The 71,173-nt window shown below is 46.5% G+C and overlaps 1 protein-coding gene across 2 annotated transcripts; it reads left to right on the forward strand.

Annotated features, from left to right (window-relative positions):
* The first annotated feature begins 3,435 nt into the window (after positions 1–3,435).
* TUBGCP3 (tubulin gamma complex component 3) lies at positions 3,436–58,714 on the forward strand. 2 transcript variants are annotated; one of them, XM_080928298.1, is made up of 22 exons: positions 3,436–3,576; positions 13,130–13,237; positions 15,699–15,766; positions 18,511–18,588; positions 19,556–19,767; positions 21,159–21,328; positions 22,977–23,095; positions 23,548–23,673; positions 26,102–26,170; positions 26,492–26,624; positions 27,499–27,665; positions 33,866–33,976; positions 34,206–34,314; positions 35,172–35,361; positions 37,019–37,154; positions 38,009–38,077; positions 42,566–42,701; positions 48,238–48,326; positions 48,409–48,540; positions 52,055–52,195; positions 56,974–57,090; positions 57,749–58,714. In XM_080928298.1, exons 1-22 carry the CDS (start codon positions 3,501–3,503, stop codon positions 57,905–57,907), a joined length of 2,715 nt encoding a protein of 904 aa, XP_080784424.1. In that variant the 5' UTR covers positions 3,436–3,500; the 3' UTR covers positions 57,908–58,714. The 2 variants fall into 2 exon arrangements, with proteins under 2 accessions (XP_080784424.1, XP_080784425.1); XM_080928299.1 differs by lacking the exons at positions 56,974–57,090; positions 57,749–58,714 and adding an exon at positions 53,349–53,525.
* Positions 58,715–71,173: the final 12,459 nt, after the last annotated feature.

A 71,173-nucleotide genomic window follows, 5' to 3' on the forward strand; every position in this document is an offset into this window, starting at 1 on the left:
CCTGATTTTTATACCTTGCTTCTCAGGGTTTCCCTGTGTCTGCACAGCTTATATGCACTTCTATGTCCTGACTCAGGCAGAGCCTGGAGAGACTTCATTCTGCACCAACAGCCCCGTGAGTGGGTTAGAAACACGGTCAAATGAGTTTTATGTCTCCCTGGAGCCTGGTGTCCTGCTGAGGTCTCAGTTTTCTTGTCAGTCAGAATTTTATGGGTGCTCAGCTCAGACATTCATGTGTGTAAGTGCATGAGACTGTTTTAAAGCACTGTCTCTAGTGTGGGGACTAATGGCTGAATCTGCAGAGTAAATGGTCTCTGTAAAAGTCATCTTGCTTAGGTTGGCCTTCTTTACTCCTTTTATTCAGGTTTTTGGGGATGGAAGAAGCTTGACTCTTCTGGGAGATGGAATCTGTTATTCAAAGTCCTCTGCCATGGATCAAATCTCAAATGTTCTCCCAAGGCCTGCTTGGTGAAGGCTTGGTACCCAATGCAGTGGTGTCTAGAAGCAGTTGTAAAGGCCAGGGTTCAATAAATGGATGTGGAGTTAATATTCACTGTCAACTTGACAGGATCAATGGTCACCTGAGAGATAAGCCTCTGGGCATGCCTGTGATAGATTATGTGTTTTATTGGGTTGGCTGATGTGGGAAGTCACCCCCAAAGTGGGTGGTACCAGCTTGGGTCCTGGACTGCAATCGCAGAGGAAGCTGAGCATGGACATTCATATCTTTGCTTCCTAGTGATGTAATGTGACCCGCTGCTTCAAGTTCCTGCCACAGGTCCTCTGATCATGATGGACTGCACCACTGAATGAGTCAGAATAAATAACCCCCTTTCCCCATAAGTTGCTATAGTCAGTGTATTTCATCATAGCAATGAGGAAAATAAGAAACCCATCAATGGAGTTCAGTAGCTTAATGGGCTATTAGGGGGTAAGAGCCTAGTAGAGGAAGTCAGTCACTGTTGGTGTACCATTCTCCCCCCCACTCCCTGCTTTGCTTTCTGGGCATCATAAAGTGAACAGCTCTCTTCTGCCATACTTTACTGCCTTCCAAACCTTAAAATGCCTGGGCTGAAACCATGAACCAAAACATATCTAACCTCTTCTAAAATGACTTCTCTCATGCATTTTATCAGAGCAGTGGAAAGCTAATTCAAAGGTTCACATCATCCAGAGAAGCTCCCAGGTTGATGCACAAGAGGACCCTGACAGGACAGCGTGTTCTGGGCAAGTCCTCCTGACTGTGGACTGAAGCATCTATAGTCCCCCAGCAAGCCTTTCTTCTCCAGGACAGCTTTGAACCCCATGTCCCTCATTCAGTCTGCTTACTGTGGGCCAAGTCTGACCACTGGGAAAGAGCGTGGTCCTCAACTGACTGGGTCTTGAGATGGGCTGAAGCAGCCAGCCAAGAGGGATGTCAGTGCTTTATATATATTCACACATGTAAAGATCTAATCACTTATTTTATGTGAGTGTTTTGCCTACATGTAAATGTACCATGTGCATGCCTGGTGCCTGTGGTAGTTCGAGAACAACAGATAAAACTAGAGTTACAAGATGGTTGTGAGCCACCACCATGTTGGTACAGGAACCTGAACCCAGGTCCTCTGGAAGAGCAGCTAGTGCTTTTAACCTCTGACCCATCTCCCTAACCCATTGTATGTATGTATGTATGTATGTATGTATGTATGTATATATATGTATGCATGCATATATGTATTTTTGAGGCAGGGTTTCTGTTTTGTCGTTCTGGCTGTCTAAGAACTTAACATGTAGATCAGACTTTCCTTGGAGACTACCTGCCTCTTCCAAGTCCTGGGATTAAAGGCATGTGACACCAAGCCTGGTTTTTTTAGTGGCTTTGTCTCTGGCTTAGTTGATTTAGTGTCCTGACTTGACTGACTTGGACAGTGCATGGAGGGTCTGGTGATGTCTGCTGTGTCTAGAAAGCCTTTCTTGCTTCATGCTCTTTGAAGCCATATGATTAGACACATGTAATTTCTATTTTCCTGCTAGGTCATGTGTTCATTACTTAAAAAATAATTAAAGTTCATTTTGTGTGGTGTGAGCAAACATGTGGAGGCCAGTGAACCAACTGTGGTAGTTGTTTTTCTCCTACTATGTGGGTCCTGCAGAACTCAAGTCACCAGGCTTGGTGACAAGAGCTGCCAACTGTTGTCAAGACCATGTTCCTATCCCAAAGCCTGCCTGGCTTAACTTTCTAAGTGTTTTCATCTATCAGCTTCAAATAGCCACACAAAATAGCAAAGCACTATGGCTATATCTGGCTCATTGGCCACTCTCAAAAGATTGTCAATAAAACTGCAGGTAGATGTGAGCGTTCAGTCCTGAAAGCCACCTTAAGACTTCTCTTAATTCTCCTGTTAGCAAGGATGGTGCTAGGCCCAGTCAACAAAACAGAGTTTACACTGACTGAGGACTGAGATCTGGCTACATGGGTGATGGAAAAAGAAAAGTGGAACACCCCAAGATTAGCTACTGCCCTTGGGGAGGAGGAAACACCAGGAATGACTGACATTAGTCCCGGTGGTTTTATTCTAGATCTTCGGATGGAGCATCATCTGTGTGGTACAAAGTAGGCAGGAGTTAATGGGCTGAGAGCAGCATGTATTGAGAGTCTCAGCTTGTTAGTCAGATTCTAGGCTGAAGCCCGGAGTCTCCTCTTGCAGTTTTCCATCCTTGGCTTCAACTGTCTGAGCCCCTTCTAGGCACCATTTGTCCAGGGAGTGCATTATTAGCATTCTGTATATCACAGAGCGGGCAGGAAAGGTTGGCCAAGCAGTCTGCGAGCAAAAGACGAATTAAGGGTATGCTCTCCATTAAACTACCTCTGAGTTCCACTGCCATCATAGTCCCGAGTCAGTGGCCAAGAAAGGTGCTTTCATCTGCCGACCACTAAGCACCCCGGCAGGAGCGGCGGAGTTAGGCTCCCAAGCGACGAGGTATCTCTTCCTCCTGCGTTCCAGACACCACGGAGCGTCTGGCGTCCGATTTTTTCCATAGCCGCACAGCTCTGCGAGAAGTCACTCAAGTCTCTCCATCGCGGAACTCCCCCGTTTCCAGGACTACGTCCTGGTGACGTCAAGGGGCTGAGGTTCTAGACCCCAGAGAACTCACTTTCTGAGTGCCCTGCGTAGCAGACTAGCTCCTGTCACTGTCCTGAGGCTCAGGCGCTCGGACTCCGCACCCTGTGCACAAAAGCAGCGCCCAGACCGCAAGCTGCAGAAGCACTCAGCAGTGCCGGGGAAAGAGTTAGCGCGAGCGTCGCCTAGCAACACCATTCCGGTGCTGCGGCGGCCCTTCCGGCGCGGAGTAGCTGCAGGCTCAGTCGCCGGGGAGGAGCATGCGCGCCTCGCGCGGGAAGCGTTGCATTATGGGAGGCGCGCGCTTTTGCCGCTTCCGCGAATATGGCGGCGCCGTAGTCCGGGCGCGGGATCCTGCGGCACGGGGAGGCTGCAATACGCAGTCCAAGCGCGGTAATGGCGACCCCGGATCAGAAGTCGCCCAACGTTCTGCTGCAGAACCTGTGCTGCCGGATCCTGGGCCGAAGCGAAGGTATGTGCAGCGACGCTGAGGGCTGTGGAGGCTGAGCGCCATGACCCACGCCGGCCGGGTGCTGTTCTCCCGGGCCCCGAGAAGGAGAGGGGTGCGGCTCCTGGGCTGTCCCTGCCCTGGGGGCCGGGGCCGGGGCCGGGGCCGGAGCTGCTCTAGCAGCTGGCTTTGGTTTTTGCTCCCGGGTCCAGACAGCACCTTGGCCTGCAGCTCTGCTTCTGCGTGTTTCCCACTGTGCTGTCACCTTTGCCTCTGGTGACGAGTTTAGGTTGGAGGATGCTAGATTATTATTCCTGCAGAGTTCAAGTAGCCAATAGTGCTTCTAAGAAGCCAGCCCACCACCCCCCACCGTCCGTTCTGCTCACTTTACCCGTACTGTTGCCGAGGTAGTTGGGTGAAAAATGTCAAAGATCTGGTTTCTTAAAGCTCATTTTGGAGATGAGTGGGGACGCGTAATGAGAGATTTGAGTAATTGACATGACTGGGTTACATGTTCTTACACCTTAGAGACAAATCGCACAGGGTTTCAAGGAAGACTTTAAACAGAATTGCATTTTAAAAGCTGAGAGAGTCTTTTGATCTTTCATAAATTGTAACAACCTATGCAACAACTTGTCCCGGTAGAGGATGAATTACTGTGTCACCACTAAACCGTTGACTCAACGCAGTTCTTGCTTTAGACTTTGTAGTGTTTCATTGTGAATTTATTCTTGTAAGAAATCTTTGAGGCTCCCTCGACCCTATTATGTCATAATAGGTACTCCTGTTTACTGAAGGGAATGTGACTAGTGCGTCGGTGAACACAGTGTTTGAAAGTGATAAAGCGCTACTGGGGAGGTGGATAGGAGGAGCTTGGGGGAAAGGAAGTAAGTAGAGGAATTTAAACCCCTATCTCAGTGACCCAGTAAGAGTGAGTCAGGGTTGTTCCAGCATCTGGGCAGAATGGGAGTGGAGAGGACAGGTTACTTTTCTGGTGGGAGTGACCCAGTCATGGGCGAAATTAAGTAGCTAAGGCTATGACTTAACACACCATACCATCATTTTTCCCTTATTGCATTGGGTCCAAAACTTTAACCTTCCAGAAAGAACCTTGTAGTTATAACTGGACTTGGAAGTTATTCATTATGAATTTCTAAATTTGAATTTTACATTAAAATCCCCTTTATAGAAGTGTCACAGCCTACAGGTGATTGAAATGTCACTTTAAAGCAAAATTCTGTATCCCTCCTCCTTCTCTCATCCCCACTTATGATTATGTTTTGTGAATCACTGGTCTTCAGAGAGATCCAGGATAAATATTCCATAAAGCTCATGAAGGATGATGCTGTCTTTGCTGTGGCTGGAGTTGGCGCAGAGTCACTGGGTTCTCTGGCCTCATACACTTGGTTGGTATTTTGTTGTAGATGTGTAGCAATAGTTTATTGTTTTCATCTCTCTTCCCTGATGCTGTTAAGCATCTTTTCATGACTTCGTGTTTGGCCATTCAGATCTCTTTCTAAGGTTGTATTTTCTTTTGTTTTCTTTATAACATATGTTCTTGCTGGATTGCTTACCCTTATAATTTTGAATGTTCTTTATTTATTTGGGTACAAATCCTTTGTTTTTTGCTTTGAAAAAATTTTTTCCCTTCCAGTACTTTAACTCTTTCTTTTTTTGCAGAGGAAAATTTTAGAAAGGCTTTATTTATTTATCTATTTATTTATTTATTTATTTATTTATTTATTTTTGAGAAAGATTCATGTGGATATGTATTCTACTTATACATCTGTCTGTGCACCATGTCTGCAGAGGTCAGAAAAGATGCAGGATCTCTATCTGGGATCAAGTTGCAGATGGTTATGAGCTGCCATGTGCTGAGAATTAGATGCTTCCCTTTTGGAAGTGCAACAGTGCTGAGCCCTCTCTCTGGCCCTAAAATCTTGGTGAATTCCAATGTATCCATATGGGGGTGGGGTGGGGAGATGGCTCAGCAGGTAAAAACACTTGTTCTATAGTCTACAGAACCCTCTGCAGCCTACAGAACCCACATGAAAAGCTTTGCATGGTGGTGTACATTTGTACTAACAGCATTCCTCAGACAGTATGGAAGGCAGACAGGAGAGCACCGGAAGCTCAAGAACCAGCAGGAGAGGCTGCTTTCTCCACAAGGTGGGAGGCAAGGACGGATACCTGAAAGCAGTCCTTTGAGTTCTGCTTTACCCCCCCAACTCCTCCCCTGAAGTAAGGAAAACAAAACAAAACACTTAAAATGATCATGATTTGGGTGTCATGTGAAGAACTATCATCAAGTCCAAAGTCCTAAAGGTTTCTTTTCATCTTTTTCCTCTAAGAGAGGTCATATTCTATTGTTATATGTGATATGAATTATTTTTTGGCATACGGTTCACGTTGAGATTATTTTTGAGCTTACTAAAGGAACTACCTCCTCTCAACTGTACTAGTCCTATTCTTGTCTTGAAGACTGAAAGAACCTTAAAGAATGTTGATATGGTATGAACTGTTCAAGTGTTGATATAGCATGAGCCGTTCCTGACCAGTAAGAGCCAGCATTTGTGAAGCAGAGGGGCTGATGTCAGTACATATCTTAAAAGTACCTAAAGTTCTAGAATGGTTTAGATTTACAAGAAAATTGTACACACATGGTTCTCTTTGTCCCAACACCATCTCTTTTGGTCTTAGTGTCTTGCTTATTGAGTTGTCACAGTAATAATACACTGATATCATTGATGCAGAAACACATTTGTTACTTCAAAGGAAGTAAGAGATGATTTATTTTGGAACCAAACCTAAGTGACTGTGGTCTGGGGACACAATTTCAGGTTACCCCTAATGCCTTGTCTCAGCATGATTAAGAGTTGTATGAAGTTTAGTGACAGAATAACATAAAGTCATAAATCAAGGTACTTTTCAAATATATTGTCGTGAACATCAGGTGAGGTGGGTTAAAGCAAAGTGGGAATCTCTGTCATTGGTCTCAGGTACTGTTATTTGATGACAGCCTCATGTTAGGGTTGGTAGAGGGTAGGTTCTCTACATTCCAAAACACTTACCTAATAGTCACAAGGGTAGTTCTGCCATAGAGGTGGACAGTGAATGGATTTAAGAGGACCAAGGATTGAGACGTGCAACATTCTGTCTACTAGCTGTCTGTGAACACAGAAGTTCTAATTAGTTAGCCTTGTAGGATCTCTAGCATGGGTATGACTTTCTTGGGAAGTTCAGGTCACAGTACTGACCAAGTTCCATGCTTTTTAGGCTCCTTCAGGTGTGGCTTAGTACTCAGGGCCCCCTCTCGGGTGAGGCCACTTGCTCTTTCTCTTTGTTATTCTTACTCTTATTCAGGTCTCACTGGGCTCCTCTGGGCTTGGATCTTTCTTAATTTTTTTGTTTTGTTTTTGTTTTGGTGAGCTTGGCAATTTTGAACATGAAAGATTGTAGACTTGCCTGATATTTTCACCACATGGTGGCAGGCATAGCATGATCTATCCTGTTAGTGCTGGCCCTGACAGCCTCACTTGGGTCTTTGCCATGGAAGCACAGACTCTCATTGTCCAAGTTTGGCTTTTCTGCCTTGAGTGGATGTTTCCACAAAAATATTAATATCGGGCCTTTTTTTCAGGTCTCTATGGGATCAGTGCCACTAACCCTCATAGTCTTATTTCCTAATGCACACTTCAGTTTAGTTGTTGTGGTTTGTAGATTTTGTTGTACAAACTAAGATTATTAAATCAGATTTTCATTTTCATTAAGTTTACTTTCAGAATTTATTTATTTATTTATTTTGTCATGTATAGTGTGAATCGATTGGCCTCCAAACACTTGGTGTACAGGCTAGTTCTGTATCAACTTGACAGAAGCTGTAGTCCTCTGAGAGGAGGGAACCTTGATTGAGAAAATGCCTCCTTAAGATGGGGCTGTAGGCAAGCCTGTAGAGTATTTTCTTAGTTACTGATTGGTGTGGGGGGCTTATCCCATTGTGGGTGGTGCCATCCCGGGCTGGTGGTCCTGGCTTCTATAAGAAGGCAAGCTGAGCAAACCATAAGGAGCAAGCCAGTAAGCAGCACCCCACCATGGCCTCTGCATCAGCTCCTGCCTCCAGGTTCCTGCCCTGTCTGAGTTCCATCCCAGACTTCCTTAATTGAGGAACGGTGATGTGGGATTTGAAGCCGAATGAACTCTTCTCCAATCTGCTTTTGGTCATGGCACAGCAATCATAACCCTGATATACTTGGTGATTTGTTCTCAGGTTTGATACTGATATCTAGTTGTTAGTGTTGGAGAATATATGATTGCTAATTGCGGTTACTTTTTAAAAATCTGTATGTACCAGAGTGTGTGTTTAGTCACACACATATTAGTAAGCATGTTCATTTAAGTGTGAGCACAAGAACACATGCATATGTGGAGATCAGAAGACAACCTCTGGTTCCAGTCCTTGCCTCCCCTCTTTTTGAGACATGACCTCTTGTTTGTTTCTGTGTTCACCAGGCTATTGGCCCAGGGGCTTTCTCTTTCCTTCCTTCCCTCCCTCTCCCCTCCTATCTATACAAAGTTTTGTTTTGTTCTGTATGCTGTTCTCAAATGAAGAAGACGGTCAGGGCAGCCTTTTCTAGTTGTCATACTTTTTAGAGGAGGAATTGTTGAGGGCCCAGCTGGAGTCTCACTTGCCTTCTTTTTTCAGCTGTCTTTTCTCTTGACTTCCTTAGTCTCTGAGGTCAGCCTCTGACTGATCACTACACTTTGCTGACTTGCTGTGTGTTGTATCCTTTGAGGTTTGCCTGGATAGGATCAGTGCTTGTCAGGAGTACCGGGGTTTGGGCAGGCACTGGCTTTCCCTCCACATACACAGCCCCTTCACTAGGTACATATCTCCGGAGAGGTATGGCACTCCCTTCCTTGCTGAGCCATCTGGGCTTCTGTAGAGTATATAAATGACTCTTCTTGACATTTATCCCTGTGGGTGGTTAGTTTTAATTGCCATTCTGACACAATATAGCATCACTTGGGGAGGGAGTGTCAATGAGGGATGGGCAAGACTGTGGGGAACTCTCTTGGTTATGTTAATTGAAATGGGAAGACCTGTTCACCATTCTCTACACACGGAATCCTGGAGTGTCTAAGTGTGGAGAATGTACACTAGCATGTACATCTCTGACTGAGTGTGGTATGACTTAAAGCATCAAGCTCCTCTGCTGCCCTGACTTTCCTTCTGTGGTGGAATGTGCCTTGAACTTTTAGCTAAAATAAACCCATTCTCCTTTAAGTTGCACTTGTCAAAGTATGTTATAGCAAAGGAAAAGGAAACTAAGACATTGGTACCAAGGGTGGGAGGTATTGTAGAAAACATGAGTCTGTAGCTTTTTTGTGGGAAGGATGTAGAAGATTTGGAATTTGGGACTTGAAAGGCCACTGAATGCTGTGAGTAGAGTTTAATGGGCTTTCTCTTGGGAACTTGGAAAACAGTGCTGAAACAAATGAGGACAGTGGAGGCCTGGCTCCCGAGGCCTTCAAGAACAGGGACTGTGTCAGGAAATGGGCCAGGGACAATCCTGTGATATTTCAGTAAGAATCTGGCTTCATTTTGCCACTTTTGTGAGATCTTGAATGAAGTCGAATTTAAAGATAATGAACTATTTGTTAGAAAGGTGTGTGGACAAGCTTCAAGTCTTTGACAAGAAACTGCAGACAATACAGAACTCCACCATGAGAGAGAAACCTGGACGTCTGCACTGGGACTTCAGGAAAGTGTTTCCTCAGGGTCAGCGCACACAAGCTCAGAGAGCTGTGGTCCACGGTGGCAAGGCCGCACCTCTACGTGGTGGCTCTGTCCGTGTGCTATTGGTCTTGAAAGCATGAAAAACACAAGAAAGAGGGAGTGGTGGAGAGCAGCTGAGGTCAGGCACAGTGGACAGGGCTGAGGCCCCCAGAGAGAAGCAAGGCCTCAGAGGCCACTGTGAGAGGCTTGAAGATGGAGTACAAGCTGTAGAGACCTAGGAGTGTGGGGGATGCCAGGATACGGGGCATGTGCCAGGAAGAGCTGCTACAGGCATGACGTGGAGCTGGACTGAGTTTGAAAGAGAAGCCTAGGGCTGAAGGAATGGGGCTGTGTGAACCCTTTGGACCCAGCCAGTTTCATCATGAGCCCAAATGCTAGACATGGGACTGCAGGATTTGGCCATATTGGATTGGGGTTTGGGTTTGGTATTCCTTGCTATATCCCTGACTGTGTCATTTTGGAATTAGAATGTTTATTCTGTGCCATTTTATGTCAGAAGTACATACATTTTTGATTTTTATGAGTTCACAACTCAGTGTTTTGAACCTTTAAAATGTTGAAAAATTTCAAGACTTTGGAGACTTAAAATTGGACTTAGTCAGAATGGCTAAGATCAAAAACTCAGATGACAGCAGATGCTGGTGAGGATGTGGAGAAAGAGAAATACTCCTCCACTGTTGGTGGGGTTGTAAACTGGTACAACTACTCTGGAAATCAGTCTAGTCGTTCCTCAGAAAATTGGACATAGTCCTACTGGAAGACCCAGTTATTCCACTTCTGGGCATATACCCCAGAGATGTTCCAACATACAATAAGGACACATGCTCCACCATGTTCATAGCAGCCCTATTTATAATAGCCAGAAGCTGGAAAGAACCCAGATGTCCTTCAGTAGATGAATGGGTACAAAAATTGTGGTATATTTACACAATGGAGTACTACTCAGCTATTAGAAACAATGACTTTATGAAATTCCCAGGAAAATGGATGCATCTAGAGAATATCATCCTGAGTGAGGTAACCCAGTCACAGAAGAACAGATATAATATGCAGTCACTAATAATTGGATACTAATCCCAGAAAGCTCTGAATACCCCAGAAACAACTCACAGGCCATATGAAGCTCAAAAATAAAACAAAACAAAAACAAAAAACAAAACAAAACCCAAAAGCCAAAGAGTGAAAGCCTTAGTCCTTCTTAGGAAAAAAAGTGTATAGCACCCTCTCAGAGTGTATTACACCTAGATCTTAAACCATTAATAATTCAAGAGCTAAGAGTATAGCCTTGTGGCAATTTTTTGGTATTCAAAAATCATTATGTTTAATCTATACACACCAAGAAAACTTTGACTGTTTACATGTTATGTTCTGTTCTACATGTACTTTATGCTTATGGTAACTAGTAAGATTTCAATGTATACTAGCAAAGCTTTAATGGAATCGAGTACAGACAAAAATAAATTCATATAGTTTTATGCCAAAAATGCTTTTAAAAATCTGTACATGTATCTCTCTTTTTAAAATAAAGTTGTAAGGAAAAAAAAGAAGATTGGAAAAGGAAAAAAATGGACTTAGTGTTTATTGTTGTAAATAAACACTATGATCATAGCATCCTATAAAGGAAAAATTTTTAACTGGGGCTGGCTTACAGTTTCAGAGGTCTGGGCTCCAATCATCATGGTGGGAAGCACAGTGGCATGCAGGCAGCCATGGTGCAGGGGAAGGATCTGCAGGCCGCAGGAAGAGCAGAGCCCTTGAGCCTGGCTTGGGCTTCTGAAACTTAAAAGCCCATCCCCAGTGACATGCTTCCTCCAGCAAGGCCACACCTCCTAATCCCTCTCAAGCAGCACCATGCCCTAATGACCAAGTATCCAAATATATGAGTTTATGCAGCCGTATTCCTTTTCAGTTCAACACATTTTCATCCCTGGCCCCCATAGGCGTGTAGTCATGTCATAGTGCAAAATGCATTCAGTTCAACTTCAAAAAATCCCACAGTCTACACCACCATTTAAAAGTTTGAAGTTTCTTCTAAGACTCATGCCAATTTCTTAACTGTCATAGTCTATAAAGTCAAAATGAAAACAGATCATATATTCCCAGTATACAATGGCATAGGATATACATTATGTCAAAGGGAGGACTGAACCAAAGCAAGACCAACAACTAGCATGGCAGACTCCAGTTTCTGCATCTTCATGTCTGATGTCAAAAGGATCTTCAGATGTCCAACTTCTTTCAGTTCTGTTGACTGCAGTACACTCCTCTCTCTCTCTCTCTCTCTCTCTCTCTCTCTCTCACTCTCTCTCTCGGGCTGGTTCTACTTCCTGTTAGCAGCTTTCCTCTGCAGGTACCCCATGGCTCTGGTATCTCCAACATCTTGGGGTCTCCGAGCAACTCATGATTACTTTTATAGTAAATCAAGTCTTCATGCAGCCTTCCATGCAACATCATGCTTTTCTTTAGGCTTTTCATCTCCTTGAGCATGGGACTTAGCTCCATTATACTTTCTGGTGCTGCTTTTCTCCTTAAACTATATTTGTAATTTTTCCTTGCTCAGCATGGTCCTTTTCATTATAGAGCTGCATAAGAGTAGCTACTAATAACTATGCAACAGTCAAGGCAAGACTGTTTTGAAGTCTTCTCTGCCAGTGCCATTAATCTGAAACTTTTTTATTTACCCCCAGACAGATTTTTCTGAAAAGGGCAAAAAGCAGTCAAGATTTTTGGACAAAATATCATAAGGTGGTCTCTAGGCTACTTACTAAACCTTTTGAGCTGTTGTAATCTCCATTGCTTTCAGCACCACTATCTATCACATGTCTACTAATATTGCCCATTAAGCCACATAAAGCATTCAACTGCTTTCCTGGTCCAAAGTCCCAAAGTCCACATTCTGCCAATAAGCAACATGGTCAGGCCTGTAACAGTGAAACCCCACTTCTGGTACCAATTTCTGCCTTAGTATTCTATTGCTGTGAAATGAAATACCATGACCACAGCAACTTTTATAAAGTAAAGCATTTCATTGGGGCTGGCTTACAGTTTTAAAAGTTTAATTTGTTATCATCATGGAGGGAATTGTGGTAACAGGCAGGCAGACATGGTGTGGGAGAAGGAGCTGAGAGTTCTACATATGGCCCTTGACTTCCTTGTAGTGATGAACTGTAACTTAGAATTGTGAGTCAGATGAACCTATTCTCCCTTGAGTTATTTTTGCTAGAGTATTCAAGGCAACCAAGTAGAAAGACAGTCCTATTCTGCTTCCCATTTCTGACCTTGCAGACACTGGTTTCTAGTTTGATAGTCCTTGAGTCAGTGACACATGCCTATCTGTTCTCTAGCCTTTCTCTCTGGCTTCACTCCTGCCTTGATAAGTGTATGTCCTTATGAAACTCCTTTATTCTTTGTGTGTGTGTAGGTGTGTTTTTAAAGGAAGCAGAGACAAGCTTATGTCATAACTTACAAAGTGTAGAAGCATGCACACATGTCAGACTCTTCCTGAAGCGGAGGGCTGCTCAAAGGCTCGTCACCAGGCTTCCTTTCTAAGTTCTTTGTCTGGCCTGTGACTTCAATCCTTGTAAAATGGCTATGGGTTCAGTTTGGTTTTCCTCTAGATTTTTCCATATTTTATAGAACTCTTTTGCTCAAGTCACTGATTTCATATGGCCTTTCTGCCCTCTTAGTTAAGGCTGGAGAAGGTGGTTTGCTGTCCTGACCTGTGTGCTCTGGTGATAAAAACTGTCCAGTTACAACTTGCACCTTTTCCTCACCTTCCAGCTGATGTTGCCCAGCAGTTCCAGTTTGCTGTGAGAGTCATCGGCAGCAACTTCGCTCCAACGGTCGAAAGAGATGAATTTCTAGTAGCTGAAAAAATCAAGAAAGAACGTATGTATTTTTCTTAACTATTGTGTGTTGGATTATGAAATTTGTAAAAACTTAGAAATTTCTATGCGGCATGTGTATGAGTGTATGTATGTATGTGTATGTGTCTATCTGGGTTTATGTGTGCATCCACACATTTATGCATGTGTCTGTCCATATATGCATGCTTGCATGCATGCCCATATATGCATATGCTGAGGGTATGCTATACTCATATTTTAATTATAGATATTAAAAATAAGGACAGTTTAATTTTTCTTGGCATTATAATTATTAAAACATAGTGGAGGTTTATTTTAAACTGTCATAACTGTAATTTAGTTTCTGAATACAAAAGATAAAAGGACTCACTGTCACTTCTTGCCTCTCTGATCTGCCATATCTAATGCAACCGTTAACCGCTCTCGGAGGCATTGCTGCCTCTTTCTTTGTCACCATCAGACTTGCAGCACTTAAGAGCTGTGTGAGCATCTTCCGATGGCACTTCAGGCCCTCCTAAGGTGTAGCCCCTGGAGAAGGTTCTCCTCTGCTCGTAGCACTTGCTTAGGGTTGGGTGAGGTCGCCTCTGCCACCCCTCTCAGCTCTGGAGAGTCTAGGCTCTGAGTGGCAGGCAGTCCTCAGCAGTCTGTGGAGGGCTGTCATGGTCCTGGTTTGGAGAGTGTCTTTTGTGCGTGTGTGAGCATGTGCAGTCGGGGCCTTCTAGTGGGACTTAAAACCCTACCTCGGTTATCAGCAGCTTCTTTCTCCTGGGACCTACTGTTAAATTTCCCAAATGAAGTGGGCTTCGATTTTGGCTCTAAATGTTTGCCAGTTTGGCCATTGCACTCCTAGGAAGTCATTCTGCACAGCATAGTATCCTGCCCTGAGCTGTTGCATTAGGAATTGTGTGGGCTAGTGATCTGTGTGCATGCTATCTTTCAGAGCCTAACAGAGTCAGGGAGTGCTGGCCGGTGACAGAATGGAGACTGTGGCCACAGTGATTGGATCTAGTGCCTTTGCCTGATGAGGACTTGAACAGTGTGACTCTAAGGACCCAGCAGCTGGAACAGCAGCATATAGTGATCCTTTTTGTCAGTTGCTTTACTGTGTGGTTTTAAGTTACCCATAACCCACTATGGTTGGCAAGTAGTGGTGGGAAAATACATCCTAGAAACAGATGATTCTTAGACTGTAAATGGCCTACCATCTCGAGGAATGTATGTGTTGAAGTCTCATACCACCCCACTGCCTCTGCCTGGCCCAGGAGCCATCTCTGCTCAGCATGCTGGTGCTCTGAGTGCTGCCACCTTGTCAGTGGTGCTCTGAGCTCACAGCCCCGCTGCCTTCAGATTTGCCGTTCTTCCACCTCCCTCCCCAGAAGCTAGGAATGTATGCAGTGGGATGCCTTGTTTTTCTTAGAGGCCCCAGGTAATAAGGATGCTGACTCCTGTAAACCAGAGTGCTTCCCACGACTGAAAGACTGAGGTTGGTACTGGTGGAGGTTACAGGCACCCCAGCCCTGGCTCTTGGATCCTATCTTACTGATTAAATAAGTAGAAAATAACAGTGGGTATCTAGCCTGCTACTAAATATTGAAGCTTACTTTCCTTTCATGCCCGTCAAGTTTCTCATGGAAATGTGAATTCTTTTCATGAGTCCCAAACACTCTAGACTATTACCAAGAAACCTGTTAGGTGTCATATAAACATAATTTCCTTTGTGAATTTGATTTCATGGCCACCTAGTAAGCTTATTGCCAGTGTGTGTCATAATGATGTCATTATGATAGAGTTGAAAGGAAGTCACATAATAATCACCAATAATAAGCAAAAAAATATTGAAAATAAAATTAATAATATTAATGAATTGACTTTTAGTTTGAAACAGAGATTAATTTATACTGAAGCAAAATGGAATACTTCTGCACATCTATGCAGAAATGTTAGAATGTGACTTTTGTTGGGGTGGGGGTGTAGACAAGGTCTCATCCCTATGTAGCCTGGTCAGTAAAACTGGTCTTGACCGTACAAAGATCCACCTGCCTCTGCCTCCTGAGTGCTAGGGTTAAAAGCATGCACTGCTACATCTGCCTGGAATGTGGCTTCTTAAGTCAGATGAACTGTCATGTTTGCTGATCCTGTGAATTTACAATTTCCTAGATAACGTCTCTCTCCATCCCTCCCTCCAGGTGCCTGTTATCAGTTAGGAGAGTTGAAGGTAGTTTGTCTCACTGTGGCTCCACTTGTGTAGACAGACCTCTCTCTATCCCAGCCTGAGAGTCTTACACATGTCAGAGAGGCAAGGCGAGCTGACCAAACCAGCATTGCTAAAAGTCTCCTTGCCTCGTTCTTCAGATTTTCTTGGGCTCAGGATACTTTTCGTATGTGCCAGTCTGTTAGTGCAGATGCAGTGACTTTCCTAACACTGAGTTGTGGTGTATGCAATTAACTAGTAGGCTTAATTAATTTCCTTTCTAAACTTTCAGTTATTCGACAAAGGAGAGAAGCGGATGCCGCCCTGTTTTCAGAGCTCCACAGAAAGCTTCATTCACAGGTACAGTTCTGGGACTCTGAATGCTTGGATGCCCTTGGGTGCTGTCTCCCTGTGATCACTAATGGCTTTTAGCTGTAGAGTGTTTTCACTTGAGAGGTTCAGTATTAGAAGTGTTAGTTGGGCTTCCTGTTAAACTTCTGATGAGTGTCCTGTTGGGTAGGAATTGGACTCTCCAGTTTACATTGCACTTCACTGATGACGCTGCCAGGAGGAGGCATGCTGGTGGATCTCCAGACCTGGCCCCGTCATAGCAGAAGCTTCATGGCTGATGCAGATATCTCTTTGCTCATTTTACTGTCGTCATGATAACTAAAGGGGGAAGTTTTCCCAATCTAATATTTTGGTAAAGATTTGTCAGCTTCTGTGAAAGAGATACTTGCACCCCAAGGCAGATTTTGTGTTTTTTGACCACGAGGAACTGAGTACACCCAGAATACTCCCTCCTTCTGCAGAGAGAATAAGGACCTGGAGGATTAATCTTTGCTCAGAAGGTGCTGTCAGGCTAGGCTGTGGAGACTGAGCTGGTGTTCTTCCAGTCTTTGTCTCTTCGCCCTGAAAATGAGCTCCGTGCTTGCTGAGAGCTTTGATTCCTCAGCAGCTTCATGCACTTCTTCGCTGAGGAGGAATACTTTTCCATCTTGGCCAGTGCTTAGGAAGTGAGAAACGAGAGCTTTCTGTGCAGCCCATGTCTTCCAAGGAATGGTTTCAAACTGTAGTATCGTTTTTGCTTGTCTTCTGTCTCCATCTGTGAATGACTTCTGCACTTGAGGTGGGACACACGAGTTTAGTATGCTTTATAGGGAGTTGCTGCTTGGTGTTTATGCCGCAAAACCTGTTGTGTCTTTTGCTTTGGGCACTGGATGGAGGTGCACTCGGGAAATTGAAATTTAAGACGGTTGTTTTCTAAGTTTGTGTGAAACTCTGTTTATTCCTATGCTTGCCCCCCCCCCCCTTGTTTAGATGTCTTTAACTCTAACCCAGGCTGTACTGAAGCTCACTGTGTGGCCCAGGTTGGTCTTTCTGCTCCAGTCTCCCCAGTTCTGGGATTACAGGTATAAGCCACCTCACCTGGCTCCTAAACACTCTTATAAATGGTGGCCAGCTTCCTACAGCTAGCCCACAAAACAAACATAGTTGAAGTTTTCATTCTGGAAATGAATAATTATTTAAAAACTGGGAGATAATAGCTTAATACTAAAGCAAGAAATATGCCCACATAAATAGCCAGTCTAATTTTTTGATTTAGAAAAAAAATGCAGCTCTTCAAAGTACAAGGCTCCTGGTACTGTTTTTGCCCTGGTTTTTTGTTTAGTGAGTGCCTCTCTTTCGCTGTGTATGCCGTGGGTGCCGTGGGAGGAAGGGTCAGGTGCAGGTTGTTTTCAGAGCGGAGCAGGGAGGATCCTGGTGTGACATAAGGCAGTCTGGCTGAACTGAGTTTTAGTGTGGTCAGCAGCAAGGGTGGTGGCTTGTTTGGGAGTGAGCCGTGTGTGCAGCTGGGGCTGATGAGACAGGGGTGGTGTGGTGAGTTAAGGCAGTAGTGGGCAGGTGCCCGGTAAACCTGTGGTTTCATATCCCTCCACTTTAGGATGATGCTTCTGTCTACACTGAAAATTCAGTGGACACACCGCAGGGTGCTGTGTCTGTACTAAGGCCCTTCGGATAGGAATCGGAGGTGTCTGGTTCTGGGCTGGCTGTGGGAGCCTGGACTTTGCTCCCCCAGGCAGATTGCTCGATACTATCTGAGCTTCAGCTGGAAGTAGCTGTAGTGCTGGGGAGGTAGCTGGGTGGGGAGGATGGAGGCAAGGGTGAGCAGTGGCTTGATGGAGTCCCCAGTCCTGTCCTGGGGCCCTGGAGAAGTCATCTTGGTCCCTTTGAATGGTAGCTTCCTGGCTGCTGCAACCTCTTGTTCTGTTTCTATCTGTACCTCTTCACCTGTCCCTGTGGTAAAAGACGGTGCTCTCAAGCCCAGTGTGGCATACTCCTGTTGAGAGAGAGGACTGTGAGGCAAGTCACTGACCCTGTGAGGCCTGTCTCCTTTCAGGCCTCCACTCCCTTGCTGGATGAAGTGCTGAGGAGACAACAAAGTCTCCAGTCCTTTCCCTGAGTGCAGTGCAGATCCTGTTACTGTATTTGTAGTGTGGGCCCCAGTTCTAGTTACAGATCTGTTCATGGTTTCCGCTCCTCATGGTTGAATTTCTAGAGATTCCTCTGGGACCCTCTTCAGCTGTGCAGCTGGCTGTTTCTGTTAGAGGCTTGGGTGCTCACCAGGGTGGAATTCTTTCCATTCTTTTCTTCTCTTCCCATAACACTCCTTTCTGCTCCAAGGAAACCACTTCCCTTTCCCCCTTGAGTCCTGGCTGGCCTGAAACTGACAAGGCTGGCGAAGATCTGCTTATCTGCCCTCTGAGTGCTGGGGTTAAAGGTGTGCACCAGCCCAGCTCAACCCATGATTCTGGGTAATATTACTTTTACCATTAGTGCATTTGGTAACTTTTACTAATCCAAAGCAGGGTAACTTTGGCATTTTTTTTCATGGTGTTGAGGACCTGGGGTTGTTGGTCACAGAAAGGACTGATCATGTCCAGTCTCCTGAGGGGTGGTTCCATGTATGACCCATGAAGTGAGCTCAGATTGAATGTGGACAGGTACATTTTAAAATGGTTGTCTATTTTGGAAATACGTATAGGAGAGAGAATAAAACAAAGTTGATACAATAGCTCTTGTAATATTTTTTATCTAAACAGGGAGTTTTGAAGAATAAATGGTCAATCCTCTACCTCTTGCTGAACCTTAGTGAGGATCCTCGTAAGCAAGCCAGCAAGGTGGGTGAGCAAGCACCAGTGGAGTCGTGGGACGTTATACCATGTTTTCCCTTTTTTTTTTTTTTTTATTGGTTTATTCATTTACATTTCACATGTTATCTCCCTTCTCCCTTTTCCCCTCTGCAAACCCCCATCCCATCTCCTTCCTGATTCTATGAGGGTGCTCCCCCAACTACCCACCCATTCCTACCTCACTCCCTAGCATTCACCTACGCTGGGCATCAAGCCTTCCCAGGACCAAGGGGATCCTCTCCCATTGATGCCAGACAATGCCATCCTCTGCTACATATGCAGCTGGAGCCATGGGTCCTTCCATGTGTGCTCTTTGGTTGGTGGTTCAGTCCCTGGGAGCTCTGGGGGGTCTATAGGAAGGAAAATAGTGGGAGAAAAGCAAAAGGCCCACTAAGCCTGGAAGCCACCTCATTTCTTTTCCAATGGTAGCTTCTAGAAATGTGTTTCAAAATTGTTTTTCTGATGTAGCAATGTGCATTTAGCAGCCCAAGCTGTCAAAGAATTGACATGGAAATTAGGAACATCTGCCTGGAAGGTCTACAGTGCTAGAGCTGGGAGCACCCGTCACTGTCATTCCAGCTTCCTACTCTGAATCCTTTACAGGATTTACCAGAGCGTCTGGCTCCTCCCTGCTGTGGGTCTGGGACCATAGACTGTCCTGTAGATGTTTGACTGGCAAGAAGCTGAGGAGTTTGGATGAGGATTTGTTCCAACCTCCTTATCATGTAGCCGTGATAGACTTATAAACTTGTTTGTGTCTGATATTGGAGTTCAGAGAATGCCTAGTACTGTCAATTCCCTACTTTCAGAAGCATTTTCATTGACTTGTTTGAATAAGTGTGAAATTCAGATCCAACTGCAGAAATAGCATGGGACTAGGAATATAAAGTCCTGAGGGTTTGGACAAGTTGTCCTGCAGTTTCTTACCTACGTGTTACAATGCTCTGCATTTCAGGTAATTAGCTATGCTTCACTCTTTGCACAAGCGTTACCAAGAGATGCTCACTCCACGCCTTACTACTGTGCCAGGCCTCAGACCCTCCCCTTGAACTACCAGGACCGCAGTACACAGGCACAGAGCTCCGGCAGCTTGGGCAGCAGCGGCATCAGCAGTATCGGCATGGGTGGCTTTAGCGGCCCCACACCTGTACAGCCTTTCCTCCCCGGGTAACTTGAACTCGAGAGTGTGCGGTGCGTGCACACACACAAATGAGAACCACACGAACAGAAGCATCTAGGGGTCTATGTGCTTCCCATCCATGCAGCCAGGGTGTTGGCGTGGCTCTCAGTGTTGTAGGTCTGTTCCCGGGGTTTTAGCAAGATGTTCTTATTGGACTCAAAATTGTAAGTAGCAGGTGTATCCTCCTTAGGTTGTGGTTTTCAGACTCTCTGTTAGTGCTATGAGCAAAGAGGGTGGCAGCCACTGATGTGCAGCCAAGCACGTCAGGGTGAGCTCCATGCCATTGTCATTCCTGGTGGCCACAGTGTTAAAGGATGGAACTGGATACTTTTCCAGAGGAGCACTGACCAAAGAATCAGCATCGAAAGCTTGATGCTTTCCACATGAGCACAGTGGAATCACATGTTACTTTGAGTTTTAAGCTTGCACGGACGGTATTGAGGGCAGACTGTGTGTACCACTCACAGATTGCTCTGTGACAAGCCTGTCACCCTTATCAACAGCACTTACAGCTGACCCAAGGACCATATTTGGCTGAGAGTGTCTTATCTGTGACCTTAGAATTTAGAGTGCTTATTGCTGTAATGGAAAGTTGTAAAGACAATTTTGAGCAGAATTTGGCTTTTATTTTACATTTACATTTTTTTCCCAGATGCACAGTATTACTGATGCTGTTGCTAAGCCTGTGCCCACCAAGGGTAGTGTAGAACAGGGCTGGTAGTTCTCATACTGAGGGTAGTGCGGGGTGGGAGTGGGTCCCCAGAGCACTGTGTGCAGACCCCTAGGATCACTGGAGCAGGTGAGTGCCTGTGGCTTTTAGTTCTGAGAAGCAGTAGTTTTGTTACCGTTGTCACTAGATATAAACATCCACATCTTAGATTTTCACAGAGAGACTATGTATTTTCTGGGTTCCTTTTGCCTTTCACTTTATGTATTTGTATATTTTTCAAATGGATTAGACTGCAGGGGCTCTTCACACTATCACACAGGGTGGGGTGGGGGCTGGTGACCACAGATGGGACAGGGCCCAGGTGTTAAGACCTATCAGCTCAGGAAATGTGCAATGAGTGAAAGGCCTTGATCGTGAAGTTAAACTGGTGTAGGATTTCAGACTGTTTTGTGTAGGCATGATGTGTGCGTGCTTGTAGAGAACTCAGGCCGGGAAGTATGGACGGCGGGCAAGATCCCCAGTTAGGAGTAGGTCTGAGAACTGGCTCAGTGCAGGGGACCTGTGGTTCTGGAGAGTTCTGATTCGGATCTATAAAGTCATGTTCTTAGTGTAAGAACATAAGGAAAATCCCTAAGAATGTTTGTTTCTGTCTCTAGTGGGTAGTTTGCTTATTTGAAGCCACTAGTGTTTCTTTCTTACTTTCTCTAGACAGTCTCATCAAGCTCCAGGAGTGGGTGATGGCCTTCGACAGCAGTTGGGGCCTCGTCTGGCATGGACTCTAACTGGAAATCAGCCTTCACAAACCCCTACCTCCAAGGGTTTCCCAAATGCTCTTTCTCGAAACCTGACAAGGTCAAGGAGAGAAGGGGATTCGGGTGGTAAGATGTGTTTTGTTATTTAGAAGCCAGCACCTCATCTGTAGTGATTCCTTCGTGTTCATGGAATGAAACCCGGGGTCCCAGTGGGCAGATGCCTTGTGAGGTCACTTCACTGGTGTCTGCTTGGTCTGTTCCCTCTCTGTTCCCTCTCTGCCTCCTTGACCCAGTCTCCTTCCCATCTCAGTCTTCCATCCCTCCTGGGAGGCCATGCAGATCGCCAGGATGGTCGCCAGTGTTCGAGTCCAACCTCTGTGGAGGGTGGCATCCACCTTGTTTGTGATGCTAGTGTTATCACAGTGAGAGAGACCTCTGTAAGGCTTTCTTACATTTTTGTTAGGTTATCAAGGAATTGTAAGTGTCTTCCGTGAGTATGCCACATGGAGCAGTGTTTGGCAGGTTACTAGTACTGAGTTACGAGTACTGCAAAACGGGTTCTGCTTTTGGCTCATGGTCTGATGATTCAGTGCCATTTGCAGCTCAAGGTATATGAAAGCCTTTGCCCATGCAGCTGTCCCCGTGGAGAATGTTCTCAACCACATTATCCTGCCATGTGTAAGGGTGTGTACTCGGGGCCAAGCATGCTGGTGTGTGGAGTCCTCAGACCTGTGTTCCCCATATAGCCAGAGGGGAGCAGGTGAGAAGGGAGGCTAGGAGGTGGGGTAAGTAGGAACAACAATATGGCTGCTTTACTTGTTAAAGGCATAAATACTTCTTTTCAATGACAGTTTAAAAAATAATTCCAGAATCATTCCTGCTGCTTACAAGAGCTATATTTTAAGTAGAGAGTTACAAACAGGTTAAAAGTAAATGGGTGGATGATATTTGCTGTGAAACCAGCCCCAGGGGCAGAACCTCTGTTGGATAGACTTCAGCAGTGAGATGTAGGTGGGCCTTTAGAACCCGGAAGGTCTGCTCTTGAGGGAGGTTCAGTGAGTCTGGTGTGGTGTCCATGCGTGGTGGACGGGGAAGGAAAGCAGAGGAGTCGTGTGGGAATGGATAGGGATGCCATGTGAGATTGGGAGGACACTGTTAACCTGATGGATGATTGCAACAGTCCTCTCCACAGCACGAAGGATGTGTCCAAGCTGCACTCTGCCATGGCTGAGTGCTGGCTCCTGACTGTCTCTGTTCCCTCAACATCCAGAGTTCCGGCTGTTCTGACTCCTTACCCTCAGTTTTGGCTAATTCCTTAAGTTTATTAATGGTATTTGTTCAGAACTGGGGAAGCTGATATATTTTCTGAACTATGAAATCCATTTCTAGTGGTGTTAGGATCCTGTTCCTGTTTTCACCATGTAGTAAACTGGTATCACACAACTCCCTTATCATACCCTCCCTCTGGTTCATTTATGTTGTCATCTGTCTGGTGGTCACAGGACAGCTTGTCCTCAGAGGCCTTGAGGGAACCCTGCAGGAGCACCGCCCCTCTCAGGAAGCCACGCCCCTCTCAGGAAGCCACGCCCCTCTCAGGAAGCCACGCCCCTCTCAGGAAGCCACGCCCCTCTCAGGAAGCCACGCCTTTCTGTCTGACATCTCTGCTTCTTGAGCTTACTTCCCGTGTTGGTCTATGTGGTCTGGAACAGATGTGTAACACGCAGCTCACTTCATGTGGAGAGTGCTCCTCACTGTCTTACAACTCATTTTACAGGCACATTGGAAGTTACCGAAGCAGCTCTTGTGAGAGACATTCTCTACGTATTCCAGGGCATTGATGGCAAGAATATCAAAATGAGCAGCACTGAAAACTGTTACAAAGTGGAAGCGAAGGTACCAGGGCCTGCTGCAGTGTTGAGAGATAGATCCAGACACAGCTCCTTCCTAGTGCTGTCTCTGGGGCTGGGCAGATTTCGCACCGAACACGTTTCAAAGCCTGATTTGACTTCTTGCCCTGACTGTTTGTGGCTGAGGTGATAGATCTGTCACGGTCCCTCTGTGGCAGTGCCTTCCTGATGCAGGCTTCCCACATCCCTGCTCCTGTGAGTGTCTGCCCTGTCATCACGTCCCTGATGAGGACTATCAAGGTTCCTGGTGGGCGTGCCCCAGAGTGGCCCTGCACAGTAGGAGGAGCCTGGAGCCTCTCACTGTGGCCTCTCTGCTGCCGTGTCTCTTCACCCTGGTGGTGTTCATGTGTAATCCTAGACTATCAGGACAAGTGACTGGGCTAATGATGAGTTCGATAGTCACTTTGAGTTTTGACTTTATCTGTGTTTACTTTTTAGGCAAACTTAAATAAATCTTTGAGGGACACAGCAGTCCGGCTTGCTGAGTTGGGATGGTTGCATAATAAAATCAGAAAATACGCTGACCAGAGGAGTCTGGACCGCTCATTTGGACTTGTAGGTCAGGTATGTTCATCCTTGTTAGGTTTGAGGTGCTTAATCTACTTCAGGTCTGAGTGTGAGGTCACTGTCAGGGCTCTTCTTGAGGAAAGTGCCAGTCAGGGTCCACTGGGAGTGTGCAGGAACTGGTGAGGGGACGGCCTGGGGAGGGACTTTGAGGTGGGAGAGCTTGGGCCTGCCCTGTAGCAATCACTGCACCTAGAGGAAAAGGAAGGGCCCTGAGTATATAACCAGATCTGTAGGTGCCCCACATTTCTGATGCTACTGATGTGGGAAGTGGGGGCTTACTGCTATCACTGCAAGACTGCCTGGGGGGGCACTGAGGGACCTACTTCAGTGACACTTGAAGCAGGCACCTTCACCTCTTGGCTGCTAGATCTTAGGGGAGCAGCAGATATGAAGAGGAGTGTAGGGTACTTCTAAGCCTCAGCCTCTTGGGAAGGTCAGTGGTCCACGCTCTTGGTCTCTGTTGAATTCTTACAGCGCTATCGACAGAAGTGCACTGAGGGGCTCACAGAGACAGCACAGAGAGATGCTGCAGTGTGGCTGCTGTGGGGAGCATGGCAGGGCAGAGGCTGGTTTCCCTTTTCTCCCCATCCTCATGATTCTGCTTCTTACTAGAGTTAGGGTGTTTCTCACTTTTTGATTTGCGATTTCTCAGATGATTAGTGATTTTGAAAATTTTTTATATGCCCGTTGGCTTTGTCTTTTGAGAAAGTCCAGTTCTGTGCTTGTGAGAAACAGACAGTGGGGGGTCTCTCCACCCTTTTCTAGATTCTGGGTATTGACCAATTGTCAGATGTGACTTAGATATTTTCCCACTGTAGTAGCGTCATAAGCATCTCACAGTACAGGTATTAAAGTCCTGTTTTCTTATCTTGTTGACCACCCTAACAGCGTGGTATCTGTTGATATGTTCTGCAGAAGCATGAGTTGTAACACCAGCGTTTCTCTTGGCGTGCTCTGACACTGCATGGGACGCCGCACTGCAGCCTTCTCTCTGTTGTTCTGCTGCTGTAGTCAGCGAGACATGGCTGCCCATATTAGACTGCTTGAGTGCTCTTGGTAATCTGTATCCCTTCTGGGGTGTCTTTCTTTGTGTCTGTTGTCTTGGGTCACTGCTGTGCATTTTCTCCCCGAGGCCTCAGCAGAGTCCTTCTCAGATTTAACATGGGATGGGTTGTGCAGAGGGACACTGGCTTCTAGGACAGTTTCCAGTGCTGCTGCTCCTCTGGCAAGCCCAGGTGACCCAGCTGGCTCCCTCTGGCTGTGTGAGAGGAGTGTGCTCACGGAACCATGCTGTATGGTATTCTGATGTGGAACCACCAGTAATGTCAGCTGTGTAGACTGCATGTCAGACTGCAGCGTGAGCATGGATTATTAGATCAACTGTTTATATTTTATTTTTTAAGTTTGTTATGTTTGTGGTTCTGTCCCCCTGTATTCTGGGGTGGTGGTTTTGTGAAATGTGATAATGTACCTGAACAGATTCCACATCGCTGGGTCTCTGAACATTAGGGAAACTGTAGTTCAGTAAGGATTTCTGTATATTAAACCTGTCAAAGTATATGATTGGTGGTGGCAGGAGCTTCGCAAGAGTCAGCCTTCCTTGGGAGCCCAGGACTTCACTCAAGGTCTTAGTGGTTCCTTAGGTTGGGGAGTTCATCTCGAAAGTCTGACTTTTGAAGTGTTGCTGCGTGACTGCAAAGTTGGCATGTTTTGTGCTCATTTTTATAGCTATAGGAGTAAAATGTTCACTTTCTGTTCATTTTTTAACCAGAAGGGTATGTTGTATTTTATGTTCATTTTAAAACCAAAAGGGCATTTCTTTCTTCTGTGTGGTAAAATAGTTCATAATTTATGAGCTTTTGCATCGTGCTAAGGTCTGTGAAGAGCCATGGAGCCTGCATATTTATTTAACGAGGTTAGGCTTCACCCTTTGCTGGTCTGTTTATGGTAGCTTGTCTTGCAGATGCACTTTGGACTGTGTGCTCTGTTTATAGCCTCGGATTCATGCCAAAGGAATCATCACTGGACTGCAGACCCTGGGACCCTTCCTTACCACTGATTTAGTTTAGGGTAGAGATGCAGAGAGCAGTGCTCAGTGCTCTGGGTGGGAAAGTAAGCTATGCCAACACAGGCTGGTAGGCGTTCCCAATGCTTGGAAAAGCATTCAAGACGTCATTGTAACTGTAAAAACTTAAAAAGGACACCATGGTCATCCTCTAAAGTGACTCACACATGTAGCTTCATGAAAGCCTGACACCTCTCTATTTCTCTTCTGCAAGGTTCAAGCTTCTTGCTATCAAAATGGATGCTACAGTTCCAGGATTTCAGTTGCACTGAGTCCTGTGGGAAGGTGTCGTCTCCTCTGGCAGAGTGAGGCATATGTGTGCATGGCCATGCTTTAACCTTGCCTCTCCTTCCCACACAGAGTTTTTGTGCTGCGTTGCACCAAGAGCTCAAAGAATACTACAGGCTCCTCTCTGTTCTGCACTCCCAGGTAAGGATTTCCCCTGTGAGTCCTTCAAGTTTCAAGAGTTAGAAAATCAATAATGTAGAGAGGATTTGTTACTCCATACATATACAAGAGCAATCACTTCCATAGTATAAGATTTGTTCATTGCATCCTAGAGCCAATTAATTCATGTCAGGTCTGTCTACCATATGAAGACTATTTGTATGTAGCCTAGGAGTGCTGTAGTTTTACAAAGACTGTGACTTTATTCTTAGTGTAGCCGAGGCCTTGTTCTCCCCTTGTGTGGGTTTAGGGTGACGGGCTGTACTCACTAACGTCTACTTAACCTTTCCTGTTGTTTTTTAGCTCCAGCTAGAAGATGATCAGGGTGTGAATTTGGGACTAGAGAGTAGCCTCACACTGCGGCGCCTCCTGGTTTGGACATATGATCCCAAAATAAGATTAAAGACCCTTGCTGCGCTGGTAGATCACTGCCAAGGTCTCCTGAGTTCCTCTTTTCTGTGCTTCTAGACATACATGAGTACAAAACTTGTCTGTAGGTAGGGCCTGTGGTTCTGCTCTGGTTGAGGGTACTACAGATCGTAGATACAGATCATAGACACAGGCTCACAGGGAAAGTAGTCTGCCATTAGTCTGAGATGAAGCTGGGAAGGAGGTGTTGTGTGTGAAGCTGCTCCATGTCTTGCAGCAGTCTTGTCTGTCCTGTTTGGTCTTCAGCAGATGTTGCTGTCAGACCTGCTTCTGGATTCCTAGCTGTCTGCTCTCCCTTCTACTTGCACACCAGAGCAGTCTGTGTAAAACTAGGGACCACGTAAAGCCTTTGACACAAACCGACGACTGCTGTGCTTGGGTTGCTGGGACCTGGTTCTGTGGCTTCTGCACCTTCCTCAGGGGTCCTGCTGAGCCCTGGCTGCTGAGCACTGTCACACTAACCACTGCACCGCACTGCGTGGAGTTGGGCCTTGTGTGCCACACCCCAACTCTTGTCACTGCTGATCCTTAGACCCTCTGCTTCGCATGGGTACTTAGATGTGGACTAAGTGGCAACATGGAGTGTGAAGTCAAGTGTCTAGGCTGAGCAGCTGGTCACTCTTGGTCAGTTTTACAACTGGACGACTTTCTTGGCTGACTCTTACTTGAGTATGTGTGAAGCCAGAAACGGAATCTTAATACCCAGGTCTTGCTGCATGGCACACCGCTGCTGTTGTAATACAGGGAGTCTTTACTAACTGAGGAAAGCAGATGCACTTTATCTCTGCTACTTGGCTGGCTTTGGTTAGTGTTTAGAGATTGGTTTTTGCCATGAATTCAAATTTGTCTATTTCTGTGTATTTTTTCCTCATTTCCCCTAGGCCGAAAGGGGGGTGAGCTGGCCTCTGCGGTTCATGCCTACACAAAGACAGGAGACCCCTACATGAAGTCCCTGGTGCAGCACATTCTGAGCTTAGTGTCGCACCCTGTGCTGAGCTTCCTCTACCGATGGATTTATGATGGGGAGCTGGAGGACACTTACCATGAAGTAAGTGCCAGGGTGTGGGTGAGGGGCGTGGGTGAGGGGTGTGGGTGAGGGGTGTGGGTGAGGGGCGTGGGTGAGGGGCGTGGGTGAGGGGTGTGGGTGAGGGGCGTGGGTGAGGGGCTTGGGTGAGGGGCATGGGTGAGGGGCGTGGGTGAGGGGCATGGGTGAGGGGTGTGGGCACCACCTTCTCCAGTGTGCTGTATCCCAGCCATTATCTCTGCCTGTGAAGGGACTGTGCCCGCACCTCCAGTGTCACTGCTGGAGCTCTGCGAGGGGCATGTGCAGGCTCTCGGGCCGTCTGATGGCACAGGATGGGCTGCTCTCCCTGGGGCCTGGCGACTCAGCCTAGGGGAGTTGTCTTTTTACATGGCTATTTTATAAACTTGGTCAGCTTGGTGCTGATGATTTGAGTAAAGCTAGCTACTGTATTTGAAATAGAGGTGGTTACATGTGAGACAATATTCAAGTTCCTAAAAATTCCTGACACAGAACCATGTAGCAAAACCAGAGGACTTTGGCAGTTGGAGAACACACTCAAAAGTGTTGTCAGCAGCTCTAAGAAATGGAAACACAGAAACATGATAAAGCTCTATCATAAATTCACATTTGCTTCTTAGCTAAGAAGTACATAGCCACTACACAGAGTACAGCATTCATGGCAGAAACTCTGATGCTTGCCACAGAAGTGAGTGTAGGAGAGATTTTTTTAGGTAGGGAGTGGGTGGAATCCAGGCCACATGTTTGCTAGACAAACACTCCACTACTAACCTGTATCCCCAGGATTCTGTCTGGATTTCTGAAATGTGCAGTACATAACTGTTTACTACATTTCTCAGACTGATGTACTGTGATGTAGTATGGTATATATTTGGGGTATGTTTCTGACAATATCTGGTTGCTTGAAATATGAGTAAGACTTAAAGTTTGATTTATTGTGTGTATGCATGGGTGCATGCCTGTCTTTGTATGTGGATTACAGGTATGTGTCACTTTATCGAGGAGTTTTGCTTGTTTGTTTTTTAATGATATTGTTATTTTTTCTCTTTTTTCATATAATATATCCCTACCTCCTCTCCCACCCTTTCTCTCTCATTAGAATACAAATGGGCGTCTAAAAATCATAATAAATGTGGTAAAACAAAAACAAATAAGCTGGAATAGGAAAACTAAATGAGCAAACAAGAAAAAGAGCCAAAGAAGGGGCACAAGACACATAAAGATGCAGAGACACACACAGAGGTCTCATAAAAGCACAGGATTGGAAACCATAATATATACGCAAATGACTATAAGGCCAAGAAAGACAAAAAGAACCTTATTTCATTTTTTAAATTGTATGTGGGTGAGGACGGTGCCCACGGTGTCTGGAAGGGGCTCTGGCCCCTTGGAGCTGGAGCTCTAGGATCATCTCCCGTCCTCTGCAACCGTGATGTCTGCTCTGAAGCTCCGAGCTGCCTCTTATTTGTCTGTGCTCACTGAGCCATCGCTCCAGCCTTGGACTTTATAAGTTACTTATATAAGTGAGTGTGTTTGTCTGTTGAGTACCATAAAGTTAGTTCATATCGTCACTTGGCAAGCATAGCCTCAGTTCTTATCCCATGGAAAGATTTTATTGTTTTTCATGCTTTTCTTTCAAGTTAATTTAAAAAGTTTCATAAGTTCTGTAAACATCTCCTGGGTCCTTTCTTGGGTTAGCTGAGAGCTAGCATGTTCCTCCATTGATCCATCAGTCTACCCACACCAAAGATTCTGCAGTCCTAGGCCAATGCCTAACCGGAGTCACATAGTGCACTGGCAAGACCATGGGCCCCGGTCCTTTGCCAGTCCTTTTGCCCAAGTGACCTGTTGACCTGGTGACCTAGTGACCTTTGACCTGGTGTTCCTTGCTCCTTTTGCTGGTACAGGATACTGACAAGTGAACAGTTTTCTGTGAGGTGTGATGCAGTGTGGTCTTTGCTGAGGACTGCTGTTCTTGTCCCTACAGTTAACTTTGCAGTGACTTAATACCTACTCCATTGCTGCTAGGTCTGCCTCACTCAGTCTTCCCTCCTTCCTAGATCTGCATAAAGTTTGGGCTGGTCCAGGGCGTTCCTGAGCAGGTGAGACAAGCAGCACGGGCAAGATTTGCCTAAGCCCACTTTAGTCTAGAACATTGTGTGACATTTGACCATTTCCTGTCCCTGACTATAGGATCTTGATGCCCTTCATTGTCTGGTGAGCTCTATAAATAGTTTTCATTCAAGTTTTAAGTCACATTTGGGAAGATTATCTTTAACTGCAAATAGTAGATTTTTCATGCATATTTGGTAGCTTGAGAATTACTTGTGTGTTTGATTTTCTGTGTAATGAAACTCTGAGGACTTAGCCTCTTTGGCCCTCCAGTACTTCCTCAGCTATGATTTGACTGTGAAATTTAATTTTTTAAGTGCTGACTTGGTGGCTATGGAATTTCTGCAGAGGGAAGTGTTTCTAAGGCCATCAGAAGGTGTGAATACTGTCAAGAGGAACTGCAAAGGGATAAGATACTGTGAAGCTCCCATGGCACGTTCTGTCTGAGTGGCCTGAGAAGTGCCTGGTAAAGCAGTCACCTGGGTGTGCTTGTGAGAAAGAGCCCGGCGGGGACTAGTTAGGAGTGTACACCTCCTTGGGATGTGGCAGCATTTCAGAGGTAGGCTGGGGATGCAGGTTCAGCTAGAGAGGAACAGCATTCTCTGCTCTGCGTCCTTCCCCCACTGTAGCCTGTGAAACATGAGCCAGAATAAGCTGACCTGAGCAGGGAGAAGAGACATACCCACTGGCTGGAAGTTAGGTGAGGCCATTCAGTTTGGCAGATAGGAAGAATAGGAAGGGAAGGAGGGAGGCAGGGAGGGAGGAGGGAGGGAAGGAGGGAGGGAGGGAGGGAGGGAGGGAGGGAGGGAGGGAGGGAGGGAGGGAGGGAGGGAGGGAGAGACAGACAGCATGTGAGCCCAAGGCATGGAACTGATGAACAGAAGCACTCAGCATTAGTTCTCAGTTGATGGTACTGTAGGAACAGGTACAAAGGGAGCAGAGCCAGACAGGGGAAGCCCCACAGCAGGTGAGAACCTCAGCAACTGCCCTTTCAGAGAAGGCCAGAAGGTGGCGGGTGCTTAGAGCGCCACCACTGGGAATTCCTCCGCCATTGAACATCTCCTGCAGAGCTGGAGAGTTTTCTGTTAAGTAAAACCTGAGGGAGTTCCCAGACTGCAGGACTTTCCCTGACTGATTCGTGAGGAAATAAGACTGCTCAGACCTCGGGCAGATCAGTGATCTGTCAGCAATTAAGACAATTCGTGAGGCAAGGCTGTGGTGACAGGGCTTAAGAACGTACAACATGAAGGGATATTTAAGTTATCCTGTGAGGCCATCATAGCGCCACACAAGACAAATGCGTGACCACTTCTCCTAGATGTAGAAAGCCTCTGAAAGCAGAATGTAGAGTTTCACGTGTTGAAAGCATTGATAGAAAAAGGGGATTTATCTCAGTGACTCCATGGGTGGACCATAGTCTACCATCGTAACAGGCATCATAAGAATTTAGGGACACAGTCTACTCTGTTGATGCTAGAGAACTTCCTGACATTCAGCACAGTTCGGTGGTGAAATACTGAAACCTTCACAGAAAAGGTCTTGCTTTGGGACAGTCACAGTTACAGTCTGACTGGCGAGAGGCTGTCAGCCTGGTCTCTGGTCGAAGAATGAGACAATGTGTATCTGTCAACACTCCTACTCAGCATTGTGCTCATGCTAGCAAGACAGGAATGGAGAGGAATCCAATCCAGGAGAAAAGATCCATCTTGGGTGACATGATCTTAACATGAAGAATGCTAAGTGTGCACTGTATAGGAAAACACTGGGAATGAGGTGCACCTGTGTCTTGTACTAAGGTTCTCAGACTAGCAGACTGCCAGTCAGTGACAGAAACCCTTGTTTCTCTATGCTCAGTAAATGTTGCCAACACAAAATAGAGAAAACAGCTCTACTCACATCAAACATTAAATACTTAGGGATGAATTTAGCCAACCACACTCCAGCCGGGCACCCTTTGAAATACTGTAACATGAGCGTTTGCCTAGTCCGTGCCCTTTGTGATACTAGGAAGCTGACTGGATTTTGGCCTCTGAAGGGGCTGTGAGCTTTCTTAGGTACTAAGCTGGTGTCCTGGGTCTGATTCTGACTATAGAATCCTGCTGACAGCTGATTCCTAGAAACCGAGCTGCATGCTAAGGGAATCTCCCCTTTGCTACTGTTTTGGGGTGGGGAGGGCACATTTGTCTAGCAGTTAATGAGAAATCAGGGTACAGCGATGTTTTATTTTTTCCTAGATTCCTTCTGTGATTGACATAGTGGTAGAAATTGAAGGACCTTGAGGGGAAATGCATCAATATAATGTGGGCTTATTGCAATTATGTTCTGACCTTGGTTCTGCCTCTGCCACCATATATGTCTCTGAGTTCATTATATTCTAAAGATGAGTACACCCTTTGTGCTCACTACTGGCTGTATGGAGAGCGATTGCACGCTCCTGTGCCCTAGATGAAGCAATGTGTTCGTGACTTCCAAAGATGACTGAATTGTCTGGGAGGTTTTTAATAGTTTAAATTAAAATTTCTTATTGTTCACACTGATAGAAACCCAGCTGCTCTCAAACTATCAGGATAAATTGGTGTGGTGTCTATAAAAACTAGCTCTTGTGGTTAAGTGAATAACAGAGGAATATAATTTATATGCAATTAATCTAATCTGTTGAATGGCAAGCCTAAGGGCAGTCGTGGCACAGTGACGGTAACCAGGGAGATGCTTGGGGTGGGTTTATAGCATTTTCTTGTTTCTCTCAGGGTTAATTTCAGTATGTGCTACATGATAACCTCATCATAACGGAGTATTTATTTCCCCAAGCTGCCTCTGTAATGTATTTAAGTTGGAAAGGCATCATAAAGCAAGAGTATAAGGTAGATTAATTAGTTAGAAACAAATGATCCCTTCGCTCTGGTCACGAGAATGTCAGCATTTGAAAACTTGGTCTGCAAAGTCATGTGTGAGACCTCATCATGACTGACAGTCATTCGTCTTGCCTTGGGTTTCTGAAGCCAGAGCTTGCTAACTGCTTGAGAGAATGATGCCAAGACAACAGACACAGCAGAATATTTAGCTGGTACCAATTGCTAAAGCTTTTCTGATCACACGTCTGTGTGCTTTAAAGGTCTCGATGGTCTAAGCACATCTGGCAGAGGAAGGTGGGCTGGTGTGATCACCAGTGGGTATACTTGTGCTTCCCCAGTCTCAGCTGGGCTGCACACCATGTCACACCATGTCACACCTCAGTGTTTCTTGGAAGTAAATGATGTCACTTTCTGACATTAAATTGTTCTTCATCAACTTCTTATAAAGTTCTTTGAAATCCTGACTAGCTATTAGTATATGCTCTGTATTTGTAAATTAAGTTCACATCTTGGTTTTGAAAATATTAGTACTTTTCTTCAAGTTCCTGGAAATCTGACAAAGTAACTTTATTTTTAATGGTTCCATGATCGTTCGTTATAGATCATAGATGTAGTCACTTGCTTTTTTGACATTTTCCCAACAACACTGGCTTTATTCATCAATTGTAGTATTGTAAGATAAATCACTGTTAGAATTAATAAATCTAGTAGGTTCCGGCTTACAAGTTATTTGTTTACTAATTTTTTTTTGAGTGCCGAGAAAGTGCTGGAGTTGCATGTGAACACCACGGCCACACGTCAAGCCCTCAGGACACGGGTCCTCAAGGCTGCCAGGGAGGGCTTCACGGCACTCACACTGGTGTCACTCCTAAGTCTCCAAGGAGAGGGGAAACTTGCTTTTGTTATGGTTTGGTTTTAATTATCTGGAACACAACATAGCTATCTGTCCAGAGTGCTTTGCCAAACAAGTTTATTGTATAAGTGAGTGGACTCTTTGTGTCTGAATAACTTTATAATAATGTCCTTGTTGCTATAACTAATATTTTCACAAGTATTCATTTTATTTTAATGTTTGGTTTTTTGAAACAGGGTTTCTCTGCTTGACCCTGGCTGACCTGGAACTTTCTCTGTAGACCAGGCTGGTCTTGAACTCAGGGGTCCACCTGCCTCTGCCTCCCAAGTGCACGGCCATGGCTCGGCTTTTCGGAAGTATCCTAACGCTCAGTGTCTTTTCACTCCTAGTTTTTTGTGGCGTCAGATCCAACTGTTAAAGCCGACCGTCTGTGGCATGACAAGTACACCCTGAGGAAATCCATGATCCCGTCCTTCATTACGATGGACCAGTCTAGGAAGGTAGGCAGGCTGGATGCTGCCTTTCCGTGTCGACGGCCACTGCTGTGTTTTGTACCGTGCTGCTGTGTGTGTTGGTGTGCTGTGTGCTGTTTGAGCTCCTACAGCTCATTGGTAGAGATCAGTGCTTATGCCCTGTGTTTTTAAGTGAGTAGCTAATGTGGAATGTGGGGTATTTAACGTGTTTGGACCGCTAACTTGTCCGAAGGTCACAGCTTATTTTCCTTTTTAGGTCCTTTTGATAGGAAAGTCAATAAATTTCTTGCACCAAGTTTGTCACGATCAGACACCTACTACAAAAATGATAGCAGTGACCAAGTCGGCAGAGTCACCCCGTGACGGTATGGCTGCTGTGGTAGTGGTGACGGTAGGGATGGGGTGGTGATGGTCATGTGGTGATGACGGCGTGAGAGGGTGAGTGTGACCAGTGGTAGGGACCCTGGAGGTGATGGTGATAATGTTTCTTAGAGCTCTCTACTGCATAGTATCTATATACCTAGATCACTAAAATATGTTCATACAGAGCATGTATGATCATGCGTGTGATCTCTATTTCTGCATGGATGCTCAAATTCTTTAACGTGGAGTTAAATAGTGGCATTGAGTCAAGCAAACTGTTATCATGGCTTTATTCCCATGACGATGAAAAGACAGTAAGTAAGCAAGGCAGGATCTGCCTGCCATGATTTACAGGTTCCCTTGCCAGCTGGTGGAAATCTGCCACCGTCCCTCTGCCTTTTCTCTCTTTTCCTGGCAGCTTATCTCCAGTTTACTGGTGCTCTTGCTATCCTGAGTCTTTTACTTTGCATAGGAAGAGATGGGACCTAGAGCTAGATTGGGGAAGACCCGTGTTTAAGAGGTAGATAAGGAGTCAGAAGACCGTAGTACTGGGGTTATGACCTTTCCCACCATGCTTAGATCATACAAGTGGTGAGAGGGTCCCCAGAGTCTTGGTCCTGATGTTTGTGAGACAAGTTAAGTGAGATCCTTGAGCTCATGCGCAGTGCTGGGTCTGTTCCTCCTGTGAATCAAATGCCAGCACCTCCTCTGTCCAGGATGTGCTGGCCTTTGGGCATTGACCATGCCTGGGTTGGATCTACACTGATGGGTTGGCTCTGGTTCTATATATGCCTTTACTGTCTCTTGGTTAGGATATTTGATACATATGGATGTGTGCCTGTCCGTCTTGTTTTTACAGCTGCAGATTTATTCACAGACTTAGAAAACGCATTTCAAGGGAAAATTGATGCTGCTTATTTTGAGACCAGCAAATATCTGTTGGATGTCCTCAATAAAAAGTACAGTCTGCTGGAGCACATGCAGGCCATGCGGCGGTACTTGCTGCTTGGCCAAGGAGACTTCATACGGCACTTAATGGATTTGCTAAAGTGAGAAACTCCATCTTTAACATGATAAGGACTTAACAATTTTTCTTTAAGGGAACAAGTGACATCAGGAGATGTGTTGAACTTTTACAAATCTGTGTTTAAAACAATCTCTACATAGATCAAGTTTTCCTGGATTAAATCCTTACAGTCGTCTCTGGTATAGCCAGCAGACCATCAGATGTGTGCCATGTTCATGGCGCAAGTTCACGAGGAAATCCATGTCCCTGTGAACATCATGGCGTATGCAGTGACTCCCTGAGTGGGTGGAGTTGGAGCTAGTCACAGTTAACTTTGGCTTCTGTTTGAAATGAATTTGATGAATGTGTATTTGACATTGGCTTCTTAGTCCATGTGCTTTATGCAGCCTGACAACATGGCCCCTCTCACTGTGCCCTTGTGGCCTTCCTCCTGTCGCAGAACATCCAGACCTGGTGTAGCTCAGGGCTCTGGACAGGGCTGATGGTCAGATACTTTCACTGAAGTATTTGAAGGGTGTTGTCCTTGCTGTGTCTCAGGATTCACTTTAATAATAATTAATTGAGTAATAAATTGTTCCCTCAGAACAAGAAAATGGCAGTTATCTTTACACCTCGCCTGTGCTAACGAAGCTGGTATTTTGGGCTCGTGGCCTCGAAGTGAGTCTGACTTCCCAGGAGGTTCTCCCCAGCTGTCCCAGGGAAGTCTGGGTGCTGGTGCCCTGAAACAGCTGAGTTGGAGCTGATGGTTGATGGTGTGGATGTCAGCAGGCCCATGAATATAGAGCATTCACACCAGAAGTGAAGAGCTTTCTCAGAGTTAAAGCGGATGTGACAAGGAGCTGTTAGAGAGAGGGTGCTCTCGTGGTGCTGGCCTACAGTGGCAGTGCACGGGCGAGGTGTGCTGTTCTCAGAGCCACCAGCCTGTCTCCTGTTGGCTGCAGGTCTAATGGGATTTGTGCCTTTTCACTGTGCCTCTGCCCAGCACCGCGCAGGCACACCCGAGATGATTGCATTTCTTTAGTCAGAGGAGTGGGAGCTTCACGGAAACATAGACTTTAGCAATGAACACGCCTTAGCTGGGTGCTGGGGTGATGGTGCCAGGCCCTTTGGAACTATGATGTCTATATTTAGTTGCATAGACTTAGGGTTTTGTAGGAAATTGAAACAATCCTGCCATAAGCCAGCCATAATTTGGAAACTGTCAAAATGCTACAGCACATATAAGTTCTTTCAGCCAAAGCTGAATGAAAATTAATGTTTTTAATATTTTGAAGAAATATGCTTTCTACAACCTTGTTGGCAATTAATGTCATGAGTTTTTCTTAATGAAGCAGAGTTGGAGTTTTTAAAAATGTTTTGATAAATTTTGAGCACAGGGGTAAGAGAACCATGCAGGAAGACAGGAAAACACTCCAAAGCCTGGTATGGGCGCCTCAGGGTCTCGTTTTGCTGTCTTCGAAGTGGTTGTATGCGTGGTTCTGGAGCAGTGCCCATCCAAGGACTCTTGAGGAACCTAATTAGACCACAGAGTGCTTGCTTGGGCACCATGATGCTTTTATAACTACATTTAACTATTCAATTTACCTTTTCAGTTTTTGAGCTTTTACTTTTTTAATTAATATATTTTTTTAAAACTTCAAGTAATAACAGCTTTAATTTTAAACACCTTTTTTTTAAAGACCAGAACTTGTTCGACCAGCAACAACTTTGTATCAGCATAACTTGACGGGGATTCTTGAAACTGCTGTAAGAGCCACCAATGCCCAGTTTGATAGCCCGGAGATCCTTAGGAGGCTAGATGTGAGGCTTCTGGAGGTAAGGGGGCCTGTGAGGGGGCTGTGAGGGTGCTGGGGGTGTGTGAGGGTGCTGGGGGTGTGTGAGGGTGCTGGGGATGTGTGAGGGTGCTGGGGGTGTGTGAGGGTGCTGGGGGTGTGTGAGGGTGCTGTGTGAGGGTGCTGGGGGTGTGTGAGGGTGCTGGGGGTGTGTGAGGGTGCTGGGGGTGTGTGAGGGTGCTGTGTGAGGGTGCTGGGGGTGTGTGAGGGTGCTGGGGGTGTGTGAGGGTGCTGGGGGTCTGTGAGGGTGCTGTGTGAGAGTGCACACCTTACTGAGGGGATAGGTTCCATCAAGCATGGGAGCATCACAGGTGCTTGGTGGTGTGAGCCATATTTAATAGTACATTGGAGCTGACGCCCATGGTCAGTAGGCAGGGACTGAATCTGCTCCTTAGACCAATGGTGTCTGGAGGTGGTCTGCAGAAGGGTTGTGCTTAGTATGAGCATGAACCCTCACGGCCTGATTCGCCTCATTCCTGTAAACCCACTGACTTTATTATTATTATTATTTTTGAAATGCAGGCTTTTTAAGTTTTTGAGCCTGATAGATGGTGTGGGTTTGTCATAAAAAGGTTCTGAACCTGAGTGTGTCTGTACTGTTCATTCAGAACAATGCCACTCATTCCTGCATGATCGCAGAGTACTGGGGTGTGCTCCTCTGCTCTGCTCGCTCGCTGGGATGCTGGTGCAGATGGGACAGATCCCTGCTTGCACAGCAGAGCGCTTCCGGGTTTTAAAGCCTGTACCTCCTTGTGCTACCTTCCCTTTGAGCAGTGGCAGGTTCTTCAGCAGTAAGTACAAAGCCGCTCCATTGCTGTTTTATTTTATTACCGTTAGGTCTCTCCTGGTGACACTGGGTGGGATGTCTTCAGCCTGGATTACCACGTCGATGGACCAATTGCCACTGTAAGATCCTTCTGTGTGCTTGTGTGCAGTGCTTACAGCTGCTTGGATTGCTCGGCACGTTATTGTTTCAAACTGACTTTCTTTTCAAAATCTAAGGTTCAAAGTAACTGATTTTAGGATATAGCCCCTGAATGAGTTGCATAAGCCAAGGCTGTGTTTCAAGATAGTTATTAATGAGAGCTGAAGTGCTCTATTATTTTAAGAATTCTTAGAAATATCATTTGTTCTGTCACAGGTTGCAGCAAGTGCTTAATAAGTGCATTGTTCATTTTATGCCATTATTCTTAGACTGTAGCAACTAATTTAGGATAATTGAAAGGAAGCATAAAGTATATTTTAGGGGACTCGTATTTTTCCTCCTCAGATGAATTTGATATCCAGCATTCATCTAGGCTGATGAACCAAGGGCTGTCATGTTGTTGGCTCCTGCACTCCCTCACTGAGAGCCGTCTCTCCTGCTGCATGCAGCACAGAACCTTGGCTGGGGGAGTCTCCACATGTCCATGGTTAAATCGCCTCTCTAACTCATGTTCTCTCTCTTTGTGGGGGGGGGGAACCTGAGACCTAGTCATTTCTGTATCTGAAATGCTAGGGAAATAAATTGCATTTCTTTATTATTGGGGACATTTGCTAAGCATGATTGGGCTCTAAAATTCCTTTTCTAGTGGGTGTCGAAGGTGGATTCACGACTGTCCCTTCTGTAGGGTAAATCACATCCCTTATTATGATGATTCTGTGGAGGCCACATTCACAGAATGCCACCCAGAGGTGTGTATTAAGTCCACAGGGCCTGAGAGCTGTCAGGGAGGTTTCTTTGCCTCATGAATTCATATTTGACTTTGATCAGGTCAGAGCTGCTAGTTTAACTTCACAGTTGCTCTTAAGCTTACCTGCTCGCCATAGTTAGGGTGGTAAACTTAGACTGTGTTTGTACTCTGAGTTGCTGTCCTGTGTGTTGGTTACTGTGCACAAGTGTGTGGTATTTCAGCAAGCTGTTTAGGACTTCATATGTGCTTTGTGTACTGTGGATAGCTGACTCAGGTTCTGAGTACAACTTAAGGACTGAAGAAAGACATTTTATGCCAGCTTTATTTTATGACATGCCTGTGACAGCCCAGTCTGGCCCACAGGTATCGATTCAGACACCAGCTGAGTTGGTTGTGTCAGCAGCCTGGGCTGCCAAATGGAGAAAAAAGAGGGGTCATTGGCTAGCTCAGTCAGGACCAGAGTGCAGGGCGTGCTCTCCTGCATGACTTGTGCTGGTTCTGTTTGTGGGTGGTGAATTGTTTTTATCAATTGCCATCATCATGAGCTTATTGTAAGAGCACAAGTGTTCAAAGCATCATTAGAGTTGGTTTGCCAGGTTTAATTGTATGTAGAAGTTACTGAGATAGAGAAGGAGGAGTAGGAGGATGGCTCAGTGAGTTTGCTGTATGAGATTAACCTCTGCAGTTCAGGTTCCCAGCTCTCATGGGAATGCTGAGTGGTCGTGGCAGCCCTCCTGCAATCCCAGTGCACAGGAAACAGAATGAGATCCTCAGAATGGGCTGGCTGGCTTAGAATGAGTGAGCTCCAGGTTCAAGGAAGAGACTGTCTCGGTAACAGAAGATGGAGATCGGTGAAGACATCTGCATGCACATGCAGCCAGTCCAGGCATGCACACACACACGAAGAAGGAAAAAGTACACAAAAGATAAAGGGAAGCCTAGTTTATAAATACAGGTTTTTACTGCTTTTCTCTTGGTTAATTTGTGTGTTACCTGTTTCCGTTCCATTCTCATTAATTGAGGTTGTCATTTTTTTGAACAGAATTTAATTATAGTAGGAATATATCTTGTAGCAATCATATAATTATATCTTGTATAATAGCAGCATTAGCTCCTACTAATTCTAAGATATAAAATGTCAGTGAGATTTTTGGGTTAGTCTAATCTGGGACATTGTGAAATTCACAACCCAGGTTGCGGAAGAACGCATTAGCTAAATACAGCTCATTAACTATGTGAAGTATTTCTGGTTGACCTTGCTTTTCATGAGTTTCAAGTTATTTGTGGTAAAGTCCATCCAGATTTAAGTGTGGTGAGGTCACAGAGTCTTGATTCCAGCTGCAGAAGACTGATTCGGAGGGCTTTGCAGCCGGGCTGTGCACATTGCCTAAGGTTGGTGAGGGAGATTGAGAACAGGGCCTCATCAGGGCTGCTCTCCCACACTCAACAAGATGGAGACTTCCTTGCTGTTGAGGTCTTTGCATATGAGGAATCTGAAGCTTGCTGTATCTCTGGACTGTAGTCTCCTTTAAGTGAGCCATGTAGCCAGCTGGTAAAACTGCTGTGGTAACACTTGCTTTCTTGTCAGAGCAGGGGATGTCTTCCTCTTATGTAGTTAGTACTTAAAAGACCACGGCTTGGTTGACTCTGCTAGCTTGGCCTTCGTTAAGGGGACCCAGGTGGATTTTAGCCAAGAACTAATCCAAAGCTCTTTCCAACTGCTGAATAATCCTCAAGCCCAGCAAGGCTGCTCCTGTGGGTCCTCCTTCTCTATCAAAATTTGACACAGTAACAGATGACCCTGGGATTGCCACCACTGTATTAGTATGAAAAACCTGGGAATAGTAGAATTCTAGAGGTTTCTTTCTCATCATGTCCCACTCTCATTTTATTTAATTTAATCCAGGAGTGTCTTATTTTTACCACTACTAATTATGGAATGTGAAGCTTTTACTCTTGGCCAAAATACTCTCCCCTCCCCCAGTACAATGTTAAGGCCAAATTCAAATGCTGTAACCTCAATCTTAATCACTGGTTAGAACCCAGTATAAGTTGTAGGACCTCTAGGACCCCAAAATTTGGAGTTAACTTCAGAATCATTTATATATATATATGTATAGCTATATATAAAGCATCATCATAAAAAAAAATTGACCACGGCTTAACTGAACGTTTGAAATCAATAGGGATATGGAATTTCATCACTACTCTGTGATGTCTCATGAGTATAGAGACATATCCTATAAGTGACTGGTAACATCTGAATCAGCCATTAATTCTGTAATCACAAGAGTGATAATTAATAGTGTGGGAAGCAAACAGTACACAGATAAACCCCCAGACCCTTAGATTTGATTTTGGAATTACTTCAGAGCAGTTTTGTCATTTGTCTGTCTGTCCATCATCACCACCGTCGCTATCACCACCATCATTATCTTCATCGTGCAGACTCCTGTGCGATGAATTTGCTATTGAGAGGCATAGGGAAGGATGAATAGGCAGTCCTTGTTACACACGATGTGTGAGGCACACAGAAGAACACCAGATAAGGTGGGGTACAGTTGGCGTTCTGTGCTAAAGTGTAAGGAACAAGGACAACGTTCGTGCTCATTGTCGTGAGTTGTGTGCTCACTGGGAGGTGGTGAGGTGAGAAGGTAGGGTGAGCACTGCGGGGTCGAATAAAGGCCTAAGGACAGACACGGACAGCAAGATTTCTTGGAGATCAGAGCTCCTTCAGAGCAGAGTCAGTTCGGGAGCTGTAATGGGGGGTGTGTGGGGGAGAGGAGGAGGGGCTGCCTTCACTCTAGAACAACTCTAGTGTGAGGTGGAACTTTACTTGAACTATATTACTCGTGGTTTTCCTGATGTTGAGGTATAACTGGGTAGCCTGCATTTTCTTTGGAAACTTGGCCAGCATAGGAGGGCTAACAGGGGGACTAAAGACAGTCTCTTTATCAGGACCTGTCACTTGCTGAGTCTGTAAGCCTGTGACGGTGACCTGAGAGACTTGTCAGGGTGGAAATACTGCTGTGCCTGCCTCTACTTTTGGAGATGTTGTCACTAAAGCAGCGATCCCTCTCCCTGTGTGTCTTACAAGTTGGGGGTTGCAGTCAAGTGTTCAAGTTCAGACTAATATGGACTGGGTTTAAAGTCCTGGAGAGTCATGGCTACAGGGTTGGCTCAGTGGTAAGGAGCACTTGCTGTACTTCAGAGAACCTGTGTTCTACTCCCAGTACTCATACAGCTCACAACCATCTGACTACAGTTGCAGGGGACCCACTGTCCTCTTCTAGCCTACAAGGGGACCAGGCATGCATGTGGCACATTGGCACACAAGTAGGCAAATATAAAGCATAAAATAACTTATAAAAAGCTAGGCATGGTTTTGCATGTCTTTAATCTTAGCACTTGGTGGGCAGAGGCAGGCAGGTCCCTGAGTTGGACGCCAGCCTGGTCTACACAGAGAGTTCTAGGACAGAGAAAGTCTGTCTTGAAAACCAGAGGGAAAACGTCCTGTTGAGCTGTGTGCTGTCACACCACCTTCAGCCCTGTGTCCAGCCGTGATGCACACATACCCACTGCTACGTGGCTGCTATAGACTCTCCTCACTTATGTGCCATGTGGAAAGGGCTGGAGTTGTGTTTGCTAATTATCGGAAGGCTGGGGCCTGGGCTAGGAGATTCTTTGTGCAATAGCCACACCCTGTCTTTTGTCTTTCTAGGTTTTCACACGAGAGTGCATGAGCCACTACCTGAGAGTGTTTAATTTCCTGTGGAGGGCCAAGCGCATGGAGTACATCCTCACTGACATCCGGAAAGGACACATGTGCAATGCGAAGCTGCTGAGGAACATGCCAGGTAAAGCCAGGGTCTGCGTCCGAGCCTGCCGGGTTCTTTTGGCATCAGACGTTAAAGTCTTAGAGAGGGAAAGGACTCACTGTTGCACTTTGAGTCTGGGCTATGAACAGGCTTCTTTGTATTATTGTCTTGATTTCAGAGTAAGAGTACTTGATCGTTTCCCATAACATGAAGTTTCTTTTAAAATCACATTGTTTTCACTAATGTTCATGGGTGTAGGAGGATGATGATGGTGATGGTGATGAAGAAGAATATATGTATGAGTGCCTGAGTCTGTGTGTGTGCTTGGTACACATGGAGGCTGGAACAGGAGTTGCATGCCCTGGAATTGGCATTGCAGACAGCCGTGAGCTGTCATGTGTGTGCTGGTAATCTAACCTGGATTCTCTGTAAGAGCAGACAGTGCTCTTAACCACTGAGCCATCTCTTCAGTCCTTAGTACACTATTTTTCTTAAAGATTTATTTATTTATTTGATGTATATAAGTACACTGTAGCTGTCTTCAGACACACCACAAGAGGGCATCAGATCCTGTTACAGATGGTTGTGAGCCACCATGTCGTTGCTGGGAATTGAACTCAGGACCTCTAGAAGAGCAGCCAGTGTTCTTAACTACTGAGCCATCTCTCTAACCTCAAGTTTAATTTTTTTAATCACTAGTTTTCAAAGAAGAAATGCCTTTTAGTAGGTCCCTGGTTTATTAAAAAATCACCTAGTGCCTTAGTGATACTATCTTTGAGCTGTGAATTTTTCTTCTGAGCATAATTCAAGATGTGGACATGTTTTATATTTTATAGTTTAGAATTATAGTTTAGACAGTCAAGATTTTGTTAATGTTACAGTATTGAATGACTTCAATTATGAATAGTTTTGAGTTTGTTATGTAGAAGTCGATTACTAAAGTATTTCATAACCTATTTAAGGAACAACTAAACTGAATCTGCCCTTTGATTAATAAAATAATTGTTATAAATAAAACGGAACAGGTTTCCTCATTGCTGACACCAGACAGCTACCAAAGGTCCAGAGAGTGACGGCTACAGCAGACTGCAGGCAGAGTGGCCATTACCAGGGTCTTACCGCTCTGCACTCATTGATGGCCCTCAAGGACAAAACACAAGGTCTTGCAGAGCTGAGGCATAACTTGTGCAGTGAGGTGGTAAGGATCTTCTCCGCCACCCTTCTGACCCCGCCGTTGTATTATTCCTTCTGTTTAAGCTAGGCTCTTACTTGCTGAGATGTTAAATCAGCTCTCTGCCTGCCTTGGGTCTGTCTGTCATTTCCTTGGGTTGCCAGGATTAAATTTGCAAAGAAGTCCTCAGACCCAGCCTGAGTCCAACAGTGAGTTGTTGTCTTTGTGAATGACAGTTGCCTATAATTCACACACACCGAATGCTGTTAGGAGGGGTATGAGGACAGTTGGATGCTGAACCACAAGACATGCAGAAAAATGCTGGTTCTTAAAGCATCTTCAATCCAAAGCTTTGGAAAATAAATTGAATAGGATTTGATCGAGTCACCTTACAGGGTGCAGCACCCAGGGAAATGCAGGTTGTAGAGGAGATTTTGAATCTGTGATGAAACTACTTTAAGGTATTTCTTTAAAAAGAAATCTTGGACTTAAGATGGAAAGGTATGTCCTGCTGAATGTGCCTGGGCCACAGAGCTGCTGGTTCATCTCACACTGAAGGTCTTTCAGTGGCCTTTAGAGGGCAGTAGACAACCAGGAATGAATCTATCTAGATTCTAGGTGAGCAGAAGGGAAGGGTGGTCATTATTTGTTTTTATTTTGAGTATTTGCCTGCATATGTGTATGTGCACTGCCTATGTGCCTGATGTCTTCAGAGGTAGAAGAGGATGTCGGCTCTCTTGAAATTGGCATTGCTGATAGTTGTGAGCTGTTATGTGGGTGTTGACAATTTAGGTCCTTTGTAAGAACAGGAAATGCTCTTAACCATGGAGCCATGTCTCCAGCCCCCAGTAGACATTCCTGACTGTGTAAAGCTGTATGTTAACCAGCAGGGCACACTTGTGTATTTGTTGCACGTCAGTGTGGGGTTGTTCAAGACCATTTTTAATAAAGCGTGCATTTTATGTGCATTTTCAGGTACAGGATAACAGGCACAAGTTATATTTTCAGAGATAAAGGACTTTGAATCAAGTCCACATTCCTCAGATTCTCACAGACTCCAGTCATGCCCGGAGGGGCCTGTCCTCAATTCTCTTTTCCCACATGCAATGACCTCATGGTCACCACAGAAGAATGTCTCCTTTACCAGATGAGGTGGCAGGTTTCCCTAGGAAGAAGACTATGAATCTTGTAGTGAAAACGGAAGGAAGATGTGTATCAACTCTGGTCATGCAGGTCTTGTGGGCAGGTTTGAGTACTGGGGTGAATGAATGCAGCTTCTCCTTCTGGATTGCTCAGCCTAAGGGCTGCTGCAGAATGAGCTCGACATGCACAGATGTGAGGTGACATACCCCAGGACACAAAGATGTTTTAGGGCACACTGCTGTGCTCAGGATCCCCTGGAATAGTTAGCATAAAGCTCTTGGTGAAAACTCAGAGTAGATCTGCAGAGTATTGGCACGGCCGTGCATAACTGAGTGCCTCTTGACAGAGGGTGGTGATGTAGAAACTTGTAGTTCCTTTGGAAAGTCAGTATGTCAGATGATGTTTTTTCTGCAGCTCTCAGGGGAAAGGATATTTTGCCAAAGCAGACCTGTGAAAAAATCTGTTGCTGAAGCAGACACAGGTGGAAGTGTGTTTTACTATAGCGGACGTGTGAGAGGACACATGATATTTAGAAGGAACATAAATATGACCCCACACACAGTGGGGGGCAGGGCTCCAGCATTGGTTTGTTTTGCTCTGCTTCCCTATTCTCTGGTTTACACGCGTGTATTGGTTTGCCTCACACTGAGTCGCTGAGCTCTGCTTGTGGTGATGCCATAGAGAAACTGGCCAAAGAGCTTCTCGTGAGGTGGTCTTCTTGCTGCTTCCTCGGTGGTCTCTTGCGGATTGAACTGGACTGCTGGTGCTGACTTGTGTTGGTGTCTGCTAGAGGACTGGGCTGCACATATCCTGAAAATGAAGACTGGAGTTGCCCCAAAGAACTGTTTCTAAACAGGTCCACTTTCCCCGCATCCTAATAACCTCTGGTGGGTGGTGGGCAAGAGGACAGGTTGAACCCTCATTAAAGTAGGCTGTAAAAATATATGCCTGCAGAGTGGCTATGTACTCTGTGTTGGAAACCGAAGTCAATTGTATGACTAGAGAATTGGGTTAGGTAGCCTAGTTTCAGTGGAGAAAACCACACTCTGGTCTAGGCCTTCAAGAGAACTTGGAAGCATACCCTCCTTGTCAGATGCATGGTCATCACTGTGTAACATTTTCCCAGGGAGATGGGAACAGATGTCTGCTCACTTTAGACAGGGAACCAAGACAGACCAAAGTAACAGTTACCTTGAGTCCAACTTAGCAAAGCAGTGAGTTTATTGGGGTTGGTACTGGTGAGGGGCTACTTGAAGGAGCACATGTGACTCAAATGCAGCTGCATCCCTGAAAACTCATCCTGGCTTGGGTACCACTAACCCAAGCTTATCCCTGGATCCTGTACCCTGTGGACATGCAGGCTGCTCGGCAGGTTGGCAAGCCTCTGCCCAGCCAGTCCCTGCTCCTGTAAAGATGATGGCCTTCCGGCTTCTCTGGACTGCGGACGTTTTATCTACCCCCTCACATCTCTCTGTTTGGTGGGACTGTCTCTATTCAAAGAAAATTGCTACAGATCAGCTATATTCATTGGTAGACATTCCAAGTTGTGCGGGAGACCTGTGGAATGTCCCGCTCTTCTGAGGGATCTGTGCTGGATGGGCACACTCCTGGTCAGAGTTGGGGAACAGCACCTACGGCACAGACAGTTACTTCTTTTCAGCTGTCTGGGGTCCTGACGGTAGCTGTAAGGAATCTGGCGTTTTGTAAGGAAGATGTAGATACGTATCTAACAAATAAATTGTGACTTCTGACCAGGGAGGCATGGGGACCCTGCGGTCTGTCAGTGGGGAGTCACTGGACTGCCTGCCTCTGCACAAAACCTCTTTGTCCACATCTGTCACCTGACACTTCATGTGGAGTCTATTCCCCCAGGTGGAGGAGGAGCAGAATCCTACTGAAGTTTAGATTAGTGAATTACTGAATTTAACTGGGATCACACAGGAATAAGGGCAACTTCCAAGTGGCTAAACAAAGAAGAGTTCCTTCAGCAACTAGTAATTGCTTGTATTCCTGCAGGAAGGCTGAGAACACTCAGTGTAGGTTGTAGACCTCTCTTCCCCTGGAGCTGTTAGTGGGCTTGACCTTGGGAAAGTCTGGATAATGACAGCGGCTGGTCTGAAGATGGCACAATGTCCTGCACCTCATCAGGGTGCCCAGGAGCAGCATCTGCCTGTTGTGCTCCCCTCTCACTTTCCACAGGCATGCTTCCCTGACCCCTCTTCAGATTTCCTAGGATCAGACTTGCTACTACTGCCTGCTCCTGTGACTGTGCACCCGCTTATGTGCACGCACTGGGCTACATTCATCGAAGAATTTAAGTGTTAACTTGGGATCATTCCTCTCTTGAGCAGATGTGCTCACTGCCCCAGGACAGCAGTGCCTCTTGGTCTCTAGCCCTAGAGGTGTGTCTTCTTTGATGTCATCCTCTCTCTGGGAGCTGCAGTCCCTCAGAGCCTCTCACCTGTCACCTAATATTCACTTGTTAAAGCTGTTGTTATTTATTAGGACCCAGCACTACCAGCTGTGTCACTTGAAGCATCAGATGTTAATTCTGCTAAGCATTCTGTAGGCCAGAAGTCCAGACTAAGGCTGAAGCCAGTGCTGTTCTGCTCCCTCTGGCTGCCAATACTGGCACGTTCTGCACATGCATGGCAGCTCCCTGGGATCCCTCCCTTCTTACTGAATTAGGGCCCACCCGGAGGCCTTCTTGTCTCCAGACAAATAGGGAGAAATAACTATTCCTTGTGTGGTAGATGGACTGGTTACAGATAAAATATAAAATAAGGTTTCTATTTAGGCATGGTGCTCATTTCTACAAAATAAACTTTGATAGTTAACTGTATGATGTGTGTGTGTGTGTGTGTGTGTGTGTGTGTGTGTGTATGTGTACATACGAATGCATGTGCCCGTGAACAGGCACCAGAGGACAGCCGGTGTTGTCTATCACTCTGTACCTCACTCCCTATGCTGTCTGCCAGCCCGCCCTGAGGTCTTCCTTGACCCTCTAGTACTGGGGTTATAGATGTGACCATGCTTAGGCCTATACATGGATGTTGGGAGTACGAAGTCAAGTCCAGATGCTTTCAAAGCAAGTTCTCTTTCCAGTCCTTTCGCTGAAGAACAAGAGTGGGTGGAGAGCCTCTAGTCTCTGGCATCTGGAATAAGGCTTGCTTATGGCTTCGTTTGTGGGCAGCCTGCAGGCACAGGCTCTGTACAAGCACCAGCACCTTCCCACCCTGATGACACTCCATTTTTTTGCAGAATTCTCTGGGGTGCTTCACCAGTGCCACATCCTGGCATCAGAGATGGTGCATTTCATCCATCAGATGCAGTACTATATCACCTTTGAGGTGAGTCAGCCTCCTGCCCTGCCCTGTGCTGCAGCCGTGTGACATGAGCGGGCTCAACCAGAGTCTCAACTTGTCCTTTCAGGTTCTTGAGTGCTCCTGGGATGAGCTTTGGAACAGAGTGCAGCAGGCCCAGGACTTGGACCACATTATTGCAGCACATGAGACATTCCTGGACACTATCACCTCCCGCTGTCTTCTGGACAGCAACTCCAGGGTAAGGCTCATTCCTCCGTGCCAGGATTGAAACTGTCAATTGTCCGGAGCTGCTGCATCAATGATTGAGAAAGGGTTATTAAACTTGGCGTTTGAGAATCATGTGCTAACAGAACTGGAGTAAAGTTGGTGAAATGAGTGTCCTTTAACATCAGACATGGCTTTGACTGTGTGGGAAGCAGCAGTGCACTGTTGACGGGTGTGGAACAGGAGACTTCGTCAGGAATGCCACCCTGTGGGGCTGTGGCAACGTGGGCGCTAGAAGGGCACCTTAATCTCCAGAACAGTGCTGGCTGTGTGAAAGCCCCAAAGAACAGAGACATCTAGAACTCGGGCATCTTCCTCTTCCTTCATGTCAGGATCAGTCCCAGCTGGGGCTGTGTGTATCCCAGACTGGCGTTCCCACACTGAGTCTGGGAATCAGTCCCAGGGCCCTGTATCCAGCAGGTGTTCTCACAGTGACCACATCCCACTCCTGTTTTCATTTTCTTAGTCTAGGGATAGTGGTGCTTAGTTAATGGCTTGTGGCTACAGGAATTTAAACAGACTGTGTGCACAGGGCTATAAGAATCCCATTCCCCAGAGCTTTTGGCTTGGTTTCTTTTCTTGTAGAGAGCCTCTCTTCTGGAAAGGTGCATGTTTTGTGTAGCAAGGCTTTCTGGAGTTCTGGTTTTCTTGAAAGGTCTGGATCGAAAAAAAAATACATTCTGAGAACCAAGCAGGTAAACTGTGCATCAGGTAGATTCCTTGAGAGCATTTTTCACAGTGTGAGTGGCCCGAGACACATTCCAGGTTTGCGTCCAGCTTCTGACTGTACTTTACCAAAGCTTTTTTGTTCTGTTTTCTCTTCGTCTGCATTAGCCTATGCTGGGGAGAAGTATTTGGATAAACATAGTTATTAAAGAGTGTGTGTGTGTGTGTGTGTGTGTGTGTGTGTGTGTGTGTGTGTGTGTGTGTGAACGTGTAGTGATCAAAGGTACATCTAGGTACCTCTATACAGAATTTGCTTTCTAGTTGCTGAAAAAGTGGCATAGAGTGCTAATACCCTTTAAACAGAACTAATAACTAATGAAAGGGCCAACTGAAGTCATGTGGGGTTCTGTTGACCAAGCTCAGTCTCTGTGAGGTTGATAGTACAGTGGGTTTCACATCTATTGCCTGGCACCCATGTTTGTTATGAAGGTATTTGTAATGATATCAGTATGCTGGTGAGCACATAGTGGTCCCCACAGGTCCTAGCCATTCTCTATGATGTGCCAAAGACATGAAGTACCCATATGTGGGTCAAGTCAATGTTCAGGCAGATGGCAGCCTCTTCTTGTGAATCCAGGGTTCTCCTGTTTTCAGAAGCACAATGTAAATTTGTGGGAATTGAATTACATGATTTATCATGGTAACCAACTCGTAAATGTAACAGCTTCTCTTTTCAAGCTGCAGAAGTCACGTTTTGTTTTGCATAGGGAACAGGTGTGAAAGTCACCAGGTGTATTGCTTTTCAGAAAATGTTGGAATTCCTAAGGACTGCACCCACACAGGCACCCTGTACTCTATGGCTCTGCTAACCTGGGGGCTGAGCTCATAAAAGATTAGGAGGTGTCTGTGTGAGACAAGTTGAGTCATCCTAATTTTTGAGTTTATAGAAGAGCTGTGGATATGAGCAAATCCAAAGAATCTTCTGCCTGTAGGGTGACAGCTTTGCCTGTAGGGTGGCAGTTCTGTCTACAGGGTGGTAGTTCTGTCCATAGGGTGACAGTTCTGGGAAATAGTTTTTTGGGGTTGGTTCCCAACCAGCTTCACTTAAGGAGCTCTGCCTTAGGCTCCATTAGCCCTGAAGTTATGCCTTAAGACAATTTAGTAAACTGATTGGGTGTTGTTTACTTGCTTTAGGAACTGGCCTGGAACCTGTGATCTTCCTGCCTCAGCCTCCAGAGTGCTGAGATTATAGATATGAGCTACCACAACTGGCTCTAGAACATTCTGTCATTATTTGTTCCTAAGAAAGAAGTCTATTATACAAAGCAAGAGTAAGGCCGTCTGTTTGGACATACTAATTTAAGTGTGGTGTTTTATATTGTTGCACCATGAGAGAGTCTTTTGTCATGGTCCAGTGGAGGTGGAGGAATGACAGTTGCAGATGTATCTGTATCTCACCTTTTGATTGTGCAGTGTTGAGGAAAAGCCCTGAGCAGCACGGTGTGAAGGGCGGCTCAGAGTGTGCAGCTCAGACCCTTGCAGACTGCAGAAGCCCACACACATACACTCCACTTAAATGAAGTGTCAGTTAGTGACCTCAAGGTAATGCAGTGTTCCAAAAATAAGTCGTTCTTTTCATGACTACAACAGAGAATAAACCAGACAGTTACATCCATATTAAAATTTAAGCAGGACCATCTTCTTTCTTTGTTTTCTAGTTTTGTCATAAGATAAATTCTGATAGAGAACAGGACACTTGCTTGAGCCTGAGTGTCATGAAGTGGCGTCACCTGATCAGTCCCTCTGTCTCCCTGCATTGCTGTGCAGGCCCTATTTCACACGAGTGCATTGTAGTAAATGAGAACTGTGCACCGTTCATTTTGCAGTACCTGTATTCTTAGGTTAGCATTCTCTTAGAGTTGCTCAGCAAAGGTTCTAGTCTCACTTGGGTCCACAGTTAGCTCAGCTGTCATTGGTGTTGCCTCACATCTCAACAGGACAGGGCACTCGGCCCAGAGGTGGGAACCATAAATAGCTCATTAACTGTGGAGTGTGGAATATCAGCTTCTCTTTAGGCTGGCTCACTTCTAGAGAACATTGTGGTGCTTTGAATGAGGATGGCTTATGTGTTCAAAGACTTGGTCCTCAGTAGAACTGTTTAGGAAGGATTTGGAGGTGTGGCCTTGTTGAAGGAGGTGTGTCACTAGGAGTGGGCTTTGCTTCAAAAAGCCCATACCAGGCCCAGTCTCCCTTACTGTACTTGCTGCTTGGTGATAAGGAGGTAGAGCTCTCAGCTGCTGCTCCAGTGCCACGCCTGCCTGCTTCCCACCATGTTAGTCACAGACTGACCTCTGAAACTGTAAGCAAACCTCAGTTAAACTCTTCATGAGCTGCCTTGACCATGGTATCTCCACACAGCAACACAACAGTGTCAGACACAGAGCGAGGACTAGGAGGAGCTTGTCCATTTTTGTGTTGCTGTGTGGCTCTGGAGATATGTACACAGGTCTAGGTACACGTGTGGTATTAGTGTGTCTGTGTCCTCAGTTCACTCTGCGTAGTAGATGTTACTTTAGAACAGCCCACTCTCAAGGGTCAGAATTCAGTCCTATAAGAATCCAGAGCCGCCTGTGAGCAGCATCAGCTGCTTTCTTAAGGTGGAGGCCTCATGGCCCAGAGCTTCTGAGTTACCACTGTTCCATGGTTGTACTGGGGACCAGTCTCCCCGAGTTTGAGAGGAGACAGCCCCAAGCACATATATATTTAAGCAGAGATGCCTTGCTAGCATCTGAGGCTCTGCTCATTTAAAATGCTTTTTTCAGGTGCTTTTAAACCAACTGAGAGCCGTGTTTGATCAAATCATTGAACTTCAGAATGCCCAAGACACCATGTACAGAGCTGCTCTGGAGGAGCTGCAGAGGCGGCTGCAATTTGAAGAGAAAAAGAAACAGCGTGAAATTGAGGTACGTTTTTAACTCATGCTGTCTCATGGCTGGCCAGTCACCGTGAGTGGTGGCAATAGCTTTTCTGCTGAATCTGCACACACTGAGGCAGCAGGTCTCCTGTGAGCCGGAGGAAGCTCTGCGTGTGTCACATTGAGTGCTCACCTCACTGCTGTCATCAGGCTTCAGAGCAGCAGCAATGGTGGGTCCCAGTGTCTTTGCTGCCATCTCCAGAGTCAGTCTGCTGCTCTGTTACTAACGTGGAGCTGAGGCATCAGGCACCCTGACTGGTTTACTGACTCACACATGAGCTAGGTTTCCTTAGAACAGTTCTGTGTGTTCCCAGCGACCTGGAATTAATAAGATCCATCACACAAATCAGGCTGTTGTGGGGTTTCTTGTTCTTGCTAGCCTGGGTCTCTGTGCTTTCTAGATGCCTAGTTTTGGGGTAATGAAAGGCAAGTTGTGTAGTTGGCAGTTAGGTTAGTTTTACTTTTGAGAATTGTTACTGTAACAGTGCCCATGTGAGGGGTCTAGCAGCCACATCACAGGCACCAAAACGAGGAGTTTAGAAGCAGGAGTGTGTCGTCTTTTGGTGCTACTGGTATAGCTTTCAGTTGCAGTGGTTTGTGGGTAATTCTGAAGAGCCATGGGATTTGTACACAAACAATCTGATCTATGTCCAGGAGCCTGTGTGTGACTGACAAACAGGATTCTGCCCTAGTTATCACTTACTGTCTCTATGGTGAGAGTTCTTATCTGTGACGTGACTTGTAAAGTAACCATAATGCTCAGTGTGACCTCAATGTTACCCTTCTAGAAAGTTCTTAAACTGTATATAATAACTTACTGAAACCAACCTTTAAGAGTTTGTTATTCTGGGCAGACAGTGGTGGTGTGCACACCTTTAATCCCAGTACTTGGGAAGCAGAAGCAGGTAGATTTCTAAATCCAAGGTCAGCCTGGTCCACATAGTGAATTCCAGGTCAGTCAGGAGTATATAGTGAGACCCCGTCTCCAACCAACCAACCAACCAGCCAACCAAATGAGGAAAATTTGCTGTTGTGATAGCATCATGGTGCCTAGATGTGTGCACAGTGGCGATCTCACCTGGTGTCAGTGGTCAGAAAGGACATAGCCACATACTAAGTGCAGGTCATCCGGTGTGTTTCAGAGACGCTTGATGGTCTGGGGAGAGCTAGAAAGCTGAAACCACCTGCAAAATCTAAATTCAAAAGGTAAATTAATTTGCAGCAGTCATTCAGATGTAGGTCCACTGAATCTGAGAGAAGGAGCTGGCTTGCTGCAGGGGCTGGCTTCAGCACTTGTCACGCTCCTGTTAGGCGGGGCAGTCCCAGAGGCCTTCCTGCTGCAATTCATGGCTCTGCTCTACTCTCTTCCCACTTTTCTTCTCAAAACCCCCTCAGTTATTATGATATTTCCAATTCAAATTTAGGATTGAAGGGCTTTTACTTCTTTTAGTTTAAAAAATACATTTTATACATTGACACTCCTCGTTTTAGCATTAGCATACTTAGTTCCTGCTGACTTTGACGCCCACACTTGCGTACACGCCCCTGTTCAGTAAGACTCTGGAAACAGTACCAGCCATGTAATTGAAAAGTACAGTGACTAGAATTACTTCGCTGAGAATCTATCCTCCAGGTAAGTGTGTTCAGAATCCACATAGCCCTGTCCCATGTAGTGGTGATTCTTCGTTGTCCTGTTACCTCAGATTAACTGGCTACATTTCTGTTGCTCTCTACGTAGCAGAACACGATGTGAAACTCCGAAACTTTTACTAGTTCACACACCAAATGGAAAGTGCCTTACAGAATGTTTGAAGTTCTTCCAAGGATACAGAACTCTTTGCATTGGTCTAATAAACTTGTTATAAACCACATGTTGCAAAACAGTGGAAAAAGATGAATTAATCCCAAGTGAAATCTGACTAAAGAACTGTATGGCAGGTCAACTCATGGCTGAGTGCCGAGAGGTTTTCCCAAGAGGAGAGAGACTGGGAACTGCCCATCCCGCCAGCATGAGCATGCGGGACACGGGACAGAAAACAGATTCTTTTGTAAGAGTTGGTTGTGGGTAAAATTCAAAATAATTTGAGGTGAATTATTGGAATATATAGGTGAATTTGTTTGGATATTTGTAAATCAAATATGCAACAGTTTGTTTCTTTCTATTGGAATGAAAGTTTAAAAGAATTGCCACTAAAAAAACAATGTAGCCTGCACATCCCATAAGAAACACAGGTGCTGGTTCCCACAGGGCTCCTGGGCCCATCTCCTGTGGTCCTGATGTTCTTAAGTTTCCTTTCCAATTATGAATCAAAATACTCTGAATGCAGCTTAGGGGACAGGTTTGTGTCAGCTCACAGTTGCAGCTTCCTTTCTGCGGTGGTGGAGTCACAGTGGTAGAAGCTTGAGGGAGCAAAGACTGCCCCAGGGTTCAGTACATTTTTTCCCCTGTGCAACATCAGGACCAGCAAATAGAAGGTGCTGGTCACAGCCAGGGTGGGTCCTTCCACCTCGGTGAACGAAGTTTAGAAAATCTCTCACAGGCCTGCCTAGAGTCCAGCCTATTCTAGGCAAGTTTTCATTGACACTCTTCCCAGGTGATTACACATTTTGTCATTACAACCCCTTCTTTGTCTACCTGACATATGGATACATTACTTTAAGTCACACCTTTTTGTTATAGTTAGGGTGACTATTGCTATGACCAAAAGCAACTTGGATATTTATTTGGCTTACACTTCCACATCACTGTGAGTCACCAAAGGAACTCAAGGCAGGAATTCAGACAGGGCAGGAACCAGGAGGCAGGAGCTGATGCAGAGGGCATGGTGGGTCTGCTTACAGGAGTACTTCTCACTCCTTGCTCAGCCTGCTTTCTTATGGAGCCCAGCACCACCAGCCCAGGGATGGCACCATCCGCTGGGCCCTCCCCCATCAGTTGCTAACTGAGAAAATGCACCACAGGCTACAGCACAGTCTTTTGGAGGCACTTTCTCAGTTAAGGTTTCCTTCTCTCAGATCACAAGCTATAGCTTCTGTCAGTTTGACATAAAATTAACCAGCATACCTTTTACCCCTTCTCCCCAATTATGGTATTCTCATAATCTAAAGTACAGTTCAGTTTTAAAAGTTTTTATAGTCTTGAAATTTTCCAATATTCTAGAAGTTCAGAGACCAAAATGAACCTCAGACATATAGTGGAACAGAATAAACATTCCATTCCAAAATGACACAGTCAGGGATATAGCAAGGAATACCAAACCCAAACCCCAATCCAATATGGCCAAATCCTGCAGTCCCATGTCCAGCATTTGGGCTCATGATGAAACTGGCTGGGTCCAAAGGGTTCACACAGCCCCATTCCTTCAGCCCTAGGCTTCTCTTTCAAACTCAGTCCAGCTCCACGTCATGCCTGTAGCTCTTCCTGGCACATGCCCCGTATCCTGGCATCCCCCACACTCCTAGGTCTCTACAGCTTGTACTCCATCTTCAAGCCTCTCACAGTGGCCTCTGAGGCCTTGCTTCTCTCTGGGGGCCTCAGCCCTGTCCACTGTGCCTGACCTCAGCTGCTCTCCACCACTCCCTCTTTCTTGTGTTTTTCATGCTTTCAAGACCAATAGCACACGGACAGAGCCACCACGTAGAGGTGCGGCCTTGCCACCGTGGACCACAGCTCTCTGAGGAAACACTTTCCTGAAGTCCCAGTGCAGACGTCCAGGTTTCTCTCTCATGGTGGAGTTCTGTGTTGTCTGCAGTTTCTTGTCAAAGACTTGAAGCTTGTCCACACACCTTTCTAACAAATAGTTCATTATCTTTAAATTCGACTTCATTCAAGATCTCACAAAAGTGGCAAAATGAAGCCAGATTCTTACTGAAATATCACAGGATTGTCCCTGGCCCATTTCCTCACACAGTCCCTGTTCTCAGAGGCCTCGGGAGCCAGGCCTGGACTGCTGGAGAGAGTGGGTAAATAAGCCAGGAACTCGTCTAAGGGCGATAAGAGTTGAAAGTGCGCATGTAAACCAGTGGGAAAGAGATTGGGGTGCGTGGAAGCAGTGTGCTGTCTGCAGATGCCCACAGTGGGCTGCAGAAAGATGGCTGAAGGGAAACGAGCTGCTGGAAGCCTAGTTGGAAAACCTCCCACACTGCCTGGTCACAGCCAGACTGTAAAGCACCCAAGGCCAATGTGACTCAGAAAGAGCAAGTCTGAGTTCTGAATACCAATGGGCAACTCATAGAACGTGCAAATGACAGGCCCTAGCTAAACGAACAGTTTCCCAAGACCAGAGTGCATGCCAGAAATACTAAGGTTTGGGTCAGAAAATCTAGTAAACGGAGTTACCGTATTCACAGATGAAAAGAACTCGGTAACTCCCATACAGCCTGGCTGGACAATGGTGTTCAGACAAGGTTTATCATTTACTGAAAAATCATTTTGGGGGAGGGGGGAAAGGTGTTAAGATATAGTCTCAGTGTGTATAGACCAGCCTGGCCTCAATTAACCATTCTCGTTCTCCAGTTCCCCGTGGGTGCGGGCTACAGGCATGTCTGGCTGGAAATGACCTTATAGAATGGGAGTAGGTGTATATCCAAGGGAGACTGGTGCTCTCTCTCTAGTCTGGCTGCCAGCACTCAGAACTGACAGCTTTTCTCTGCCCATTGTCCGAATGAGGGCATGTGGGGAGACACGGGGAGACCAGATCTCACAGTGACGTGGTGCTAAAACATGGAGGCATCCAGTATAACTTGCTGCTGCCTCCAATTGACCAGGGCCAGTGGGGAGTGACTGCGGCAGAGGAAGAGGAGGAGAACAGGAGGATCCGAGATTTCCGGGACTCGATACCAAAAATGTGTTCACAGTTGCGAATACTGACACACTTCTATCAGGTGAGTGTACGTGTAAGGCACGGTGCCGTCTTCTGTTTGCTTCCAGAGGATTGCAGATGTGCAGCACTGTGGATGGAGTTCCTTAGGGGATGGTCCCCCTAAGGGCTGACCCTTGCTCTGGGCCCTTCTCAGGGAAGTCGTGCAGCTGGGATGAGAGAGCCTCTATGGGAGACTGGTACTGGGGACCTGTGACTTATGCTTTTCAGAGCACCATTGGCTGGATGGGGCAGGCAGTGTGTGGGCTTGTTGGAAAGATCCAAGCCACAAATGGTCACAGTACTTTACTAAATCAGTCTACCAGAACTTGTGTCTACAGGAAGGCTGATTTTCATAGTGCATGGAGTCCCGGGAATGGTTTTGAGCTTGCGTCTGTTCCCTTCCTCTAGAGTGGTGACTGAGCCTGCATTTGTCAGCCAGTGCGATGAAGATGCGCAGTGGAGCCCTGATTTCTGTTCACTAGAGTAGGTGCTTAGCATCCGTGAGTGCAGAGGACAGCAGGTGGTCAGCAGGTGTGCACTGCCTGCCTGGCTGTGCACACGCATCTGAGAGTGGCACAGGCTCTGTGCTTAGTCCTGCTAGAGGCCTGTTGCTGCCAGTGCGTCGGGAGGGGCAGCGGGTGGGCCGTGTTCTGACCGACTCTCCTGTGCTTCCATCCTAGGGTGTGGTGCAGCAGTTTCTGGTGTTGCTCACAACCAGCTCCGATGAAAGTCTCCAGTTTCTCAGCTTCAGATTGGACTTCAATGAACATTACAAAGCCAGAGAACCCAGGCTCCGGGTTTCTCTGGGCAGTAGGGGGCGGCGCAGTTCCCACACGTGAGGCTGGCCTAGGACAGTAGTCGCTTACTGAAGCCCAGCCCCTCAGGCTACTGCGAGCTGCACACAGGCCAGTGTTCAGCACTGTGTCTGCTGGAAGAAGTTGTTACCCACTGGACTTGCGTGTCTGTAATGCCACCGAAGTCAACAGGCCACTTACCTACCATGTAGTCTTCATAGCTGAAAGACTGTTGGAGCATCTTATTTCCACCACATAATTTATATTTGTCACTTAAAACAACAACAACAACAAAAAACTTGGTCACTGGTGTGTTCATAAACTAAGAGTAATGTCACTGCTTTGTTTTAGCATTCTCTACAGAGACAGCTTTTGTTATCATGATGACACTAAATTCAAACCCGTCTCTGAGAGAGTGCACAGGCTGTTTTACTCTGGCTTCAGTGTTTAGAGCGAGAGTGTTTGTGAGGAAATCGATCCCAGATATCACCTCCTCTCATCTCACTTCCCCCAGAGTTTACATTTTCGTATTTACCACTGTTTCAGATAACATGTAAAACATTTCAAAGAGCAGGAGTCATGTGGAGGGAGGTGTCCTGGGCTAGCCCAGCCACAGCTGTCCTTGGCTAGCCCAGCCACAGACCACCAGCTGAGCAGATGCAAACCAGGCAAGGCTGAGACTGTTGTATTTTTAAAGTTCTGATAATTGTTAGGAAGAAATCAGCTTGGATTTTGAAGGTTTCCCTTCTCCTTGCCTATTTTTTCATTGTAAATATTTATATACTACTGACCAGATGATGGAGGGAACTGGTTTTGTTTTTTTTTTTTTTTTTTTTTTTTTGTAAAAATGTCTTATCCAGTCACATAATTATGCCTTTTTTTATGTTGCATAAGTGATAACTTAGAGAATTAAAAACCATTATCTTTCAGATGTTTCACATAGTTTTTGGGTAGTCTGGAAAAACTGTCTACTTGCTGGGTTTGTGGATGGGGAGTGGTGGAATTTGTCCGACTAGGCTGCAGTGCAGGAGCGGCTCATACTTTATGAAACTCATGTATCTTGGAGTATTGACGGAGCGCAAGCAATCATTACTACACACTGGTCCCCTCCACCAGCTGATGGCACAGACAGCTCTGTTTAATGTTCCAGGGCACCGGGAAGTCTCGGTGTCCCAGCAGTGAATCTACGGTGAAGGCCAGGAGTTCTTAATACATAGCTCTCTTTTAATTTTCCATAAAACTTTACAAATGCAAAACTGGGTATGGAGACACATAGTCACATGCCTGGGTTCAAAGTCACCCCTTACCACACAGGGAGTGTGGAAACCTTTGGGATACATTAGGCCTCCTCCTCAAAAAGTTCATAAAATCAGGACTTAGCAAGTTTTCCTATTGCAAGACTTTCCAGAAGTTCTGGTGTGTGGTTTATTTCCAGAAGGATTTTCCAGTGTCATTGACCGTGATGAGCAGTGCTTCTGTCTCATCCATGGCTGCTCTGGGGTTAGTCCTCTGTAACAGTCCCAAGTCCTGCTCCTGAGAGGCACCCTTGGGGCCCGGGCTGGACTCTGTTACCGGGGTTTTCCCAATGACCATTGCTCTCTAAGATCTGCAGGAACACGCCTTCACTGTACAGAGGGAGGTGCATTCTCCTTGGCACACAACGGGTCTGCCACCGACCTCAGGGTGGCACGGCAGGAGAGAGCTATGCACCAGGCATTTTATCTCACAGAACCTAAGTATGGTGGCAGATGGCACCGGGAGTAAGCCCTGCGCAGCTATGTTGAAAAACATCCCCTGGGCAGATGATGTTACATGTGGTGATTTGACAGTCAACCAGGAGGAAAACACTCTCAAAAGACAGGCATCTGAGAAAACATTCTGAAAGTGGATTTCTGGAAACAAAATTTTATGATTTTTTTTGTTGTTGATAAAAAGATGATGTGTGTCTTTTTTTTTCTTAAACACTTAAGAAAATATAGAAATGTAATTTTAAAACTCGTTCCGAATGTTCAAGGCAGTGAGTGAGTTTTGGTGGCTGCCACTACTTGTCAAAATGTATAGTTTAGCACATTACCCCAGAGCATACATATATTTACTGGTCCAATTTTAACAGCAGCAGAGATGGCGGAGTGGGTGGACATGTGACACGTTTGGAGTACAGCTGCTGAGGTGTGTCTCCGTCCTGCCTTCTGTCCTGAGGTCCTAGGGATCTGTTTTCCACCTCAGGCACCACAGTCACAAGAACCAAGTATTAAAGCCACCGGCCTGAAGTGTTAATCCAAGTACACCAGGAGCAGGAAAGCCTCTTCTAAACTTACTCTTGTTTTCCTGTGAGGAAGAAAGGATGGTTGCTAACAAGATGTAAGCTCTCATCTTTGTCCTCTGGGAGTTTTAGTTCAGGAGTGTGTGCAGTGTTCAGACTGTTCTTGTGACACACTTCTTCCTGTACTCAACCTCAAAGTTGCCACCATTCAGTCTGCCTGGGCCTTCGGAGGATGGGTTCTGTGTCCACAGGGGCAGATATCTCGGGCTAGGGAAATTCAGAAGCATGAGGTACCCTCCCTGTGCTGTATAGCCTGAGCAGGGAGCCCTTCCCTGACATCACCCCTGAAGCTCCTCAAGGGACAGATTGCCAGAGAGATGAGGGAAGTTTGGGTGGCGGTCACTATGTCACTGGGGAAGAGTGCACTGAACCTGCTGCCGCGCCGCCCATGCAGTTGGTGTAAAGGTCAGTTGCCTGCTAGCCTGAATTCCAGCCCTGGGATCTTTGAAGGGTAGTATACGGGGACCCCAGTGCTCTTAGGTTTGTGGGGTGACTCAGTGAGATTTTGCTAAGTTCAAACAGTTGGACTATAACTGCCCCTGCCTCGGCCCCTTCAGAGCTTGTGGCAAAGGCTGGGCCAGTCATCAGCCAGGAGTGTGGGATTCCTTTTCGGGCAAGGCGTTACACATCCATTTTTATATTGGATTGGTAATGTTTTAGATCCGTTAAATGGCACAATTTCCTATCTTCTGTTTCTTCTGTTCTGGGCACTGGATAACTGCGGGCAGCAGGTGGCTGGCATTCGTAGCTTGAGCCACCACGGGTTTGCACAGCACTCCAGCTGCCCTGTGTCTTGTTTGTCATAGGCAGAGCGGACAGACAAGGGCCATTCCGAGAGCAATGCACTTATTTCAAAGTTTGTTCTCAACTTTTTCTTGGTGAAGTTCGGGGGATGGGAGAAATCTCAGGCCAGACACTGGGAAAGGCCTGCCCTCTGCCTTCCCATTCCCTACCTCCTTGGTCAGCAGGACTCTGAATTTATCTGGGGCCTAATGGTTCATAGTAGACACTACAGGAGAGAGCTGGCTATGACATCTCTAATACCAGCATTGCTCTGCTCACTACCATCTCTGCTAGATCATGAGAGAGAGTGAGTTGTTCTCAGTGCAGGTTTGGCATTGGTGTAGACTCAGCTACTTACTAGCCTGGTGACACCTCTGAACAGGACCTGGCCTGTGCGGATGCGACCAGCGGGGCCGTGTGAGGATGCCCTGGGGAGCTGGTTATGGGACACCTTGGAGCTTGGTGAATGGGAACACTTCATGAAGCATCCAGGAACCCATCGTCACCTCAGACCCTTGTTTCCTTCTCATCTGTGACACCAGACTCCAATGGCTAATTGTGCCTGGAGCGGGCAGACTTTGAAGTCACACGTGGTTGCGGTCCTTGTCACCAGGTGCAGCAGGAGGGTGCCCATACACACAAGATTGTCACTCTGCAGTCAGTTCCCCCATCCTGTCTTTCCGAAGGCTCCTGGTCCGATGTTGTTCTTTTGTTCCATATCCCCGGTTCCATACATATAGAGGCATCCATTCTGTCCCAAGCCGAACAGTCACAGGAGGTGGTGGACTTCTTTTCAGGACCTTTTTGGGTCCACCCTGTGTTATTGTGTTTGTGGAGTCAGACTGGAAGAAGGGCTATAGGTTGGGAAAGGACTGAATAAGCCCCAAACAAGCACAACAGGGCTCAGAAGTTGCAGGTGGTGTCCCTGGGGCAGGGTGAGGTGGGCAGTGATGTCCTTTGGGTTCTATGTGGTCAACATAGACATGGAGAACAGAAAGGTAGTCCACCCACTGGGCTAGCCAGGCCATGCTGGGATTGGGGGGTTGGGAAATGTTGGTGTGGCATTTGGGGGAACATTTGAAAGTGGTGAATAAACAGCAAAGGGTCAGGGGTGCATGACAGTGAAGCAGGTGACCTCAGGATGAGATGGAAGCATTTCAGTTCCCAGGCTGGGGTCTGGGCCTGGAGTGGAGAGCTAGCACAGGAACAAATATTTATATCCCATGGGATGGGATGTAGATCATAGACACATAGTAAAGTTTAAGTAGCAGTCTTGTATCCAAACATTTGCTGTGGAGCCTCCGCACTTGGGATAGAAGCCAGTTTAGCTGGCTTTGTGGGATGTCCCTGCTGCAGCCCCCATTCCTGACATCTTAGCAGTCAGCACCAGGCAGCTCCACCAGAGCTCATCTCAAACCCTCATGCAGGGGTTCAGAGGGGCTCTTGGTGTAGTTTACACACACATTTATTAATTTCCTGTGAGGCGGAGAGCGGTCGGGCATCTCGGAGAACAAAAAGCTCCTGCCTTGCCAGGCCTATGTCTTCCTTGCTGCTCTATGGCTCCACAGGCTGTGGTCCTGAGGCTTGGAGGCCGTATTCTTTATGTGCACAGACACTGCTCAGCCTCCCTATAAAGGTTGTTGAGTCGGGGAGAGTTGGAGAATCTGATCTTGTCCCCCAGGATCTCTGCCATACTCTGATCAGATAATTCAGAAGGTTAAGCATAGAGGACCGTGTGGATGCCTAGTCTGAAGCGACTCAGGAGGCCAACTTCTGGGATGAGAGCATCTGCTTGTTTCAGTTGGGCCCTCCTGAGATGCCAGCGTGGGGCAGCCTGAAGCCAGGGTCCAGGATAAAGGCATGTGCTCCTGTCGTGCCACTAGCTCTGCAGTGGGGCTGGCCCTGCAGTCTTCCCCTCCTGAGTACCACTGCTTCCCTCCATGACTTCGTAGGGTGCAGTCTGAGAGGCGTTCCGGATGGCGCTAAGGAGCGGGGCTGCCGAGTCTGTGGCTCTCTTAGCCAGGTTTCCTAACCTCAGTGCAGCAGAGAGAATGAGCCTCATTGTTTCCTCCAATCCTGTGACCCCAAGAATACCTCAGGCAGACCTGCCCAGTGCTGTTAGATCTCACATGAAGCTCTCACTGGGCCAATATGACCCAGCCCTCATCCGGCCTCGCTCTCTCTTCCCTCTCCTTCTTGCTCTGACCAGGGCTTTGCTGCACTGGGGTGAGGCCCTAGTCTCTGGTGGGTTCCAAACTGGAGTCACAGCTGGCTCGTGAAACGAATCTGATAAACAAACAAGCCATTCTCCTGAGTATTTGTCCTTAGGTCTTATTTCTCATGTCTCCCTTCATTAGAGGTTTTTATTGTCATCTCTTCGGCTCAACAGACAGTACAATCTGCCCTGTTAATTTTGTAATTGAGGTCTGTGCAAACAGCATTGCTACAGCCCCGGGGATGTTTGCCCTTCCTCAGCTGAGCACACAGTACAGTTTTAGCTGAATAAGACCCAACTGAAAAGGCACAAATCAAGCATTTAAAAATAGAACAAGGACTCAAAGCGCTGTGTCAATACCCCCATCGAGTATTGAATAATGGTGTGTGTGCGCGTGTGCAGACTCCATGGGTGGAGATGCTCCTCACGGCTCCTGGGGTCTCATCCCCGAGGATACCCTCTGTATGGCAGACAGCAGTATGTCCCAGTTGCCCTTGTCTTTAACTCCAAACTAAAACTGTTGCCATGGGTCTTTCTCCTGTCTGTGACCAGGAGTGGAATTGTGCACGCTGATGAGCTCGGGGGCCAAGCTGATGAGATGCAGTCATAAGGCCCAGAGCAGACCCTCCGGAGAAGGATGGTGCTCACACTAAAGGACCCAGAGGAGAAGGAACGGGAGTAGAAGAGACGGTTACTCTGCTCCAGATGCCAGTCTTTGAAGGTCTATGCACGGGCGGGTTAGGGTAGAGTCCCTGCTGCATGGGGTGGTCTGTGGGACCAGGAAGTAGCAAGAAATCTGCACGTTCCTCTCAGGGGTCCCCCTTACTGCAGCACCAGCCAGAACTGTGTGTGCGCAACCTAACTAACACATTCACAAGAATCTAAGTTGACGGGTGTGGGGAAAACAGCACATCAGCAAGGATCTGCTAGGATTTGATGATTTTTTTTTCCCCACTTTGCATGTTAAGATCCTCGAAGTTACAGACCTAGCCACTGACCTGAAGTCGACAGATACTACCCAAACCTCAAATCCAAGTCTCCATCTTAGGGGAGGTAACAATGTGCTATACCCAACTTGTGAGTGATCGGTTTTAATGGAAGCTGTGGAAATTGCATGAAGGTCCTTGTGCATGACATGGGGAAGGTAGAGGGAACGGGGGCTGAGTCACCAGGAAGTGTAATGGAAGGAGACGGTAGGGTGTCTTTGACAAGAAATAGACAAGGAGGTTCCGGGCAGGGGCAGAATGTGGGAAGGCTCGCTCGCAATGTGGGGTTTCAGAGGCTGGAAGCTTTCATGAGTCATTAGGGCTAGAGGGTGCTGTTCTCATACACCTGCGGCGTGCCTCAGATACACTGAGAAGTACCGTGTGCACCAGAGCCCTCTGAACAGCTGCTCCATCTGCCACTAAAGGGAGCAGGGACATCAGCTACTGCTCTAACTGGCACTCAGAGTCAGGCTGCAGGGACAACTGGAAGTGTTGGGAGTGCAGTGAGCATGAGGGGCCACTTGCAGGAGGACACACCGAGGATGCCACTAAAGCCTTGGTGTCCACCGTGGGTTGTCCCACAGCCCTGGTCAGGTTTCGTGCTATAATGAAGGAGCATCATCCCAGGCAGTGAAAATGTCATTATAGATGGTCCGTGTGACACCTCACGCTTACCTTTCACCTTCCCTGTTCTGCCCCCAGCTCTTCAGACCATTTTCCTTCTTCAAGGCCTTATTGGGCTTTGCTTTTCCTGGTTTCATCTAGTATTGTGTCCAGAGCTGGAGGGATGGTGTCACGGGAACATCCCTGGTGACTCCTCCCAGTTTTGACCCCTTAGATACAGCTGAAGACCACAGGGCAGCCCCCAGTTTTTCTGGTCCCTCCCACCATGAAAGCCTCTCTGTGTATGGGATGGGGAAGGTCTCAAAACAGGGCCATCTGCAAACCAGACAAACCCCAAGTCCTCAAAGGTCCCTCAGGGTCAGCTGTGGCCTGCTCTGTCTCCCTCGTGGACTTTGGTGCAGACACATTGGGATGGGATGGGACTGGAGAGCCAGGCTGTGAAGCAAAAAGGTCCTCCTGATGGCTGCTGAGGAGCAAGAGTGCTGGAGGCCATGCTTCCTGTCAGGGATGAAGAGCCTTCAGGTGGACCTGTGGGACCCAGAGGACCAGGTGAGTAATGGCCCTCTAGTGGCCTCCTGTCAGATCTGACCTCCCTGACTGGCAGTGTGGCTGCTGTTTTTGGAGGATCCATGGGGAGGCAGTGCAGGACAAGGGCAGAGCCTGGATCAGACACAGTGACCTGGGCTGTGGGCGGCTGGACCACGCGAAGGCCCTGTATCCGCAAGGCTAGTTCAAAGCATTCATGTATTTATTTTCTGATCCCAGTTGGATGTCCCAACGCTAACAATATACTAGACAGAGAAGCAGAGGGAAAGACTGTCACCCTCAGGGAGGGGATGTTTTCCTTTCGGTGACTGTAGCTCAGATTCTTTAGAGTCTGCAGCCTGGCTGTTCATGTCCCCCATGTTGAAGCTGCTGGCCTCAGGAGTCGGCAGGCTACCTGTCAGCTTTCTCTTAGTCATCACAATTATAAGTTAAACGCATCACTTCCGTTTTCCTGTATCAGTTCTCGGGGTCACAGCTGTCACCTCTAGTTCTGAGGAAGGACAAACTCTGCTCAGAGGTCACTGTGCCAGCTAGGTATGTGGGACACTCTGTGAGGGAGCTGGGGCTGCCTCGACATCCCCTCCCAGACACGCCATGTCTAGTCATGTGTCTGAGGCTCATGTTTGCTTATGGAGTGTTGTTCCAGGACTGCAGAACCACCCTTTGTAAAGCTCCATCTCCGCGACTGTAACAGAGCTGGGGAGTGTAACATGGGAACTTCAACTAGAAAACTTACAAGTAGTCAGCCACTTTGAACAGGATGGATTTTTTAAACCATCTCGCTGGGCCTGATGCTTTTAGCCTTTGAGATGCAGATGAAAACTGTCTTCCGTAGGAAGCAGTGCGGCTACCTCTGCTGTCGAGGTAAGAAAAACATCTGGCGCAGTGGATATGACACCTGACATGTCGTGGGGCCCTGTGGGGCACAGAAACTGCTTAGAGATGCTGGGGAAAGCTCCCACTTCAACAAGGCAGAGGGCTTGTTCTGACCATGGACCAGAAGACCCCAAGTACCATGTATGAACATGGTAGCTGTTTCATGACATTTTTATAGCAGTGGACCAAAGAGGACTGCAGAGATGGTTCTGTAGTTAAGATGTATACCTCTCCTGCAGAGGATGGGGGTTCAGTTTTCAGCACCCCAATCAGCTCCAGGGGATTTGATGCTGTGTGCACTGTACTCACATATGCACAAACCCACAGATGAACACATACAGATAATTAAAAATATTTTAAATATTAAAATTAAGTGTGCTGACTAATTGGAAGTCAAGTTGACACAAGCTAAAGGTATCTGAGAGAAACCTCAAATGAAAATTGCTCCCATAAGATGGGGCTGTAGGCAAGCCTGTGAGGTATTTTCATCCATAGGGGAGACCCAGGCCATTGTGGCTGCGTCCATTCCTTGGCTGATGGTCCTGGGTTCTATAAGAAGGCAAGCTGAACAGCCATGAGGAGCAAGTCAGTAAGCAGCACCTTCCATGGTCTCTGCATCTGCTCCTGCCTCCAGGGTCCTGCCCTGATTGAGTTCCTGCCTTGGCTTCCCTCCGTGGACCATGGCTCCGGACATGTAAGTCATATGAAGCCATTCCTCCCAAGATGCCTTTTTTAAATGGTGTTTCATCACAGCATTAAGGCCACTAAAGATAGAAATTGGCACCCATGGAGGATTGCTGCGGTAGGCCTGAGCATGTTGTTTGGGGGAGGTTTGCAGAAAGACTTTGGAACTTGGGGCCAGAAAAGACAGTGGCTTTGGAAGATAGGGATGTTGAGGGCAGTGCAGAGGACAGAGGGCTGGTTTGTGAAGCTTTGGGGGAAGCAAAGGTTCTACCAGGCCTGCTGTATGTCTGGTCAGCTGGACCTGAAGAATCAGCTGTGATTAACAGGAGTCTAGAACCACTAGAGGAGAACATTTGCTTCACTGGGACAATAGATGCTGGTCAGCTGGAGCTGCAAAGTTAGCAGTGATTATTAAGAGACCAGCATCACTGAGGTGAAATCTTGGAAGTGTTTCCTCAGGGCCAGCACACAGAAGCTATGGTCCAGACCTTGTAGGTTGTACCTCATGTTGGTACTGGTTTTGAAGGAATGAAGGGATTATGAAGAGCAGCTGAGGCTTGGCACTGTGAGAAGCCAGGGGAAGCCATTGGTGAAGGTGCAGCTGGAATGTCAGTTGAAGCCTCGGGATTCTAGGGGTCATGGAGTAAAGCTGAGGCTTTGAGCTATGAAGAGAGCACAGGAGAATCTACTGGTGAAAGAGTAGCCCACCACCACCAGAAGACCCCAGCAGTTTGGAGATGCTGGTACCATGGGATAACCACCCAAGAACAGCAGCAGCGGTGGAGAGGAGCCATCAGGAGCCTACAAGACAGTGCGTGTGCTACAGAGGGCAGAGCCCGAGAAGTGACTCAAGCCCTTCGGAGGAGCCCAGAAGATCACGAGTGAGTCCAAGACAGTGGACATTTAGTTACACGGTTGAAGTTTGGCTTTACTTTGTTCAGAATGTGTGCCCTGGTTCTTCTCTCCTGAAGTAATTTTTGTTTTACAGGAGCCCACAGTTGATTCAAACTTTTAAAAAGAGATGGATTTTTAAAGAGTCTAGATATTTAAAAAGAGTTAACTATTAAGGTGTTTGAATTTGTAAGGCTGTGGGACCTTGTAAAGTTTGTAAAATGTTTTCTTTATCAATGTGTGATCTTGGGGATGAACAAGAAAGGACATGTGGATTGACATTGATGTGTTTGTGTGCCAAGCTGGCAAAGGCTCAGTCATGTTGGCTAGTACTATATCCACTTGACTCAAACTAAAGTCATTTGAGAGAAGGGAACCTCAATTGAGAAAATACCTCCATGAATCGGGCTGTAGGCAGACCTGTGGGGCATTTTTTTTTAAATGATACATGGGTGAGGGCCCTTGGCCATTGTGGGTGGTACTGTCCCCTAGGCCGGTGGTTCTGTGAGAAAGCAGGCTGAGCAAGCCATGAGGAGCAAGCCAGTAAACAGCACACCATTCATTGCCTCTGTATCAGCTCCTGCCTCCAGGTTCCTGCCCTGTTTGAGTTCCTGTCCTGAACTCCTTCAGTGATGGACTAAGATGTGGAAGTGTGAGCCAGATAAAACCTTTTCTCCCCAAGATACTTTTTTTGGTGGTGTTTTGTTAAAGCAATAGTATCCTAACTAGGACTAAGAACATAATAAATTAAGACACTTTAAAAATATGCTCGTGAGGGGCAGGGCTGGAGAGATGGCTCAGAAATTATACACATGTGTTACTCTTGCAGTGGTCCTGGGTTTGATTCCAAGTATCCAGTTGGCAGCTCACAACAGTTTCTAACTCCAGTTCCAAGGGAATTGGCATCCTCTTCTTCTACACACATGGTTCTTAGACATGCAGGCATAGGTACCCACACTTTTCAAATGAAATTAAAAATAAGCTGATAGAAACATTGGTAGGTGGGTACTGGCTGGTTTTGTTTCAACTTGACACAAGCTAGAATCATCAGGGAAGGTGGAGAGGAGCCTCAGTTGAGGAGATGCCTCCATGAGCTTCAGCTGTAAGACATTTTCTCAATTAGTAATTGATGGGGGGAGGGCCCAGCACATTGTGGGTGGTCCTGGGTTCTATATGGAAGCAGGCTGATCAAGCCCTGGGAAGCAAGGCAGTAAGCTTCCTCCATGGCTCCTGCACCAGCTCCTGCCTCCAGGTTCCTGCTCTGCTTGAGTTCCTGTCCTGACTTCAATGTCTTGCTCTTTCATTGATGTTCAATGATGAACATAGATATGGAAGCATAACCAAATAATCCCTTTACTCCCCAGCCGCCCAACTTACTTTTTGGCCATGATGTTCTATTTGCAGTGGTAGAAACCCTAGCCAAGACAGTGGGTTGCATGAAGGTGGGTAAGTATCTATTACAGGCCTCAGATGCTGTCTGATGATATTCTTAGCCATTGAATTGGCAGAAGTTGGGAGTCAGTATGTTTCAAAAGGATTTGCCTAATACTTGGATGTTAAATCAGACACAGAAATGGACATAAATAATTTGGCTCCAACCTGGAACATCCCAGCTCTCCATAGCCAGCCACTTAATGTACTAGCGTGTTTAGTGGGTTAGGTAAACCCAGCTAAACCCACCTCCCAAATGTCCATTCATAGCTGCTGGAGAGCAAACAGCCAATTGACTACTTAGATTTAAAATTAAGATTAGATACTACTAAAGCATTTGCACTGGGGATCCACATATTTGAAGTGTTCAGAAAAGTCACAGAACTTAAAGTTCCTGTGTACATCTGGGTGTTTCCTTTATCCGAGCAGGCTGGTGGAGTCTTAGTGCTGGCTAAGCCTGCAGCTCCTCCTCAACTCAGTCTGCCTCAGTAGAGCCATCAGATGCAGCCATGTTCACCTCTATGTCCTGCCCATAGCTTTACAATCCCAGAGCTGATCTGCAGGGCCTAACATGATCCCTGGCTCAGAAAACTCGCCCCAAGCCTTCCACCATTCCTATGGGGCAGATGTAGGTAGTCAATAACAAATTCATAACAAACCAGATCAAACAGGATCCTTCTCTGCTCTGAATCACCATTTCACATCCCATTCAGCGCCCCCCACTCCTGTTGTGAGCTTGGCCTGCAGCCGCTCTGTTAAGGGTGTCCTTCTTCCCCTGGGTTACACAGATCAAGAACTACAGCACTCCTGGCCTAGATTCCAGCCATCACAGTCTCTGGATGCTTGAAGGGTGACACCTGCTCAACAAGGAACTCGGGGTTCTTAGTCCAAGGTAGGTAGTAGTCAGTGAGGGACCCTTGGGACATCTGTTTCCCTTTAGGGAGTAATTCAGTACTCCCCTTCATGGGAACCAGATAAAAAAGAACACCACATCTTTTCCTCAGCCCCTCCCCTACCTCAGCCCCACCCCTACCTCAGCCCCTCCCCTACCTCAACCCCTCCCCTACCTCAGCCCCTCCCCTACCTCAGCCCCTCTCCTACCTCAGCCCCTCCCCTACCTCAGCCCCTCCCCTACCTCAGCCCCTCTCCTACCTCAGCCCCTCCCCTACCTCAGCCCCTCCCCTACCTCAGCCCCTCTCCTACCTCAGCCCCTCCCCTACCTCAGCCCCACCCCTACCTCAGCCCCACCCCTACCTCAGCCCCTCCCCTACCTCAGCCCCTCCCCTACCTCAGCCCCACCCCTACCTCAGCCCCTCCCCTACCTCAGCCCCACCCCTACCTCAGCCCCTCCCCTACCTCAGCCCCTCCCCTAGGAATGGAAATAGCCAGGTCTCATAGGTTTTCCTTTGAACATTTTTTCCCTTTCATTCATTATTTGTCCACACTGTCTGAGCTATTAGGGTCAATATAGAGTTCCGTTTCTAGAATGGTTTGTAGTGGGCAGAAAACTGTGTGTAATAAATGTATACCATCTATCTATTATCTATCATCTATTTATCTACCATATATCATCTATCTATCGATCAATCCATTGATCAATCGATCTCTTACCACGATAAATCATGAGGAGTCAGCACTCAGGAGAGGGACTTACTGATGCCCTCTTGACACTGGACCCGGCTCCCAGGGCTTTGCTAGTTTCCCGGGTGCTCAGGGACAGCAGTTCCTTAGGGAGGGGCAGCAGTGTGATTCAAGCTTGTTCACACTCAGGATTCCAGGTGCCCAGATCCCCAAAGAAAGTGTGTGTGAAGTGACTCCCTCCACCCAACCCACCTGCCCTCTTAAACTATTTACTGAGTCCCCAGTGGTCACCCTAAGTGAAGGTGAGCAGAAATGAGTCTTCCAGAGGCCAAGGCCCAAATACGGTATGTACCCATGCAGGAGAAGGACAG

The sequence above is a fragment of the Micromys minutus genome (assembly GCF_963924665.1).
Source record: "Micromys minutus genome assembly, chromosome: 14".
Lineage (NCBI taxonomy): Eukaryota > Metazoa > Chordata > Mammalia > Rodentia > Muridae > Micromys > Micromys minutus.

Coding starts and splice junctions, on each gene's coding strand:
- TUBGCP3 (XM_080928298.1), top strand. CDS start 3,501: ATGGCGACCCCGGATCAGAAGTCGCCCAACGTTCTGCTGCAGAACCTG. Junction 15,767..18,510: donor ACAGAAAGCTTCATTCACAG/GTACAGTTCTGG, acceptor TTATCTAAACAG/GGAGTTTTGAAGAATAAATG. Junction 21,329..22,976: donor GAGAGAAGGGGATTCGGGTG/GTAAGATGTGTT, acceptor CTCATTTTACAG/GCACATTGGAAGTTACCGAA.